We start from the raw sequence: 71,323 nt of genomic DNA, 5'->3' as shown, positions 1-71,323 counted from the left end.
GAGGTGCCTTGCTACATGCCATGATATTGAGGCCTTATCTTCATATCATGCAAATCTAGCCTAGCATTTGTTGTGTCCTTTGTCTTGCCCTCCACTTTCAGTAATGTCCAAAGTATGTTTTCACATATGTTCTTCTCAATGTGCATGACATCAAGATTGTGTGGTAGCAACATGTCCTTCCAATATGGTAGCCTCCACCAAGCAGATTTTCGATTATAAATCATTGGCTCTTCTCCATACTTTCGTTTCCTTTTTCCACCATGCTTACCTTGGCAGACATCTTTCACCTTCTTGACTTCCTCAAGGACCTCCTGTAAGGTGAACTTTTTCGGCACATCTCGGTCCTTAGTTTTTCCATCAAAATCCAAGCTCTTCCTCCAAGGGTGATCCCTAGGAAGGTAACGATAGTGTCCAAGGTAGCCTAGCTTCTTTCTTAGGCTCCTTGACAATGGATTTTTGTCGCAATAAATACATGCATAATAACCTTTTGTAGTTTGGCCTGACAAGGTGTTCAATGCTAGAAAATTGTGTATGCACCAAAGCATGGCAGCGCACAGAATGAAGCCTTTCTTATTATCACAATGTAGTACATGAAAAGCGTTGACACCCTTCCATAGTTCTTTTAGTTCTTCTATAAGAGGCTCCAAGAATACATCAAAATCCTTTTCTGGAGAGGTTGGGCCTAGGATCAGTAGAGACATAAAGCAATTCGATGGGTTCACACATTCCCATGGTGGCAGGTTCAGAGGCGTTACAAGAACAGGCTATATACTATATGTCGAGCTAAAGTTGCTAAATGGATTGAAACCATCTGTGGCAATGGCAAGCCTCAAATTCCTTGGATCATCTACAAAAGTTGGGTGCTTTCTATTAAAGTGCTATCATGCCTCCCCGTCTGCTAGATGGCTCATTTCATCGGTATTCTTCTCTCGCTTAGTCTCGTGCCATTCGGCGTCCACTGTTGTTCCTCGAGCAGCAAAGATCCTCTGCAACCTCGGTATTAGAGGAAAATGCATCAAAACCTTATGAGGAACCCGCCTGCTACCATCTACATCCTCCCATCTATACTCTTTGCATTTTGGGCACGCTTGCAATTCCTCATGATCACCCAAAACAACACACAATTGTTCTTGCACACATGGATACTTTCATAACCTTGTCCCAATTCTTGAATATATTTGCGGGCCTCCTCACATGATTTTGGTATGTTGCTACTAGGGAATGTATCTGACAGCAACGCCAATAGTGCATCAAAATAGTTGTTGCTAACTCGATAGTGGGACTTGATATAGAGCAACCTGACAAGAAAGGAGAATCTTGAGAAGTTAGATCTAGAAGAAACTGAATGCTTCAACTCATCCAACACTCTTTCAAACTTTGGGACTCTTTCAGCCCGCTCTTCCGATGTCAATAGGTTTTGAACTAAATTATCAAAATCTAGTAATATGTTATCGTCACGGTCCTCTTGCTCCTCCTCCGCAATCCAACTATCATGATGAGATCCATGCATATCTGATGGCTCTATAATGCCAGTACATCCTCCCTCTTCCCCATGATGAATCCATGTGGTGTATGTGGGTGATATTCTATTTATAAGTAAGTCGTCCTTCACCTCCTGCCAAGTTTTAACCACCTGGTGAAGACAATGTGTACATGGGCAAGGGATGTTTTGCTCTCGGTATTTTTTGTTTAACCATATCCATGAACTCTTTAACTCCTGTGGTGAACATCGGCGAGAATGGTCTCCCATTAGGAATCCAGGATTTGTCCATCTGTTGCAGCAAAAGTATGCAAAGTCCATTAAAGTTTCGACCATTGGGTGGACAATGACAAAACTAGCATTAGAACAAAACATATAGTGTTTGAGAGCACTAATTTGTGCATTTGTTCATATCATACTATGGGACAGTCTGGTTTTCTCTTTTTGTGTGACAAAAGCATTGATTTCAATTGAAATTCATACAGAATAGCCTTTCTTTATGTGTTCTTTACTTTATCGTGTACAGAAAATGGAGTCCTATAATCACAGAAGAAGGTACTCATACCTTTGTTCTATGAACTGGCATGGCTTAGTTGCAAGCCGCCTCTGCCGCGGCACACACATGATCATGCGGACGCCAATGCCGCCACACTCCACTGGGAGAGCCCTGCCATGCCACCAAAAGGACGCCCAAGCCACCACAGCAGATCGGGGATCCTCCGCCTCCACCATCGCCGCTGCCAGTCTAGCGGGCATAGATTTGTTTCCACTTGCAGGGATATATCCAATTTAGGTCAACCTGTAACACAACCAATAGGATACTATAGCGAATCCAAAGAGATGTCAGCACAGCCAAAAGTCTAGCGTAATGGAAAAGACACTCCAATCCTTGGTCTAGATCACGTGTTCGACTCCTAGGTATCAGACCATTTTTTGAGAAATTAAACCCCAACGGCACACATGGTACAAGTGACATGCAAACCGTCAGGTCCCACTGGTGAATGGAGATGAAAAAGGTCCCATAGGTACACATGATACGTAAGCCGTAGGGTCTCTAAGAGTTTCATACTTTTTTCTCCTAAAAACTTGTAGTTTGGAACCCCCTAAAAAGATTTGGGGAGAAAAAAAGAAGATCATCTCCAAGAGTTTCTAATAAATGGCATCTAAAAACATCTACGTACGTCGCACAAGCCACTGAGCAGTGAGTGAGTGTGTCAGAGACTGATCGGAGCAAGCAAGGAAGCAAACTTTCTCCACGGGCGCTGAGACTGATCAACGGGACTTGATGGCAGTGGCATGTGGGGTGAGGACAACGCGGGATGCAGCGGCGGCAACGGCAAGTGCGGCGCCAGGCTTGGGGCTAGGGCGGATGGCCCGGAAGAGCAAGGGGAGGGGCCTCGACGACGAGGAAGCGCCGTTGCTCGAGAAGGTTCTCGCAACGAGGGAGGATAGGGTCTCTGACGGCAAGGCCGATGTGGATCTCCTCGGGGGCGGGGACGGCAACGGCGAGGGCTCAGCGGGAGGCACCGGGGCTTGGACGCGGGACGACGCCCCACTGCTGGTGCTGCTGGGGATGCGGCTAGACTCCTCAGAGTCGGAGTCAGAGTCTGAGGAGGAGAGGAGGCGGAGCAGGTCGTCGACGGCGCGGCGGTGGTCAGGGTCGGCTGCGTCGGCGTCGGAGGACGCGAAGGAGGTCAGAGACATCGAGAGGAAAGCGTCGAGGTCGAGCTCCCGCGGCGTCGGTGCATGCTGCAACGCCATCGCCGGCGACGAGGACAACGCCTTCGCGTCCAAGGTTCCACGCTCCGATACACGAGCGTGGATGCCACGTTGTGGACCTCGGCGGAGACCGCGACACGCCACAGCCCGTCGTCACCGAGGGAAGGATATGGGGAGTCGGAGGTGCACGTAAAGTTACGCGGATTGGCTCGGTTTTTCCAAAGTGCCTAAATTTTAGGAGTTAAGATTAGGAGTTGTTGGAGAGGGGGGTTTCCTCATCTTTCTAAAAAATAAGGATTAGGAGGGGTTTTAGAGCATTTTTAAGAGTTCCCTAAATTCTCTCCTAATCCTTGGTTTTTAGAAATATTAGAAAAACCCTCTCCAACAACTCCTAATACTTCTTCCTAAAATTTACGCACTTGGGAAATCTTCCCCCGTTCCGCGTAACTTTACGCGGACACGACCTCGCGTGGATACGACTTCCCGCGCGACGTCCTTCTTCCAGCGATTTCTTTTGCCGCGAGTCTCTCCTTCCCGTCGCGAAGCCTCGTGAAGTACACGAACGTCTTGCACTCTTGCGCACGTCGCGGAGGCTCGTGAGGTACACCACCGCCTTCCGCTCGCCTCCCAGCGGCCACAGGACGACAACTTGGCGTAGTTGCCCTTGATTCGCGTCCATTTGATCTTCTCTTGGAACGCGATGATGCAGGCACGGACAAGGCCGGAAAGCTCCGGAATGTCGCTAGTGGCATGTCACATGCATCCGCGTCCTCCCGCGACTACTGCCTGGGTGTCTCGTTTTCGGCGGCGTGGTTGTTGTAGCTCTTCATCTACTCCACCGACAACGTCGCGTGCCTGCACGAGCCCGAGTGGCGGGTGCTGCCAGCGAGGCCGAGGGTGCCAAGAATAGATACGGTCCTCAGCCGCAGCCGCTGGCGGTCAAAGGAGGCTAGCGGGAAGCTCCGGCGCGATACGAAATTATATTCAAGTATCATTTGCTCCTGTGTATACGTGTATATTCAAGTAATGCTCTTGGCCGGCTACACGCCTGCTTGCATGCTCCTGTTTGCTGCGCAAGGTAAAGCTGCTGCTTGCTTGGTGACGTCTCTGCTTGCCTAGGCGGCAGCAAGCTGGCTGGGGTGGCCCGGTGGCTGCGGCGGCGGCAGGGAAGTTGAGGCATGAGAAAGGGTTTGGCGCACTCCTTGCAGTCCCGCGACAAAAAAAAAGTCAGGAAAAAATTGATGTGAGACTCAAATTTAATTTTTTGGAAGTCATTAATTTATTGAAAACTGTTGGAGATGCCCTTCTATTTTCCTTCCAATACCCTTTTAGAAGTTTAGAAACTACCTGTTTTTAGAAGAAAAAAAATAAAAAACTCTTGAAGATGCTCTTAGGGAACTCTTGAAGATGCTCTAATGGACTAAAATTTCATAAAGACACTAAAAAAATGCCCCACATCTGATACATCTTGGAAAAATAAAAGCTAGTACAAAAGAGAAACAACAAGACACAAAACGACGTAAAAAAGAGTTCATTAAAAATCAAACCGGTCATCTTCTTTCTTATTACTAACAACGAGATTTATTACTCACTCGTGATATAAGATCATAAAGTCACTTTTTATGACTCTTCAACCTTTAACTTCTCCTGTTACTATAGCGCAGAGTACGTGTTTAGTTACTTGCTTCTGAGCGGCCCTAGCTCGTGGGGTGCATGCGTGACGCGATTGGATAGCTAGCCGAGTGCTATAGAACTTGGCTGGTGACATGCAAGCTGCCCCACCAAGACTGGTTCGGAGGAAAGAAATATCTTTTTTGTTTCTTTGGAGCCTACCTCCCACGAGCGCGAGAGCGCACACCTCGTGGCATGGCAGAGAGAACGAACGGGCAGCCAAACAACTGATCGTCTAGTCAACCAAACAAGAGGATGGCAAGCTAGGCTCCCTTGATCACTAAACCAATGACGTCCTAAGAGAATCCTCCCAAACGAGCTGTACTGGCCTACCATGCCCTATTGTTATTTTGCCATCTCTTGACCCTTTGAAGAGGCTTCACCTTTGCACACCGTACCTCTCTTCTAAGAGAATTTCCATCGGTCTTCAAATAATCTCTCTTACATGTAGGTATCGAGGTAGTTCAACATTATTTTTTGAATACTATAAGAGTTGCTGCAACAGTGCCTTGATATATCTCCTCCAATACTCATACGAGAGATGAGTTACACAAAGTGTGTGGGGAAAAAATGTCTGAATAGTATTGGTTGGGACGAGCCCTATACTACTGGGGGATACAACACTTTTTTTATTTTAGTGGAGATGAAAGAAATATTGGTGGCCACAGAAAAAAAGGCATTGGGAGACTGCTGAAAAAGGCATAGTAACTATTAATATGATAGTTTTATGGGGACAATGGATATTGGAATTGAAAAATTGTCGGATGTTGAACTACTATTTCTTTAAATGTATCTCCTAAATTCAATTTGTATCGGCTCTATTGTAATGATTGCAACATTGTGGACATCATTTTGCCATAACTAATTTTATTTTCAACTATTGTTAAGTCATGTAATTGATATATTCTTGAATTCAAAACTGATGGGTATTTTTTCAAAACATATTACATATATGCATATTTTATAAAAAAAAACGCTCACTCGCTTCTATGCCTGAGGAGCTCCAGCCGACTCTAACTCCTCTGTGCACCATAGTTACCCTATAGGATGGAACCGTTTTATCTCTTTTTTCTGAATAAATTTGGAGCCAATAAAGGTTTGTTCTTCATTAGAGTACTGTAGCAAGGGTCGTTGTGCCAAACAAGCTCGAATTGTACTACCAACATTTCAAAATATAAGGCATGCATGTATTTAAAAAAAAATAGCTTCGTTCCTTAGGATCCCAGTTCCAATGGGGCGGGATCCACATGTCTCATTAGCACATACTGCTCCACAAAGAATACCCACGGTTAAAAGAGTAAACCCAAGACTAATGACACGATAACTCCAAGAATCCAAATACTCAGTTAATTGATATTTGTAATAATTTGAAAATATGGAAAAAAAGGTGTTTTTAGAGCGCTTCTTTTTGCATATAAATATTCAATCTCACTAAAGAAAATATTTTTCTTAAGATCAACAACTAGAGTAATTCTAGAAAAAGTTTGCGCTACAAATGTAGTTGCACTGTATTTGTATTTAGAAATACTCTCTAATGTTTAAACTTTTGCTGTCACAAATGTATATTATTAGAGGAATTCGTAATCGGATTGTAATTTAAAGACTATACCAAGTCAAATTATGTCTTATATTTTGGGGCTGATGGATTAATTGGCAACGGTATGATGTGTCAAGCCTCAAATTTTGGATAGGTAAGTTCCATCAATGTAAGAAACTTGATCAATTGAGTGACAAATTGATCACTTTCGTTCCCAAGTGTAATCCATTATGTTAAGTTGTCGAATGAACCTAATAGCAAAGTTATGGTTCAAGATAGTGCAATCTAATGTTGATCGGCAGCACTAGCGCCCGGACATCTGGACGCACGCGGCTGCTCCGCCCCGTAAGCTCGGATTCGCGCACCGCCCGCGCCAGCTCTGTTTCCCGCGCTCGCATCCTAACCGCCCGCTTCAGATTCATTGCCCACACTGCTCGGATGACTCACCACCGCCTCTTCCACACCGGCGCGGCACCGTCTCTTCCAGGCTGCCTAGAAGACTCACCCCCCGCCTCTTCCACAACAGCACCGCGCGGCCTGTGCCTCCTCCCCACAACGTCGGCGGCGGCTTGCGCCTCCTCAACGCGTCGGTGGCCGTGGCTTGGCCCTGCCCGCCCTCATGGACACTAACGCTGGCGGTCGGCACTTGCAACATGAAACACTCGAATACAAACATACATTTAAAACAGATGAAACATTTGGGACATACGCTTGCAACATGTGTGTGAAACGTATGCAATATACATTTGAAACAGATAAAACATTTGGGACATACGCTTGCAACATGTGTGTGAAACATATGCAACATCCAGATAAAACAAGTGCAACATGAAGAAACACTTACTGCAACATAATACTGAAACAACTGAAACATTTGGAACATACTATTGCAACATATGTGTAAAAACATATGCAACATCTAGATAAAAAAATAATTGCAACATACGTCTAGAAACAGATGAAACATTTTGAACAAATACTTGCAACATGCTTCTGAAACACGTGCAATATATGCAATATGTGCAACTATCCTGATCTACTTTTACAACACCCATAAGAAATAACTGCAACATACCTTTCAAACGACTGAAACATATATTTGCAACATAGTGGAGGGGAAGCCTAGCCTGGTCAATTTCAATCATCGGGGTCGGAGCCAGTGACGAGCGGCAGCGCACGAGCCTCACCGCCACCAGTGCCACCAGTACCGGGCTTGGCTCGGCGGCGACGGTGGGGGATGGGGGGATGAGAAGAGCCATATGGCCACTAGGGTGAGAGAGGGCACCGCTCCTGCTCCATGGATCTCACCCGAGATGGGGGAGAGGGCTGGGTTGCCGGATCTATGGTCGTTGGGGGCTCCCGGTGGGGAGGACGTCGGACGTTGGTGCGCTGTGGTAAGGGATGAGGAACATGGACGGGGTAAGGGTGGGAGCGGAGCTAAGCAGGCAGGAGTTGATAGGTGAGCGACACATATGACAGTGAGTAGAGCGAGGCATCCGAAGTCTTAAAATAGTAGCGTCAGGGAATGTCGATATATGCATGGGACAAATTAGGGGTCCATTTGCTTTATTTTTTTTTGTTGAGCAACATCCGTTTGCTTTAACTTTAAGCCTGTCAGTGTTTTGGACCAGGGGGTCCTCAACCAACAAGTGAATTTGAACTGCATGCCTCTAATCCCGGATGGTGATGCAAAGAGACACAAGGTTTATACTGGTTCAGGCAATCGATGCCCTACGTCCAGTCTGAGAGATCGATCTTGTATTCCTTGCACCAAAGTGCTCGTAGTACGGGGTTACAAGCTAGGGGAGAGAGGGAGCTAGTCCCAGGTCTCGGCAAGGTGTCGTGTGGGCCATCTGAGATGTTGCTCTCAGGCGGCTGGGATGTGTGCGTGTGTTACAATGTGTTCCTCCTCCTTTTTTTCTCCCCTAAGTGGCCCAAGTCCTCACCTTTTATAGTTGAAGGGAGGACAAGGACAGTACATGTGTTAACTATACGGCGTCGTGCCAATAGGGGCGGCATGTCTGAGCCCTGTGGCCTGTTCCTGTGGCGGCGTGGTCGTTAGAGTGGTCCGTCCTTGGAACACTGGGGTGGCGTGCTAGTCCCATCCAATCCTGTGCATCGTGAGAGCCCTAGGACTGCCTCAGAGTGGGTGCGGTGGTGGACGTGCAAACCACTGTGGATGGACTGTGTACGAGGCCAAGGCTTGGTCGGTGCTGAGGCTGCTCCGCAATGGGGGGGTCTCGGCGGGCACGAACCTCAAGATAGCCGAGACCTTGGTGCACAGTGCTGAGGCCTTGAGTTGGCGGCTGTTCTGGTGTGTCGGCTTGGAGGTGGTGATGACCCAGGACAAGTTGTCCGTGCGATGTTGTTTTCGAGGCGAGGATCATAGGACACAGTGTAGTGTGGGCACTGATCGTGGGCATAGCATCAGAACACAGTGGCTGATAATCCCCGCCGTGCCCTGTCCCAGCCGGTATGGCGCTGATGCGACCTCAGGTCCCGTCGGCCATTCTGTGGCATCGAGCCCTCGTCCGACGGAGATTGCGGGAGTGGTTGAAGTATTTAATGAGACATGACGTGCTATCTAGAAGGTCGGCCGAGGTAGGGGGGCGATGAGCCATGGACAAACCAGCCTTGAGTGATATGGAGAATGAGGCCTCACGCGAGATAGAGATCGGACTCCTTGCCGAGGCCTCACGCAAGGAGCCTCGCGCGAGGCGGAGATCGTGTTCCCTGCCGAGGCCTCCTGTGGAGAGCCTCGCGCGAGGCGGAGATCGTGTCAGGACGCCGAGACCTCCTACGTGAGGCTCGAGATGAAGCGGAAGGCCTGGTGGGCTTAGACGTGGCGGGTGAGGGGCCCACGGCTTACCTTCTTGCTTTGTTTCTTGATGGGACTTAAGTGACCTCTTTGATGTTCGCTCGGGGTACCCCGTTCTATAGTACCCGACAGTAGCCCCCGAGCCTCCGGGGGAGTGCGTGCACTCTCCCGGAGGGTTTGCCGAGGCTTGGTTTGTTCCTGCACCGTAGGAATTGGGTTTCGTTTCTTGAGGTTCCGGTGGGTGCACGCGAGCGCACCCGCCAGGTGTAGCCCTTGAGGCCCTGGAGGAGTGGAGTTACTCCTCTAGGGGCTTTTTTCATTTTCACGTTTGAGCAAGTGGTTTTTATCGCATTTGCCGAGCCCATAATCGCAAGTTCGGGTTGCGGGGGTCTCGGCGAGGCTGCAGAAAGAGCCCTCTAGCCTCTGCAGAGAGCAAGAGGTTCGTCAGGGGTCCCCCTAACTTTGGGTATGACCCTCACGCTTCCTTTCGCTCGGAAGGAGGGGTGGAATGTGCCAGGCTACCCTCGATGGGCACGAGCGTGGGCACTTCCGGTGAGCTATTATCGGGTGAGTCCGAGTGGAGGCCTGTACCCCGTTCGCTAGGGGACGGCTAGCAGTCTAGAGACGCACTCCAAGAGTACCAAAGGGTTTCTCTAGTGGGTGCCAAGGCCGTTCGCTGGGCCTCGGTGGCTTGGTGCCTCCCTACGGTGGGATCCCATTCGGAGACTTCCCTGCCGGTCTCGGACATGACTTAGGACGTCCCGAGCGATTGCTCGCTCGGGCCTCGGCCATTTGTAGGCTCGCCCCGAAGTCGTCCCTGACTCTGTTGCCCTGAGGCGGCTGTCAAAACCTCTTGGAGGCCCAGCCATCGAACCCCTGGACCGTAACAGGCTCGGTGCCCTTTGTCGTGTTTTGTAATGAAACCTCTAGCTTGGGCTTGGACCGTTTGTCTTGGTCTTGGGTACAAGAGGAGCCCCCGAGCCTCCGCCTGGAGTAAGAGGGCGGTCGGGGGGTCCCCTGACTTTTTCATTTGACCCTCACATATCCTTTTCGTTCGGATAGAGGGTTTGTTTGCTGAGCCCATTTTGGTCTAGGCAAGGTTGCAGGAAGAGCCCCTAGCCTTTGCATGGAGTGAGAGGGCCATCGGGAGTTCCCCTAACTTTTTATACACCCCTCGCGCGTGAGGGTTTATTTGCCGAGGCCCCTTTTGGGCGCGAGCTCGAGTTGTGGGGTCTCGGCATATTTGCAGGAAGAGCCCCCTAGCCTCTGCACAGGGTGAGAGGGCCGTCAGGAGCACCCCTATCTTTTTGTATGACCCTCATGCTTCCTTTTCGCTCAGAAGGAGGGTTTGTTTTGCCGAGCCCCTTTGAGTGCGAGCTGGGGTCGCTGGGTCTCGGCAAGGTTGTAGGAAGAGCCCCTTAGCCTCTGCGTAGAGTGAGAAGGCCATCGGGGGTTCCCCTGACTTTTTGTACGACCCTCACGCTTCCTTTTCGCTCGGAAGGAGGGGTGGAATATGCCTCGTTACCCTTGATGGGCACGAGCGGTGGCACTTCCGGTGAGCTATTATCGGGTAGTCTAAGTGGAGGCCCATACCCCGTTCGCTAGGGGATGGCTAGCGGTCCAGCGACACACTCCAAGAGTACCAGAGGATTTCTCTAGTGGGTGCCGAGGCCGTTCGCTGGGCCTCGATGGCTCGGTGCCTCCCTATGGTGGGATCCCATTCGGAGACTTTCCTCCGGTCTTGGACACGACTTTGGGCATCCCAAGCGTTTCGCTTGCTTGGGCCTTGGCCCCGTATAGGCTCGCCCGTGGTTGTCCCTAACTCTATTATCCTAGGGTGGCTGTCGAAACCCTTTGGGGCCTAGCCTTCGAACCCCTGGATCGTAATAGGCTCAGAGCCTGGTTCCTTCATACGAAAGGAATAGGCCGCGGGGAATATCTTCCCCATTGGCTCGGCAACGGGTGGCGCGCCTTTTGAGGCGGTTTCATGGGGAGACGAAACGACGCCTGCTGCCATAGTGGCCGAGTGTGACGTGGTGGATGGGACGCAACTATCCTCACATTTAATGTGGGAGACGTGGGCGCGTGGGCCGATGAAATTGGCTCATGGTTAACTGCACCGGATCAGGGGGAAAATCTCCCCGATTTCATCGCCCATTCATTTTGCCTCCTCCCTGCATAAATACCTGAAGAGTCTCGCCCCTCCTCGTCTTACCTTGCCTGCATTAGCATCGCCTCCGTCGAGCCGTCGCTAGAGCAGCGGGTGCTAGGAAGAAGAGGAGAGAAGAGCAAGCCTAGGGAGAAAGCGAGAAAAAAGAGACAGCGTGGGCGAGAGAGAGAAAAAACTCACCACCGCACCCGATTCCTCCATCGCACCCATGGCCAGCAACATCGTTGTTGTCGAGGCGGACCCCTGGGACCCGTCGGACGTCACCGAGGAGATGCTTCAGTCGCTTGTTGATGGTGGACTCCTTCGCCCAGTGACAGACCCCACCAGGCCAGAGTGGATTACTCTGTACGGTGAGCTAGAGCCGAGGCCTCACGATGGCTACATCGTGAGCTTCATCTCCTTTCACAAGCACGGCCTCGGTGTCCCGGCGGACCGGTTCATGCGGGTGCTCCCGACTACTACAGCGTGGAGCTCTACAACTTCAATCCCAATTCCATCGCTTAGGCGGCTATCTTCGTTGCTGTCTATGAGGGGTATTTGGCGATTGCTCCCCATTGGAAGTTGTGGCTCCACCTATTCCGGGAGGGGCATACTACCAAGCCAACGGTCACGTCGGGTAAGAGGAAGGCGACGAGGGCCGGCGGCTGCACTCTCCAAGTGCGTCAGGACCGCCTACACCTCTATATCCTAGCCCAACTCGTGTCCTCCAATTGCCGGTGGTACACGAGTTGGTTCTACCTCCGCAACGACGACGGAGGACTTCCCCCTTACACTGGGTGGATTGTGGAGAGTTGCTCGGAGAGATGGAAGTACGGCATCCCAAAGGATGACCAGCCCAAGCTGCAGTCGCTTCTGGATGGGTTGGCGAGGCTGCGGGGCCATGGTCTTACCGTGGCTATGGTCGTGGCTGCCTTCCACCACCGAAGGGTGCTGCTGTTGATGGCTCGGCGCCGGCGGCTGTTCGAGATGAAGCCGGGTGAGCCCATTGAGGGCACCCAGATGTCCTCCTCTGCCCTTTCCGATGAGGAAATTCTTCATCGGGTGGGGGAGATGGTAGAGGCAAAGCTGAGGGGCGGTAACTTGACCCCTATCGTGATGCGGCCATCGTGAGGGTTTCTCTCGCTGGTAAGTCGCATGCCGCTGTAGCCTCCGAGCCTCCTCAATCTCCCCTTACCCCTTATTTCCTTATGCGCGTCCATCGTTCCTACAGGGGATGAGGGATGTGCGCACCTCTCCTCCACCCGTTCTCGAGGACGTGAGGCAGCGGGCGATCAACTGCACGTACACCGACGCGTAGAAAAAACGGAAAGACGCCAAGGCAGCGAAGCGCATGAAGCAACTCCTCACACGCGAGGAGCTGGATAAGCGCCGTCGTCAACAAAGGAAGGATGGTCTCCCACTGGAGGAATCCCCGTCGATGTCGCTATCAACGGAGGCCTCGGACAGGGATGATGGGGGCGAGGTGGGGCGAGGTCCCCTAGACCACCTTCCTGACGTAGTGGAGGTGGTGCCCGGGGTGTTGGAAAGCAGCCCGGCACTCCCAAGAGGAGAAGGAGAAGCAGACCCGGGGTCGGCGGTTGCCAGCTCCGGGGCCAAGGCCGACATGCCCGAGGTGCGGGTGTTGGGCAAACGTGCCGTCAACCCACTAGGCTCGGCGGCTATGGTGGAACAAGCGGTGGTGGAGGCAACGCCACCGCCCCTACAGAGGACCGAAGGGGCGCTGGGGTCCATCCGGTGCCGATGGATACGGAGGCGACGCCTCTATCGCCGCCTCCGCCGTTGCGGACAAGGTTTACCGTGGCGAAGCGGTTGCCGCCCCATTCAAGGTAAGTGTATTTTTGGTAGGGTCATAGTGCCTTCCATTCGCTTTTTTGGTCTTGTGCTGACCCTGTAGGTTATTTTTCTTTAGTCGGAAGCAGCCTACGGACGAGCTCCCCTTGGCGCCCCTTAAGGCGCTCAAGGCGAGCCCCGGCTCCTCCGTCCACTGGGTGGCGGAGGCCTAAGCCGCTATCCAATGCGGCGCGACGTCGGTGAGGGTCGACCCAAAGGAGCCGGCCACCCAAGGAGGGGCTGTCGATGCCAAGGCGACCCCTACACGGACGGGGGAGGGAGCGCCTCCACCCCGTGGGGGCGAGGCTCATGAGTCGGATGGGGCCGGCGTGCCCTTGGTTGCCGAGGCCCCTGGGGTCTCCAAGGCTGAGGCAACGGAGGACAGGGTGCGTAAGACCGCCGAGACTGCAGTGGCCACGGTCGTTGTTTCTGCGTCCTCCGAGGCCACGATGGCTTTGGTTGGAGCCCCCGAGGCCACCAAGGCCGTCATAATGGCGGCGAGGCCATCTGTCTAGGAGGTGGAGATGAAGGCGGCGGAGGCCTCAGAGGCGCCCTTGGTTCAGGGGTCGCCGTTGTTGCGAGAAAGCACCCGGGAGGTGGAGGTCTATCCGATCTCCTCCGACGATACTTCCCGGGCGCGGGAAGTGGTCGACACCGAGGATGCCGGTGTCGTGGAACAGCCGGCACCGGTCTTGGACGAGGGGAACTTGGCCCTCGTGTGGGCACGACCTGAGCCTTGTGGGTGGGATCACCCGCGGGTACTGTGGCGGAGCCGAGACGACCCTGAGGGGGAGCCTCTGTTCGCCCTCAAGGACACAGCCGAGGGCAGGCGCTGGGGCACCTTCGAGCAATACCGCCAGCTGGCGGAGCGGTCACTATGGATGGCCCTGTCCGTGGTGGGCGACGAACTGCCTGGAGTCGCCCAGGTTCATGTTTTACTTTCCCACGCGACGTTGTCCTTTTCTGGTTTTGTTGCAATCAATGACCCCTATTCTGCTTCCTTAAGAGCTCAAGACCCGGTCCCTTGGGAAGTCGGTCTTTCTTTGGTGGGCGAGGGGCGTCTAGGACCAGCTTCAGCGGTAGAAGGGTCTTCTTGTCGGCGCCAATGAGCTCCTGTCGGCGCGGAGCGCAGAGATAGAGGACCTCTGCCTTCATTGTGCCAACACGAAGGTCGAGGCGGCCACGGTCCAGATGCAACTCGCCCCTCTGGCGGCATGGGTTAAGGAGTTGGAGGAGGAGCTCACCCACATGGTTAGCGACCGGGATGCCTTTAGGGGCCGAGCCGTTGAAGCTACGACCTCGGCCGTGGGTCACGCGGGGTAGCTAGGGGTAGAACAGAGGGCGCACCAGCTGACGAAAGGTGCCTTGGACGAGGCCCTTGCTACAGCTGAGGCCTCGTGGACCGAGGCTGTAATTTGGAGGGGGATGGTCGAGGGTGAGTTCTAGTCCCCTCATTTTGTTTTCTTTTCCTTGTGTTCGCTCCCTAACTCCCTTGTGTGACGTAGAGCTGGGGAGCGAAGCTTCTAGGGCGGCCGAGGCTTCTCGGGTCAAGGCCCAGCGCTTGAAGGAGGAGGCCGAGGCTTCCTAGGTCGAGGCTCTGTGCTGGAAGGAGAAGACCGAGGCCTATCAGGTCGAGACCCGACGCTGGGAACAGAAGGCCAAGGGTGAGTTCCGTGGGCTTCCACCCCTAACTTAGGTTGTTTTTTCCCTTGCTCGACCTCATTCCATTTTCTGCGGTGCAGAGTCAGAGGCGGAGATCACTCGGGCCACCGAGGCTTCTAGCACAGTGCAGACGGTGCTCGAGACTGAGATCAGGGAGCACGAGGCGCTGAAACATGCTGCCCTTTCTGCCTGTGAGGCCTTAGAGGTTGAAGGGGTTCAGTTAGGTAGCTCCCTGGGGAGCCGTTTGATCGTGCTGAGCAACCAGATGCGTGAGCGACTCTAAGGGGCGCTAGACACGGGTGTCAAGCGTGCGCTGGCCGTCATCTCTTCTTACTACGTCAGCATCGACCTCCCGGCCATCAGTGATGGGTATGTCCTGCCTGATGATGACGAGGACGCTGACGCGGCGGTCATGAAGCTGATGGAGGCGGCAAAAGGCCCTAGCACGACGCTGGCGATGCTCTTTGAAGAGGAGGTGGTTCCTCCCCTACCACCCACCGGTGTTGAAGGCTCTGAGCCTTGATCTGGGCCCTAGGGGCTTATGTAAAAATAGAGTAGGAGTTATTTTTGTATCATAACACTTGTGGCCGTCGAGGCCTTTATTTCTGAAGTATTTGTGTTTCTTAGTTGTTTTTCTTATGTTTCCGAGCCTCTGCCCTCTGTTGCTCCTGATCAGATTTCATTTGCCAAACACCCCCTTGGGGCCTAAGCCGTCCCTTGGGCGAGAGGTAGTGAGGGAGTGCCGTAGCCCAGAGGCGTAGGCCGTCTCATGACTCTACTGGCCTCTTGCTTAGGAAACAGACCTTGGTCCGAGGAGTTTTTACAACTGATTCGTCAGAGCCTGCAAGAGTCTTAGCGTAGGAATTTTTGTGAAAAACAACTGAAGAATGGTGTGTGGGACCTAGGGGGAGTCCCCCATCTAGCCCCCGAGGGAGGCTTGGTTCTGCCGAGGCAGAGCCGAGTCTCCCTTGCCGTGTTATTGAATTGCCGAGACCCACGATGGGCTCGGGGGGTTTCTCAAAAAATTAGACCAACTAAAGAATGCTTTATTGAATTGCCGAGACCCACGATGCGCTCGGTCGTCGGGGCAGGCGGGGTCGACCGGGACGAGTTTGATGGCTTCCGTGGGCTCAAATGCCCCCGCGCAACGCTTGGAGTCAAGAGCCTCGCCACTGAGTTGGTCGAGGTGGGCGATGAGGGTCTCGGCCTCCGCAAGAGCCTCGGCGTACTCGATGCACTCAACGTCGCAGTCATATGCATGTTTGTACGTGGATTCAATCGTGATGACACCGCTAGGGCCTAGCATCTTGAGCTTGAGGTAGGTATAGTTGGGTACTGCCATAAACTTGGCGTAGCACGGCCACCCCAGGATGGCGTGGTAGGCTCCCCCAAATCCGACTACCTCGAAGGTAAGGACTTCCTTGCGGTAGTTGGAGGGAGTGCCGAAACAGACGGGAAGGTCGATACGTCCGATGGGTCATGTGCGCTTCCCTGGCACGATGCCGTGAAAGGGGGCGATGTCGCCTTGGAGCCTCGACCGGTCGATCTCCAAGAGCTCTAGGGTATTGACGTAGAGGATGTTGAGGCCGCTGCCTCCGTCCATCAACACCTTGGAGAGTCAGGTGTTGCCAATGGTCGGGTCGACAACCAGTGGGTACTGCCCAGGATTTGGAACATGGTCAGGGTGGTCATCTCGATCGAAGGTGATCACCTCTTGAGACCAGTCGAGGTATCGGGGGGTGGCCACCTTGATCGAGAAGACCTCTCAGCATTCCCTCTTGTGCTGCCACACCGTAAGGCATGCCAAGGGCCCATCGAAGATCATGAAGGCGTTGCGTACCTCGGGGAACCCATCGTCCTTGTCTTCGTCTCGGTCGCCGGTGCCCTTTTGCTTAGAGTCATCGTCGGGGAGCCCGAGCCTAGCGTAGTAACGTCGCAGCATGGAGCAATCCTCGAGGGCGTGCTTGACCGAGCCTTGGTGATAAGGGCATGGTTTCTTGAGCATGTCGTCAAAAGGTCTAGGGCCTCTAGGGCCTCAGGGATTCTTGCGTTCTATAGCCCCAACCAGATCAGCCTCTAGGACCTCCTACTTCCATAGGTGCCCCTTTTTCTTTCTCTTGGGGAGGTGGGAGGCCGAGGCCTCGGGGGCCTCGTCCCTCCGTTTTCCCTTGGTGTCGCTGTTGGGGAAGATGGCTCCGATAGCCTCCTCGCCCGAGGCGAAGTTGGTGGCGATGTCGAGGAGCGCAGCAGCGGTGCGCGACACGTTCTGACCTAACTCCCAAACCAGGTCTCGGCAAGTGGTGCCGGAGAGGAAAGCCTGGACGATCTCTGAGTCGCCGACGCTGGGCAACTCGGTGCACTGTTTGGAGAAGCGCCGGATGAAGTCTCAGAGAGACTCGTCCGGCTTCTGGCAATAGCTTTTAAGGTCCCAGGAATTCCTAGGGCACACGTATGTGCCTTGGAAGTTCCCGACGAAGATCCTAACCAAGTCGCGCCAGTCATGGATTTGTGAGGGAGGAAGGTGCTCGAGCCAGGCTCACGCTGAGTCTGACAAGAGCAAGGGGAGGTTGCGGATAATGAGTAGGTCATCATCTGCGCCACCTAGTTGGCAGGCCAAGCAGTAATCGGCAAGCCAGAGTTCGGGGTTGGTCTCGCCGCTATATTTCGCGAGATTGGCTGGTTGCCGAAACCAGGCTGGGAAAAGGGCAGCGCGGATGGCCCTGCTGAAGACCCAAGGGCCTGGTGGTTCAGGAGAAGGACTGCGGTCCTCCTCACTGTCGTAGCGACCACCTCGGTGTGGGTGCTAGCCCCGAGCGGGCCCCTCGTTGTCATGGCATCGTCGCCTGCTGACCACCTCATGGTCTCCCTGCACCTCGCGTCGATTGCTGAGGCGGTCCAGAAGCATGGGGACCCTATGGGCTATCAGCACTCGAGCGGGCTCGGGACGAGCCGAGGCTTCCCTGTCCTGCCGAGGCGGTGCCGCGGGCAGGTTCGAGACGCCCCCGTGCCGTTGGGAGGCGGAACTCTTGGCCTGCTAAACCACGGTGATCTCTAGGAGATCCCAAAGCTTGCCGTGGACCCGCCACCCCTCCGTGGTAGAAGGCTCGAGCATTGCGCGGACCAGCATTGCCGTAGCCGCGACGTTTTGGCTAGCCCGATTGAAGGCTGGGGGTTGCTCATTCCCTTCATCGTCATGGATGCGGTGATGCACATCATGGGCCCTCCGTCGGGCTCCCCCGCCTTCGTCGTGATCTCGATGTTCCTGTTCGAGAGTGTCTCGAAGCTGCTGCAGCAGGAGTTGGTCTTGTTCGACCTTGGCCTGGAGCTCACGGAGTTGTTCCAGGTCTAGGCGTTGAGGTCGTGCAAGGGCGGGGGTCTCATTTCGTGCGGCCGGTAGGACAATGCATGGAGGTGTGGCAGTGCCCGTACCTAGGCGAAGCGGGGAATGGCTACCTACCCCCTCGTCCTCCTCGCCCGCTCTTGGCATCCCGAGCCCGACGTGAAAACACTCGCGAGTGGGGTCGTAGGTGCCTTCGTCATCAGGGTCGGAGTAGCCTAAGCAGTAGTCGCTCGCGGCCAAGAACTGGCGCATAGCCCCAGGGTCATGGAGTTTGGAGAAATCCACTCCGGGCCATGCCTCGTTCTCCTCCGAGGAGTCGGCGTGGGTGCTTAGGTCAAGAATGAAGCGCTGGCGGTGTTCTGAGGGATCCTCGTGAGCGGCAGTGTAAGCGTAGGCGTAAGAGGCAGTGGCATTTCTCAACCCAAAGGGGTATGGGGATGGTGCCGTCGCCAGACTCTGCTCCACCGGGATCGGCTCCTCAGGGAGTGGTGGAGTGGGGCTTGATGACTGGGCATCCCCGTGTGCCACCGGCGATTTTCCTTTGTCCAAGCTCAGGCTAGACAGGTCCCCAGCTAGGGACCCTGTGCCAACAGCTGGCCATAGGATATCGGCGGGGAGTGGCGTGCCGCCCCGGGTTCGCGTAGCGTCGGGGTGGTATTGCTCGTGTTGTGTCTGGCGAGCGCGGCGAGAGTGGCCGCTCGGGCGCCGCCTGCGCCTAGGCTACCAGTGCGTGACTTCATCGTCGGTTGGTGGGGCTCGAGGAGTGAGGAGTACCATGTCGTACTCATGCCCTAGGGACATGAACTCTAGGCTCCCAAACCAAACCACCGTGCCAAGACGCAATGGTCGTACGGGGTCTGCCATCTGAAACTTACAGGGATGACGAAACTGACACGCAGAGGCCCCTACCTGGCACGCCAACTGTCGGTGTTTCGGACCGGGGGGTCCTCAACCAACCAGTGAATTTGAACTGCGTGCCCCTAATCCCGGATGGTGATGCAAAGAGACAAGGTTTATACTGGTTCAGGCAATCGATGCCCTACGTCCAGTCTGAGAGATCGATCTTGTATTCCTTGCACCGAAGTGCTCGTAGTAGGGGGTTACAAGCTAGGGGAGAGAGGGAGCTAGTCCTAGGTCCCGGCAAGGTGTCGAGTGGGCCATCTGAGACGTTGCTCTCAGGCGGCTGGGATGTGTGCGTGTGTTATAATGTGTTCCTCCTCCTTTTTTTCTCCCCTAAGTGGCCCAAGTCCTCACCTTTTATAGTTGAAGGGAGGACAAGGATAGTACATGTGTTAACTATGCGGCATCGTGCCAACAGGGGTGGCATGTCCGAGCCCTGTGGTCTGTTCCTGTGGCGGCGTGGTCGTCGGAGTGGTCCGTCCTTGGAACACTAGGGCGGCGTGCTAGTCCTATCCGATCCTGTGCGTCGTGAGAGCCCTGGGACTGCCTCGGAGTGGGTGCGGCGGTGGACGTGCAAACCGCTGTGGACGGACTGTGTACGAGACCGAGGCTTGGTCGGTGCCGAGGCTGCTCCGCAATGGGGGGTCTCGGTGGGCACGAACCCCAAGATAGCCGAGATCTTGATGCACAGTGCCGAGGCCCTGAGTTGGCGGCTGTTCTGGTGTGTCGGCTTGGAGGCGGTGATGACCCGGGACAAGTTGTCCGTGCGATGTTGTTTTCGAGGCGGGGATCGCGGGACATAGTGTAGTGTGGGCGCTGATCGTGGGCACAGCGTCAGAACACAGTGGCCGGTAATCTCCGCCGTGCCCTGTCCCAGCCGGTATGGCGCTGATGTGACCTCAGGTCCCGTCAGCCATTCTGTGGCGTCGAGCCCTCGTCCGGCGGAGATTGCGGGAGTGGTTGAAGTATTTAATGAGACACGACGTGCTGTCTGGAAGGTCGGCCGAGGCGGGGGGCGACGGGCCGCGGACGAACCGGCCTCGAGTGATACGGAGAATGAGGCCTCGCGCGAGACGGAGATCGGACTCCTTGCCGAGGCCTCGCGCGAGGAGCCTCGCGCGAGGCGGAGATCGTGTTCCCTGCCGAGGCCTCCTGTGGAGAGCCTCGCACGAGGCGGAGATCGCGTCAGGACGCCGAGACCTCCTGCGCGAGGCTCGAGGCGAAGCGGAAGGCCTGGTGGGCTTGGACGTGGTGGGTGAGGGGCCCACGGCTTACCTTCTTGCTTTGTTTCTTGATGGGACTTAAGTGACCTCTTTGATGTTCGCTCGGGGTACCCCGTTCTACGGTACCCGACAAAGCCGCTAAGGCGCAATGTTTTTTTTAAAAGAAGATCAGAATGTTTTTTTTAAAAGAAGATCAGAATTTAGCAAGTTCGTATATGAGTCTATAATATGGGCCTATATATGCAAACGCCGAATGGGCTGTTGCTTCTTCTTTTCTGCCAGATCAGCTCTCGTTAATCCTTGTGCCAGGTAGGCCCTCACGCCCGATCCCAAAGTCCAGAAAAAGGAAAGAAAAAAAATGCCGCGCCGGCCGTGCCACGGAACTCCCAAGCCCAAACCCCCGCGTCGCCTAGAAACCCACGTCGACGGCGACGACTTCTACGAGCCATTCCTCGCTATCCTTCCCTCCTCCCGCCAGGCGCCGGATCCACCGCCCCATGGACCCCTTACAGGAGCCGCTCACCGGAGGCGGTGGCCTCCAGCGCTGCGCCGCGGACGTCGACCCGCCGCCGCGGCCGTGGCCCGGGATGGAGGAAGCTGGCCATCGTCACCATCGTCGCCATCGTCGTGCTCGGGTGCCACCAGTTCCTCCCGCCCACGCACTTCCTGGACCCCAACGACCCCCAGCGCAACTGGATCCCCATTGACGGCTCGCGGAATCCAACGGTACGCTACTGCGCGCCACGCTTTGTCTCGCTCTCAGTGCGAGTGCTTGGACTAGGAATCGCCGAAGCTATGTGCAGTGTCGATTAATTTCTCGATATTTGATCACCAGAATGCTAGGCTTTCCATTCGACGATATGCTTGCTGTAAAAATAAAAGTTGTTTTTGTCTATGTAAATTTGAAAAACTTACAAAATTTGACATAATTACTATAGAATTCCACCTTTTGGAAACATGACATTGTTTGCTGCAAAACTAGAACTATCTGTTCTCGCAAAACTATAGTTTTTCAGGCAAAATTGTAGTTCTACAGCGCACAATGTAGGAAAGTATTAGTTTTGTGTCATGTTTCCAAAAGCTGTAGTTCTGTGGTGCTTATGTGAAAATAGTTGTAAGTGAAATTTACTTGCATGTTCTCAAACTTTGGACACTGGAGATGAGTAGATGACATCTGGAAATAAAATAGCGATTCCGTTATTAGTATTGGATCATTCAAGGTCTACAATCATGATGTTGTGGTGTTAGGCTGCAACTCTTTATTAGGCTGACTGTTTTCTACATGGCATGACTTCGCGCTGACTGTAATTTCACTTGGTGTTTAGCTTGCGTGTTAGTATGTGCTGATATGGGCTTTTGAAAAAGAGCTTGAATTGACATTAGGAAAAACAAACTTCTTAATAAACTGCTGATTCTGCTGCAGGGTTCTTTAAATGATGTTGGAAGTGTAGATGTCTTCTCTTGGATAAGCTGTCTGGATCTTCGCACTCTCGCTGCGCTGTCAAATTCCACTGTCCAGCTCAAGGTTCTGTATCTTGTGTATTTCAGTAATTATTAGAAATATGATCTTAGTACAATCAGATTTGATTATATAAAATCTTATCAGTCAATGTACAATCAGCTTATAGGTTATCATGTGCAGGCCACTAGGGCCCATGAGATGGAGCAGCCGTGGGCAATGCACAGCAGCATAGTTATTTGCAAATTACTAGCAGTGCCATGGTCTGTTCACGTACTTCTGCTGTTCATGGTTGCCCTAGGATTAAATATGATATTATTCATAAATTAGATTAGATTGAGTTGGTTCCTTGATTCTAGAGATTGGTCTCTTAAGAGTCAAAGCAGCCGTGGGCAATGCGCAGCAGCATAGTTATTTGCAAATTACTAGCAGTGCCATGGTCTGTTCACGTACTTCTGCTGTTCATAGTTGCCCTAGGATTAGATATGATATTATTCATAAATTAGATTAGATTGAGTTGGTTCCTTGATTCTAGAGATTGGTCTCTTAAGAGTCAAATCACCCTATCGACATAAGGATAGGATTATATCTGTTTTGGTTAAAAAAGAACTAGATCAAGAGTTCCTAATTCCTATCTCCTTCCTATGCCCTTGTGGTGTGGCCATCGGGCTTCGGCATGGTCGTGCTGCTTGAGTTCATGGGCATCTGAAGTATGCTCATGACAGAGATCATAATATATTTTTTTTCTGCATGGCTATTTCAACTTCCCGTGTTATGTTGGATAGTTTTTCATCTATGTTGCGCCAGTAATGAAATGGAAGTAAAATTCGATGAATAAATTATGTCACAAGCATAACTTTTTTCCCTCTTTGTTTGGCAGTGATCCACAGAATGTATCTTTCCATTTCTTAATACCTAAAGGAGGCAACGTTAAGGCCCCATTTGGCCGGGCTCCGGCGGCTCCGGCTCCCGCCTGTCGGCTGCTGGGCGGCCGACATCTGGTTACTGTTCACCGGAGCCGTTTTTCTCTCACCTCCTTTCCTCTCTCACTGACACAACCGGAGCCGGAGGAGCTCGTTTTTCTGGTTCCTTGGCTCCGGCTCCTGTAGGCACCTGTCGGCTGCTAGGCGGCCGACACCCGGCTACAGTGTAGGAGCCGGAGCCCACGGGAGCCCGGCCAAACGGGGCCTAAGTTGTCCTACCACAAGCTAAAAGTCTTGCTACCTGATTCAGATCTCACTGTTACTAGGTGAGCACACAAATTAGCATGACCCTTGTATCTTGTCACTGTGGCCATTGTCATATTTGTGCCCCTTGCAGTCAGAAGCAAACCAAGGACAAGCTAAATGTTGCCACTCCAGAAGGAAACTTTCTTTGGTCATTCCACACGGAATTGTCACCCTTTCTTATCGCAAGATCTCAGTTGTCCAAAAAGAGATATGTTTATATCGCTGCAGACTCCATCATAAAGGTACCAGACATCCACTCGATCTATTTACTCAAACCTATCACTGAACTCTTTTGGTCTCCACCTTTCTCTTTCAAACAAAGCACCCCTGCATTTGAACACTAACTCCAGGTAATTTAAAGGAAATTACTGAGATGCATAATCAAGAGTTTGTGCCAAAAAATGGTTCACTGGCATGAGTGGTACTGTCAGATGATCAAACATTTTCAATCATAGCTTTAAAACAATAAGTGAAGCTGTTGAAAATCTTCATTGCGACAGAAGTCCTTTAGACATAACTTGGCATAAGTTTTAGAGAATCAAGGTATTGATATCCAATTCATGCACTCGACAGCAAAACTCCAACAATATGTTGGGACTTGGACGTGTAGAAAAAGTGTGCAAAACTAAGCATTTTATCACCTGTTGTGAAACGTTGGTTTTCCCTGCCCACAGGGTAAAGTCGAAGATCTTGCTCGCATGGATTTAGGCAGCTATGCCATTGGCACTGTTGAAGATTGCAGCAAGCGTCTCAATGATTATATCAGTATGGATGTTCTTAGTGCCATACAAAGAGCAGGAGCTGCACAAAGTTGGGTGTCTAAAGAACCTTATAACAAGGATGCATGCCTACTTGATTTTGATGTGCTCTTGATAGAGCCTCGCAAGCTGGAGAAAAACCTGGTTGTTCCCATCATGTGGTGGGCTAATGCCATTAATTTAGCCAATCAAAGGTAAGTTAAACTCATGATTTGTATATCACGTGTAATACGCTAATATCCAAAACAGATGCACATCTTTGAAATCATTTCAAAGTTTAGCCACTATATACTCACAACCATCTTGGTCATGTTAAGATTCTATTTATAGGGACCTGATTAGGTTGGCCTTACTCTGGCCTTCAATGATAAGTACATGAAGCTACCTTCAAACTGGAAGCGCACAGATGGTAACACTGATATCCTCAACTTTGATGGACCCAAGAATGTTTGTTCTGAAGATGGACGTCAGCGTGAGCAATCAGGCTACGGTGCAACCTGGCAGCAATACCGTCGTCAGAAATCTGAAGCCATACTGAACGCCTAAATTCACCGTACACAAAATTTCGTACACAAAAATTCCGTTGTCATCGAGTGGAAGCCTTTTTTTCGATTCTATTTTGAATCTCTTTCCACTCTTTGTTATTTAACTTTCTGAAGTGCATACTGATTCCTAAATAACGAAAAGGGAATGAGCCAACCTTGTAGCCAAACAATTGTGAGTATTGTGCCTCATACTTTGGCTTGACCGAAGCAAAAGATTTCACTTCAAAGTTTGTACTCCGCCCGTCCAAAAAAGAATGCAATTCTTGTATAGTGTCATGTTTTAATATCTTAAGTTTGACTAATTATAGATAAAAATATCAATATTTATGATATCTTTTTTTAATAAGACAGGAGCTCTATCATTCAATTAAGCGAGAATGAAGTTATATGTACAAGGTGGCCTTACGGCCGAAAATAGTCACGAAGCACAGCAGCACCACAGGCACACAATAGAGGGTGCCCACACTATTTATGATATCAAATAAATACTATTATATTATTTACTCAGTTCCAAATTTTAAGACGCTTTGGCTTTTGTAGATTCATAATTTTTGCTACGCATCTAAATATATGTTATGTCTAGATACATAATAAAAACTATGAATATAGAAATACCAAAACGTCTTATAATTTGGGACAGAGGATGTAGAAATGTGATTTTTATAATAAATTGATTTGGAGCCATAAATGTCAAATACTATTTATTAGAAACTTGAACAAACGTGAACCACTTCAGCTGATATGTATCTTTTTTTGAGATCGATAATGATATGCCGCATGCGTCCGTCCATGACTCTTGTCCGGACGCGGCTCAAGCGGGCCTCATCTCTCTTAGAAACAGAAAAACGAATCATCCGCCCGATGCCAGGCGCAGCAGTGTGGCCGCTCATTCGTTCGCTCCCCTTCCCCCACCACACGCTCGTCGGCTGCCGCGCCGCGAGCCCGTCCTAGTCACCTATGCCGCTCGCTCCATCGTCGTCCGTCTTCCATCGCTGTCGCATGCGCCGCTGACCCTGCCATGGCTGCTTGGGGCACACATGTCGTGGTGCCTCAGGTCTTCCCTAGGCGAGCCATGGGCACCCACGAGCATGGGCGGTGCTGGTGGTGCTCGTGCACCGTGGCTCGCCGTTGGCTCCCACCCCGACGGTCGGAATCGACCGGCCTGACCTTCCACTGTCCTATGTTGCATATGTATGTTTTAAGTGTTTTAGGCGTTTCAGATGTATGATGCAATTGTTTCATCTTGATGTTGTAAAAATAGATTGGGGGCTGTTGCACATGCTGCATATGTTGCAAGTGTTTTTCAGATACACGTTGCAAGTGTTTGTTCAAAATATTTCATCTATTTTCAGACGTATGTTGCAAATCGTTTTTTATCTGGATGTTGCAATAATATGTTCTAAATGTTTCAGTTGTTTTAGTCTTATGTTGCAGCAGGTGATTTTCTTATTGCAAGTGTTTTAATTTGGATGTTTCATGTGTTTCACACCATGTTGCAAGAGCATGTTCTAAATGTTTCGTCTATTTTCCGTCTTATGTTGTATTCATGTTGTAAGTGTTTTATGTTGTTCGGCCGAGGGCGAGCCCGGGGTCGGCGGACGGGGCACGCGGTTCACTGGGGGCCTGGCGGATGGGGGCGTTGGGGCCCAGCGGACGGGGGCGCTGGGGGCCCGACGGATGGGGGTGCTATAGGTTGGGGCGCGCTAGGGGCATGTTCATCCTCCATGTGTCGCCTGTGCGAAGAGTTAGAGAGAGAGAGAGGAGGGGATAACGGGAAGAACCGACGGGCGCAAAGACGGGGCGGAGCGCACTCGTGGGCGGGGCGAAGGCCAGGGCCGTATCTATGGGAAGGGCAGGAGGTGCGACCAACGGGAGGGCCAAGCCGCTAGGGGGGCCATGGGTATTTATGGAGTATGTACGTAGATATATAGCTTATACATTTAGCATGGTAGTCCATGAGAACTTTGAAGGTCAGCATATTTTCCTATTTCTAGTCGATACAGTTCTCAAATATTTTTCAGCGAGAAATACTCGAGGATGGTTTTTTTTACGAAGCACTGATGTTATGTTGTTTTATTGAAAAGAATCATAATAGTTATTTTATTGTTCTTTTAGTTTTTTAGTTATACTATTGTTATCTTTTATGAACTAAACATACTTGCAAATTAATTTTTTATACTATATATACTTTAATTGTTATATTAAAAGCTTAGTTTCATGGACCTTATGATAGTGCTTGTCCAAGGGCCTCTAAAACTACAAAGAGGTGGCCCTGACGAGGGCGGATAGGGGCGGCTGTGTCCAGACGTCGGGACTCTGGCTACGCCCTTTTGGGTTAGAGGGAGCATGAGTCTATGGGCGTGATTGGTTGCTCCAAGGTCGACAGTCCGGGATGGTGGCCCTGTCCAGGCTCTTCCGAGCCGGCATCAAAGCATTCATCCACCTTTGTTTGGTTTGCTTTAGCTTAGCTATCCTGGATGACAATGATTCTTTTTGGTTGCCCCCATTGATCGTTTTGCTGTATGAAGTGGTGGTAGCGTTTGTGTTTGGTTGGGCGCACGGCCTAGGGTGCGAGCACCCGTGTACCGTTTTGGTGTGGTTACCACCAGGTATTGTAGAATGAAGACAAATAGAAGGAAACATAGATAATTTTGCCTCAGTTCAACAAGCTTGGTATTGACAATGACCTTGGAGCTTCTAATGACATAAACATGACAATAGTACTCCCAGCAAATCATGAACAAGGGCGTGACTGGTTGCCCAAAAGTCACAGTTCCTCACAAGGTCATTGTCTCCACATGTTTTCATGGCATTTTGAAACCATCACAGGCAATATGAAACAATTAGATGCACCTACAACAATGCTTAGCAATGAAGAACTCAAGCATCATCAAAATAAATGACCGAACCAAAGCAATAGCCAATAACCAAGGTATTTTAGGGCTTCATTTGTTGCCTGAAGCACTGCAAAGAGGCATTTTAGGGCATAGACCCCAGGCTCCTTTCCCCGATAGGTAACATACAAAGCCATGGCATTTTGAGCATCACAGACAGTTGTAGCAACGAGCAAGAACAAACCACAGGAGCACCAGCAACAGAAAAGACTGCACCACAGCCACCTGAGCACCTTTGGTGGAGGATCAACAAAAACTTTATCATCTTCACAACCCATGAACTCTAAGTATGATGCTTCTGCCTCTTCTTTGTTAGGGAAGCTCTTGTAGCTATTGTTTTTAAAACTAGTTATCTGGGCATTGCATCTAGCCCAGGTTGCATATACCCTAGGAACTCTGCCATGGTACACAACATACCAAGCCATTTGCCCCTTAAAACACATAAAAGCAAGTATAAGATGTTGATAAGATGAGGGGTAGTTCAATCGATTTGCCTCAGATTTAATTGCCTTTTCATTTGACCTTGAACTTGGAGCTTAAAAAACATAGACAACAACAAACCTCAAACAGAAAGTAGAAAACCAAGATCATAATAGGCATGAAACCATGAGAGGCATCCAGCCTAGCCATCAGGTCATCAGAATTATCCAGCTGTTGCTTGGGCATGGATGTCTCACATGGTTTGATTACAGCCATGAGAAGCATAAGCAGAAGATAGAAGAAACAATGCTCCAGTCCTCATATGTCCAAGGTCAATAATGTGCATAATCCATTACTCAAACTGACACTGTTATCTTCATAGGCAAGAAAAGGATCTCACAATTGTATTAGCCTCAGTCAAAAACTGCAGTCATCCCAGGTGGCAAATAAGAACACAAATTGCTAAGGCAAGTTCATGACTCCCATGGAACTGTGGGACATGTCCATCCCAGCCATTCGGTAGGCATGCCTACAACAGTTGCTTGGGAATGGATGTATCCCACGGTTTGATGAAAGACATGAGAAAACATAAGCAGACAATAAAGCAACAACAGGAATAATCAGCCTGTTTGGTTGGCTAGTTCATATCGTTGCTGGTTCATGAAGAAGTACTGTTGGCTGGTTTGTGTGAGAGAAAAATACTATTTCGACTGGAAATTTACAATCGTTTACGACAAGCCACAGCCAAACGAACAGGCTGAATACCCACAACCACCTCAAATTGCTATAGTTTGCATCATCGTCAAATAGGAACTCCTACAAGAACAATAACAGCATCTGAAATGTATTAGGTGAACTGGCAATCACCCTTTGTTAATGTCTACAACACACAGATGAACAAAGCCTCACATCCATCACCATGGCTCCTATGCTATTCCAGACTAGATGCAGCCTTGGTTAGGCGGCAAATGGTTCTTTGTAGCATCAGTTGAGGTAAGTGCTACACATCAAAATACTTCCTACAGTATAAGACAGTTAGCATGGCTATATGCAAAAGTGGAGTGGCCAGCTAGTATGCATCTAAGCAAAGTAGGTTGTGCTCAGGTAGTGTCGGTGTTTCGGACCAGGGGGTCCTCAACCAACTAGTAAATTTGTACTGCATGTACCCAATCCTGGATGGTGATGCAAAGAGACACAAGGTTTATACTGGTTCGGGCAATCGGTGCCCTACATCCAGTCTAAGAGATCAATCTTGTATTCCTTGCACCGAAGTGCTTGTAGTAGGGGGTTACAAGCTGGGTGAGAGAGGGAGCTAGTCCCAGGTCTCGGCGTGGAGGGGTGTGGGCTGCTTGAGACGTTGCTCTTAGGCCACGGGAGAGTGTGCGTGAATTGAGTGAGTGTGTTCGTGCGTGAGCCTAGGTCTAATTGTCGGTGTCCCCCCTGGAATGGCCCTGTTCTGTCCCTTTTATAGTTGAAGGGGGGACGAGGGTGGTACATTTGCTAGCTACACGGCGTCGTGCGGTCGGAGGTGGCATGTTCGAGCCCTGCAGCCTATTCCTGTGGCAGCATGGCCGATGGAGTGGTCCGTCCTTGAAGTACTGGGGCGACACGTCGGTCACATCCGACCCTATGCGTCATGGAAGCTCCAGTGCTATCTCGAAGTGGGCGCAGCAGTTGGCGTGTTGGTCATCATGTGTTGAATGCATGGGGAGCCGAGGCTCAGTTGGTGCCGAGACCCTGAAGTGGGCTGCCGGGGCTTGGAGGGAGTAGTTGGTGACATACACTGATTTCGAGGCTATGGTGTCCCGGACTTGACCCCCCATACCGCATTGTCTCTAGGGAGGGGGTTAGGTGGCACAGTGTAGTGCAGGCGCTGATCGTGGGCACAGCACCAGAGCACAGTAGCTGGTAATCCCCACCGTGCCTGGTCTAGGACGGTATGGCGTAGACGTGACTTCCCATCTGGTCGATCGCTCCGCAGTGTCGAGCCGTCGTCCGGCTGATATTGCGAGAGTGGTTGGCGCATTAATGGGACACGACGCGCTATCAGGGAGACTGGCCGAGGTGGAAGCGACGGGTCATTGCCGAGCTGGCTTCGAGCGAGACGGGGAATCGACATCTCATCCGAGGCTCCTCGCGCGGGGCCTCGGGCGAGATGGAGAATCAGTTCCCTATCGAGGCTCCCACGCGAGGCCTCACGCAAGGCAGAGATTTGTCTGGCCGCCGAGGCCTCCCGTACGAGTCTAGGAGCGAGGCGGAGAGCCGGTGGGTTCGGACGAGGCCGGGGTTTAACAAACGGCTTATCCTTTGGCTTTGTTTTTGATGGTGTTTAAGTGATTTCTTTCATTATACGCTCGGGGTACCCCGTTCTATGGTACCCGACAGTAGCCCCTGAGCCTCAGGGAGAGTGTGAGCGCTCTTCTTGAGGTTTTGACGAGGCTTGACTTGCAGTAGCTTCTGGCGGAATAGCATTTCGTGTTTCGAGGTTTCGGTGGGTGCGCATGAGCGCACTCGCCAGGTGTAGCCCCCGAGACCCTAGGGGAGTGAGTTCATTCCTCCAGGGTCTTTTTCTCACGTTGTCCGAGGGATGTAATCGTATTTGCCGAGCCCACAAGTGCGAGTTTGGGTCGCGGGGTCTCAGCAAGGTCGCAGGAAGAACCCCTGTGCTGCTTTATGGAGCGAGAGGGCAATCAGGAGTCCTCCTAACTTTTTGTGTGACCCTCGTACTTCCTTTTCATTCAGAAGGAGGGGTGGAACATGCCAAGCTACCCTTGATGGGCGCGAGCGGTGGTATTTCCAGTGAGCTGTTATCGGGTGAGTCCGAGTGGAGGCCCATGCCCCATTCGTTAGGGGTCGGCTAGTGGTCTAGAGACGCACTCCAAGAGTACCAGAGGGTTTCTCTAGTGGGTGCCGAGGCCATTCGCTGGGCCCCGGTGGCTCGGTGCCTCCCTACGGTGGGATCCCATTCGGAGACCTCCCTGCCGGTCTCAGACATGACTTAGGACGCCTCAAGTGCTTTGCTTGCCAAGGCCTTGGCCCGTATGGGCTTGCCCATAGTCATCCCTGGCTCTGTTGCCCTAGGGCGGCTGTTGAAACCCTTAGGGGCCTAGCCTTCGAACCCCTAGACCGTAACAGGCTCGCTGCCCTTTGTCGTTTTTTCTCGAATTTTCAAGTGCGGGCTTGGGTCGCTCGTCTTTGTCGTGGGTGCAGGAGGAGCCCCCGAGCCTTCGCATGGAGCGAGAGGGTGGTCAGGGGTCCCCCTAACTTTTTTGTTCGACCCTCGCACATCCTTTTCATTTGGACGGAGGGGTTTTTTGCTGAGCCCACTTGTGTGCGAGCCTGGGTCACTTGGTCTTGGCAAAATTGCAGGGGAGGCCCCCGAGCCTCTGCACAGAGCAAGAGGGCGATCAGGAGTTCCCCTAGCTTTTTGTACGCCCCTCGCGCATGAGGGTTTGTTTGCCGAGCCCCCCTCGGGTGCGAGCCTGGGTCGCGGGGTCTCGACATATCTGTAGGAAGAGCTCCCTAGTCTCTGCACGGAGCGAGAGGGCCATCAGGAGTTCCCTTGACTTTTTGAATCGACCCTCGCGTGTCCTTTTCGTTTGGAAGGAGGGATTGTTTTGCCGAGCCCCCTTGAACATGAGCCTAGGTCGTCGGGTCTCGGCAAGGTTGCAGGAGGAGCCCCCTAGCCTCTGCACAGAGCAAGAAGGCCGTCAGCGGTTCCCCTAACTTTTTGTGCGACCCTTGCGCTTCCTTTTCGTTCAGAAGGAGGGGTGGAATATGCCAAGCTACCCTCGATGGGCGCGAGCGTTGGCATTTCCGGTGAGCTGTTATCGGGCGAGTCCGAGTGGAGGCCCGTGCCCTGTTCGCTAGGGGTTGGCTAGTGGTCCGGAGATGCACTCCAAGAGTACCAGAGGGTTTCTCTAGTGGGTGCCAAGGCTGTTCGCTGGGCCCCAGTGGCTCGGTGCCCCCCTACGGTGGGGTCCCATTCGGAGACCTCCCTGCTAGTCTCGGACGTGACTTAGGGCATCCCAAGCGTTTTGCTTGCTTGGGCCTCGGCCCCATGTGGGCTCACCCACGGTCGTCCCTGACTCTGTTGCCCTAGGGTGGCTGTCGAAACCCTTAGGGGCCTAGCCTTCGAACCCCTGGACCGTAACGGGCTCGGCACCTAGTTCCTTCATCTAAAAGGAATAGGGTGGGGGGAATGTCTCCCCCATCGGCTCGACAACGGCTGGCACGCCTTTTGAGGTGATTTTCTAGGGAGACGGAATGACGTCTGCTGCTGCTGCGGTCGGGTGCGACGTGGTGTCAGCGGATGGGACGTAACTGTTCCTGCGATTAATGAGAAAAAGGTGGGCACGTGGGCGGTAAAATCAGATTGGGATTAACCGTGCCAGATCTGAGGGAAACTTCTCTGATTTCATCGCCCGTCTGTTTCACCTTCATCCTGCATAAATACGCAACGAGCCTCGCCCCTCCCCTCCTTACCTTGCCTGTAATAGCTTTGCCATCTTTTAGCCATCGCTAGAGCAGAGAGCCCTAGGAGGAAGAAGGGAGAGAGGCGAGGCGGAGAGAGAGAGACTCACCGCCATAGTCAAACCCTCCATTGCACTCATGGCCGGTGACATTGTTGTCATCGAGGTAGACCCTTGGGGTCCATCCGACATCACCATGGAGATGCTTCAATCACTCATCAACGGTGGGCTCCTTTGTCCGGTTACCGACCCCAACAGGCTAGAGTGGATCGCTCTGTCGGGTGAGCCGGAGCTGAGGCCTCGCGACGGTTACGTCATGAGCTTCATGTCTTTTCAGGAGTGCGGCCTCGGCCTTCCGATGGACCGGTTCATGCGGGCGCTTCCGCACTACTATGGCATGGAGCTTCACAACTTCAACCCCAATTCCATCACGCAGGCTGCCATCTTCATCGTTGTCTGCGAGGGGTATCTGGGGATTGCTCCCCATTGGGAGTTGTGGCTCCACCTCTTCTAGGTGGGGCATACCACCAAGCCAACAGGTACGTCGGGCATGAGGAAGGCGATGAGAGCTGGCGGCTGCACTCTCCAAGTGCATCAGGTCCGTCAGCACCTCTACATCCAGCCTAGCTTTCATCCTCCAATTGCCGATGGTACACGAGCTGGTTCTATCTTCGCAACAACAATGGTGGACTTCCCCCCTACATCGGGCAGATCGTGGGGAGCTGCCCAGAGAGGTGGAAGTATGGCGTCCCGAGGGAGGATCAGCCCAAGCTATAGCCACTCCTGGAAGGGCTGGAGAGGCTGTAGGGCCGTGGCCTTACTGCGGCTGTGGTCGTGGCCGCCTTCCACCGCCAGAGGGTGCTGCCGCTGATGGCTCGGCGGCAGCACCTGTTCGAGATAAGGCCGGATGAGCCAAATGAGGGCATCCGGATGTCTTCCTCTGCCCTTTTCGACGAGGAAATTCTTCGCTGGGTGGGGAAGACGGTGGAGGCGAAGTTGAGGGGCAGTAACCTGACCCCCTTTGCGATGCGCCCATCGCGGGGGTTCCTCTCGCTGGTAAGTCACATGCCGCTGCAACCCCCGGGGCATCCCCATTTCTGATTGTTTCTTGTTCCCTTATCCATGTTCACCGTCCCTGCAGGGAATGAGGGACGTGCGAGCCTCCCCGCCGCCCGTTCCTAAGGATGCAAGGCGGCGGGTGGCTAACCGGGCGCACACCAAAGCACAGAAAAGGCGAAAGGATGCCAAGGTGGCAAAGCGCACGAAGAAGATCCTTGCGTGTGAGGAACTGGATAAGCGCCGTCGGCAGCAAAGGAAGGATGGTCTCCCGTTGGAGGAGTCCCCATCGCCGTCGCTATCGACGGATGCCTCGGATGGAGATGATGAGGGTGAGATCGGGCAGGGTCCCTTGGACCATCTCCCTAACATCGAGGAGACAGTGCTTGGGGCATCGGCAAGCAGCTCGGCGCTCCGAGGAGGAGGAGGGGGAGCCACCTCGGGGTCGGCGATTGCCCGCCTCAGGGCTGAGGCCGACACGCCTGAGGAGCGGGCGTTGGGCAAGCGTGCCGTTAGCCCGGTGGGCTCAGCGGCAGCGGTGGAGCAGGTGGCGGCGGGGGCGATGCAACTGCCCCTGCAGAGGACCGAGGGGGCATCGGGGTCCGTCGAGGACCAACCAGTGTCGATGAACAGAGAGGCCATGCCTCTACCGCCACCACCACCTTTGCAGACGAGGGTCGCCGTGCCAAAGCGGTTGCAGCCCCGCTTGAGGTAGGCGTATTTTTGGTGGAGCTGCAGCGCTTTCCGTTCGTTCTTTTGTCTCGTGCTGACCCTGTAATCATTTTGTCCTTAGCCGGAAGCGACCTACGGAGGTGCCTACCTTGGCGCCCCTCAAAGCGCTCAAGGTGAACCCCGGCACCACCGCCCACTAGGTGGCGGAGGCGCAAGCCGCCCTACAACATGGCGCGGCATCGGTGAGGGCCGACCCGAAGGAGCCATCCACCCAAGGAAGGGCTGTCGAGGCGGCCCCGACATAGGCGGGGGAGGGAGTGCCTCCGCCCTGTGATGGTGAGGCCCATGGGTCGGATGGGGCCGAGGTTCCCTTGGCTGCTAAGGCCACTAGGATCGAGGTCCCTAGGGTTTCACAGGCTGGGGCGATGGAGGACGCGGCGCCTAGGACTGCCAGGGCCGCAGCGGTCGTGGCCAGAGCTCCCGCGACCATCGAGGCCACGATAGCGGAGGCCAGAGCTCCTGGGACCATCGAGGCCATGATGGCGGAGGCCAGAGCCCCCGAGACTACCGAGGCCACGATGGCGGAGGCTGGAGCCCCCGGGACTACCGAGGCCACGATGGCAGAGGCCGGAGCCCTCGGGACTACTGAGGCCGACGTGATTGCGGCGAGGCTGATGGCCTAAGAAGTGGAGATGAAGGCGGCGGAAGCTTTGGTGGCACCCTTGGGCCAAGGCCCATCGTAGTCGCGAGAGGGCGCCAGGAAGGTGGAGGTCCATCCAATTTCCTCCGACGATACCTCTCGGGCGTAGGAGGTGGTTGACACCGAGGTGGCCAACATCGTGGAGCAGCCGGTTCCGACCCCGGGCAAGGGAAGCTTGGCCCTTGTGTGGGTATGGCCCGAGTCCTATGGGTGGGATCACCCACGTGTCCTGTGGCAGAGCCGGGATGACCCTGAGGGGGAGCCTCTGTTCGCCCTTGAGGACACGGCCGAGGGCGGGCGTTGGGACACCTTTGAGCAATACCGCCAGCTGGCGGAACGGTCACTACGGACAGCGATGTCCATGGTGGCCGATGATCTGCCCGGAGTTGTCCAGGTTCGCGCTTTCTTTTCTCATGCGGTGTTGCCCTTTTTCTGAGTTTTCTTGTAGTGAATGACCCCTGTTCTGCTTACCTAGGAGCTTGAGACCCAGTCCCTCGGGAAGTCGGTCTTTCTCTGGCGGGAAAGGGACGTCTGGGACCAGCTCCAGCGGCAGAAGGGCCTGCTTGCCGGTGCCAACAAACTTCTAGCGGCGCGGAGCACGGAGGTAGAGGACCTTCGCCTTCATTGTGCCAATGCAAAGGTCGAGGCAGCCACGGCCTAGGAGCAGGTCGCCCCTCTGGTGGTGCGGGTCAAGGAGTTGGAGGAGGAGCTCACCCGCGTGGCCGGTGATCGGGATGCCTTCAGGTCCTGAGCCGAGGAAGCCATGGCCTCGGGCAAGGCTCTTGCTAGGCAGCTAGGAGCAGAGCAGAGTGCGCACCAGCTAATGAAAGGTGCCTTGGATGAGGCCCTTACAGTGGTCGAGGCTTCCTAGACCGAGGCTGTGGTCTGGAGGGGAAAGGCCGAGGGTGAGTCTTATTCCCCTTGTTTTATCTGCTTTTCTTATATTTGCCCCCTAATTCTCTGGTGTGATACAGAGCTGGGAAGAGAGGCTTCCAAGGCGGCCGAGGCTGCTCGGGTTGAGGCCCAGCGCCTGAAGGAGAAGGTCGACGTTTCACGGGCCAAAGCCCTACGCTAGAAGGAGAAAGCCGAGGCCTCTCGGGTCGAGGCCTGACGCTGGGAGCAGAAGGCCAAGGGAGAGTCCCATAGGCTTCCATCCCTATTTGGCTTGTTTTCCTTTGCACTCAACCCCATTCTGTTTCCTATGGCGTAGAGTTGGAGGCGGAGGTCACCGAGGCGGCCGAGGCTTCCGTCGTGGTGTAGGCGGTGCTCGAGACCAAGATCGGGGAGCACGGCGCGCTGAAGGGTGCCGCCCATACCACCTGCGAGGCCCTAGAGGTCGAGGGGGTTTAGTCAGGCAGCTCCCTTGGGAGCCGTCTGATTGCACTGAGCGGTCAAGTGTGTGAGCAGCTCCGAGGAGCGCTGCATACGGGCGTCAAGTGCGCACTGGACGTCATCACCTCGCACTATGTCGGTGTTGACCTCCAAGCCATCAGCGATGGCTATGTCTTGCCCGATGATGATGAGGAGGCCGATGAGGTGATGACGAAGCTGTTAGAGGTGGCAGAAGGCCCTGGCACGGTGCTGGCAACGTTGTTTGAAGAGGAGGTGGTCCCTCCCCCGCCGTCTACCGATGCTGGAGGTCCTGAGCCTTGACCTGGGCCCAAGCGGCCATGTAAATAGAATAGGGATTAACTTTGTATCATGACACTTGTGGCCGTTGAGGCCCCTTTTTAAAGTACTCGTGTTTCTTAGTCATTTTTCTTGTGTTTCCGAGCCTCTGCCCTCTGTTGTCTCCGATCAGATTTCTTTTGCAAAAAACCTCCTTGGAACCTAAGCCATCCCGTAGGCAAAAGGTGGTGAGGGAGTGTCATAGCCTGGGGGCGTAGGCCGTCTCGTAACTCTACCGGCCTTCTACCCCTAGAACAGACTTTTCTGTCCTTGGGTTTTTGTACAACCGATTTGTCAGAGCGTGCTAAAGAGTTTGGCATAGGAATTTTTTTAGAAAACGACTTAGAAAAAGGTGCACGGGACTTGGGGGGAGTCCCCCATCTAGGCCCCGAGGGAGGCTCGGTTCTACAAAGGCAGAGCCGAGTCTCCCTTTTGGTGTTTATCGTATTGCCGAGACCCGTGATGGGCTCGAGGGGGGTTTCTCAAAAAAATAAACCAACTAAAGAGCGCTTCTCAATTGTATTCTGAGAATCAATATATACAATGCTTGGAAATTTAAGGGTAAAAGCGACGTAGCTATTCTATGTTCCAAGCGTTGTTGAAGATTTCGCCCCTCTTGTTGGCTAACTTGTAGGTCCCGGGCTTCAGCACTTGGGCGATGATGTACGGTCCTTCCCATGGTGGGGTCAGCTTGTGGCGACCCTTGTTGCTCTGTGTCAGTCTCAACACCAGGTTGCCTACTTGCAAGTCTCGACTTCGAATGCGCCGGGCCTGATAGCGCCGTAGGGCTTGCTGGTATTTGGCCGAGTGCAGCAGCACGACGTCTTGGGCTTCCTCTAGTTGGTCGAGGGCATCCTCGCGGGTGGTGCGGTTGCTTTGTTCATTGTAGGCCTATAGCCTCGGGGAGCCATATTCCAAGTCGGTGGGGAGGATGGCCTCAGCTCCATAGACCAGGAAGAAAGGTGTGAACCCTATGGCTCAGCTTGGAGTGTTCCTCAGGCTCTAGATGACCGATGGGAGTTCGACGAGCCATTTCTTGCCAAACTTCTTCAACTGGTTGTATATTCTTGGCTTGAGGCCTTGTAGGATCATGCCGTTGGCACGTTCTACTTGGCCATTGGTCCTTGGGTGTCCTACAGCCGACCAGGCCACACGAATGTGGTGGTCGTAGCAGAACGTCAAGAATTTTTTGCCGGTGAACTGTGTCCTGTTGTCGGTGATGATGGTGTTAGGGACCCCGAACCTATGGATAATGTCAGGGAAGAATAGCACTGCTTGTTCAGATTTGATTTGACTGATCGGACGAGCCTCGATCCATTTGGAGAACTTATCGATTGCTACCAGTAGATGGGTGAAGCCCCCGAGGGCCTTCTACAGAGGCCCAACCATGTCGAGCCCCCACACGGCAAATGGCCATGTAATGGGGATGGTTTGGAGGGCCAGGGCCGGGAGGTGCGTCTACCGAGCATAGTACTAGCATCCCTCACAGGAGCGTACTAACTTGGTGGCGTCAGCAACCACCATCGGCCAGTAGAATCCTTGGCGGAAGGCATTTCCGACGAGCGTCCGAGGCACCGCATGGTGCCCGCAGGCGCCTGCGTGCAAGTCCCAAAGTTGGGACTAGCCTGCCTCAGTGGTGATGCATCGTTGGTGGACGCCAGATAGACTTCGCCTGTACAACTCGCCATTGCAGAGGACGTAAGTTTTGGCTTGTCGCGCAAGCCATCGGGCTTTGGTCCTATCACTAGGAATCTCTCCCTGAGTGAGCCAATCAAGGAGCGGGACTCGCCAGTCCGTGTCCTGGTCGGTCTGGGGAGGCCTGGTGTCGACTTCCATGACCTCGGGCTCGGCCGAAGGAGTCTCGGAAGTAGAGGGGGTGTTGAGCCCCTCGGTGGGTTTGGCCGATGGCCCCTCTTCCGCTGTCGAGGCGTAGTCAATGGAAGGCTTGTGGAGGTCCCTGGCAAAGACGTTCGGGGGGACCGGAGCCCGTGCCGAGGCTATCTTTGCCGGTTCGTCGGCGGCCTCGTTGTACTTCTGCGTGATGTGGTTGAGTTCGAGACCGTCAAACTTGTCTTCTAGGCGATGTACCAACTTGCAGTACGCCTCCATTTTGGGGTCGAGGTAGTTCGACTCATTCATGACTTGATCGACGATGAGCTGTGAGTCACCCCGGACGTCGAGATGTCGTACCCCAAGTTTGATGGCGATTTGCAAGCCATTGACGAGGGCCTCATACTCGGACGCGTTGTTGGAGGCGGCAAAGTGGAGCCGCACTATGTAGCGCACGTGTACTCCGAGGGGCGAGATGAAGAGCAGACCCGCGCCTACCCCGGTCTTCATCAGAGACCCATCAAAGTACTTGGTCTAGCATTCTGTTTGAATTTAAGCTGGTGGTAGTTGGGTGTCGGTCCATTCTGCTACAAAATCGGCCAAGACCTGAGACTTTATTGCTTTCCGAGGCACAAAGGTCAGGGCTTCCCCTATGAGTTCAATGGCCCACTTGGCTATCCTCCCTGAAGCCTCCCGGTTATGGACTATTTCTCCCAAGGGGAAAGACGACACCACGGTTACTGGGTGAGACTCGAAGTAGTGACGTAGCTTGCGCCGAGCCAAGACTACGGTGTAGATCAACTTCTGGATGTGGGGGTATCGTGTTTTGGTCTTGGAGAGCACTTCGCTGATGAAGTAGACATGTCGTTGGATGGATAGAGCATGCCCCTCTTCCTACCTCTCTACTACTATGGTAGCGCTGACCACTTGGGTTGTTGCGGCGACGTAGAGTAAGAGGGCCTCATCTCTGGCTAGCAGTACCAGGACAGGAGGATTGGTGAGCAGTGCTTTGAGCTTGGCAAGGGCTTCTTCAGCCTCGGGGGTCTAAGAAAAGCGTTCGGATTTTCTCAAGAGGCGGTACAGAGGCAAGCCTTTTTCGCTGAGGCGTGAGATGAAGCGGCTCAGGGCCGCAAGGCATCCCATGACCCTCTGCACTCCCTTGAGGTCTCAGATTGGTCCCATGCTGGTTATGGCCGATACCTTCTCCGGGTTGGCCTCGATGCCACGTTCTGAGACTATGAATCCTAAGAGCATGCCTCGGGGAACCCCGAACACACACTTCTCGGGGTTGAGCTTGATGCCCTTCTCTCTAAGGCATTTGAAGGCTATCTCTAGGTCATCGATGAGATCCCCGGCCTTTCTGGACTTGACCACAATGTCGTTCACATAGGCCTCGACGGTTCGCCTAATGTGCTCGCCAAAGACCTGGGTCATGCACCACTGGTATGTGGCTCCCGCGTTTCTGAGGCCAAAAGGCATAGTCACGTAGCAGTACATGCTGAATGGTGTGATAAAAGAAGTCGTGAGCTGGTCGGACTCTTTTATCTTGATTTGATGGTAACCGGAGTATGCATCAAGGAAAGACAGAGTCTCGCATCCCGTAGTGGAGTCAACGATTTGATCGATTCGGGGTAATAGGAAAGGGACTTTTGGACAGGATTTATTCAAACCGGTGTAATCTACACACATCCTCCACTTCCCATTTTTCTTCTTGACCAACACAGGGTTAGCTAACCACTTTGTATGGGATACCTCCTTGATGAATCTGGCCGCCAAGAGCTTCTGCAACTCCTCACCAATGGTCCTGCATTTTTCTTCGTCGAATCAGCGTAGGCGCTACTTCACCGGCCTAGAGCCAGCCCGGATGTCCAAGGCATGCTCAGCGACCTCCCTCGGTATGCCCAGCATGTCCGAGGGACTCCACGCGAACATATTGGCATTAGCGTGGAGAAAGTCGACGAGCACGGCCTCCTATTTGATGTCAAGAGTGGCGCTGATCCTTAGCGCCCGGTCGTTAGGGCATGAAGGGTCGACTGGGATGAGTTTGACGGCCTACGTGGGCTCGAAAGTCCTAGCTCGATGCTTGGGCTCGGGCAGGTGGCTGCCGAGTCGGTCAAGGTCGACGATGAGGGTCTCGGCCTCCACAAGAGCCTCGACATACTCAATGCACTCGACATCGCAGTCGTATGCATGTTCGTACGTCGACTCAATCGTGATGACACCATTGAAACCCGGCATCTTGAGCTTGAGGTAGGTGTAGTTGGGGACCGCCATGAACTTGGCGTAGCACGGCCGCCCCAGGACGGCATGGTAGGTTCCTTTGAACCCAACCACCTTGAAGGTAAGGACCTCCTTGCGGTAGTTGGAGGGGGTGCCGAAGCAAAAACGAGAAGGTCGATGCGCCCGAGGGGTCACGTGCACTTCCCCGACACGATGTCGTGGAAAGGCGCAGCGTCACCTTGGAGCCATGATTGGTCGATCTCTAGGAGGTCTAGGGTGTTGGCGTAGAGGATGTTGAGGCCGCTGCCTTCGTCCATCAGCACCTTGGTGAGTCAGGTGTTGCCGATGATCGGGTCGACAACAAGTGGGTACTGCCCGAGATTCGGGACATGGTCAGGGTGGTCATCCTGATCAAAGGTGATTGCTTTCCAAGACCAGTCGAGGTATCGGGGAGTGGCCACCTTTACCGAGAAGACCTCTCGGCGTTCCCGCTTTCACTGGCGCGCCGTAAGGCACACCGAGGGTCCGCCAAAGATCATGAAGGTGTTGTGCACCTCGGGGAACCCTTCGTCCTTGTCATCGTCCTGGTCGCCGGTGCCCTTCTTCTTGGCATCATCATCGGGGAGCCCTAGCTTGGCGTAATAATGCCGGAGCATGGTGCAATCCTCGAGGGCGTGCCTCACTAGGCCCTGGTGATAAGGGCAGGGCTTTGCTAGCATGTTGTCAAAGAGCCTGGGGCCCCTAGGGCCTCGGGGATTCTTGCGCTCCGCGACAGCGACTAGATCAGCCTCGAGCATCTCCTGTTTCCCCTAGCAACCCTTTTTCTTTTTCCTAGGGAGGCAGGGAGCCGAGGCCTCGGTGGCCTCATCCCTCCGCTTCCCCTTGGCATCGTTGTCGGGGAAGATGGCTCCAACAGCCTCTTCGCCTGAGGCGAAGTTGGTGGCAATGTCGAGGAGCATGGCAGCTGAGCGCGGCACATTCTAGCCTAACTCTCGGACCAAGTCTCGGCAGGTGGTGCTGAAGAGGAAAGTCTAGACGATTTCTAAGTCGCCAACACTGGGCAACTCGGTGCACTGCTTGGAGAAGTGCTGGATGAAGTCTCGGAGAGACTTGTCCGGTTTCTGGCGACAGCTCTTAAGGTCCCAGGAGTTTCTAGGGCGCACGTATGTGCCCTGGAAGTTCCTGACGAAGACCTTAACCAAGTCACGCCAGTCGTGGATCTATGAGGGAGGAAGGTGTTCGAGCCAGGCTCGTGCTGAGTCTGACAAGAGCAAAGGGAGGTTGTGGATGATGAGCAGGTCATCATCCGCTCCGCCTAGCAGACAAGCCAGGTGATAATCGGCAAGCCAGAGCTCAGGGTTGGTCTCGCCGCTATACTTTGTGAGGTTGGCCGGTTGGCAAAACCAAGCTAGAAACTGAGCGCTGCGGATGGCCCTGCTAAAGACTCGGGGGCCGGGCGGTTTGGGAGAGGGACTGCGGTCCCCCTCACTGTCGTAGCAGCCGCCCCGATGCGGATGGTAGCCCCGGGCGGGCCCCTCACTGTCGTGGCACCGTCGTCGGCCAACCACCTCATGGTCGCCCTACACCTCACATCGGTTGTCGAGGCAGTCGTGGACCGAGGGGACCCTGTTGATTGTCGGCGCCCGAGCGGGCTCAGGACGAACCGAGGCCCCCTTATCCTGCCGATGTGGTGCCGAGGTGGCTTCGCGCCTCCGAGAGGTGGAACTCTTGGCCTGCTGCACCGCGGCGGTCTCGAGGAGATCCTGGAGCTCACTGCAAACCCATCGCCCTTCTATGGTAGAGGGCTCGGGCATCGCGCGCACTAGCATCGCTATAGCCACGACATTCTGGCTAGCGCGATTGAAGATTGGGGGACAATCATCCCCTTCATCATTGTTGATGCGGTGGTGCACGTCGTGAGCCCACCGCCGGGCTCCTCCGCCGTCACCACAGCCCTGCTGCTCCTGCTCGAGAGTGTTTCAGAGCTATTGTAGAAGGAGTCGATCTTGCTCGACCTTGGCCTAAAGCTCACGGAGCTGCTCCAGGTCTGGGCGTCGAAGTTGTCCAAGGGCAAGGTTCTTGTTTCGTGCTGCCAGTGGGACAATGCATGAGGGCATGGCATCGCTCGTTCCCTAATGAAGCGGAGTACAGTTGCCTACCCCCTCATTCTCATCGCCCGTGCTTGGCATCCCAAGTCCGACGTGGAAGCACTCACGAGTGGGATCGTAAGTACCTTCATCGTCAGAGTCAGAGTAGCCAAAGCAATAGTCACTTGCGGCTAGGAAACGGCGCATGGCTTCAGGGTCGCGAAGCCCAGAGAAATCTGCTTCGGCCCACGCCTTGTCCTCCTCCGAGGAGTTGGCATGGGAGTGAGTCGAAGTCACGGTACCGAAGTTGAGGGTGAAGCGTTGGTGGTGTCCTGAGGGTTCCGTGTGAATGGAAGCGTAGGCATAAGCATAGGAGGCGGCGGCATTTCTCAACCCAAAGGGGTATGGAGATGGTGCCATCGCCGGATTCCGCTTTGTCGGAGCCGGCTCCTCAGGAGGTGGCGGAGCAGAGCTCGGTGATGGGGCGTTGCCTCATGCCACCGGCGTCTCTCCCTTGTCCAAGCTCAGGCCAGATAGGTCCCCAACCAGGGACTTTGTGCCAACAGCTAGGCACGGGATACCAGTGGAGCACAGCGTGTCATCCTAGGTTCACGTGGAGTCGGCATGGCTCCACTCGCGTCGCGCCTGGCGAGCGCAATGAGAGCGGTCGCCTGGGCATCGCCTGTGCCTAGGCTATGGGTGCGCGACATCGTCATCGGCAGGTGGGGCTTGGGGTGTGAGGAGTACCATGTCGTACTCATGCCCTAGAGACATGAACTCTAGGCTCCCAAACCAGACCACCGTGCCGAGACGCAGTGGTCGTACGGGGTCTGCCATCCAGAACTTGTTGGGATGACAAAGCTGACACGCAGAGGCCCCTACCTGGCGCGTCAACTGTCGGTGTTTCGGACCGAGGGGTCCTCAACCAACTAGTAAATTTATACTACGTGTACCTAATTCCGGATGGTGATGCAAAGAGACACAAAGTTTATACTGGTTCGGGCAATCGGTGCCCTACGTCCAGTCTAAGAGATCGATCTTGTATTCCTTGCACCGAAGTGCTTGTAGTAGGGGGTTACAAGCTGGGTGAGAGAGAGAGAGAGCTAGTCCTAGGTCTTGGCATGGAGGGGTGCGGGCTGCTTGAGACGTTGCTCTCAAGGCACGGGAGAGTGTGCGTGAATTGAGTGAGTGTGTTCGCGCGTGAGCCTAGGTCTAATTGCCGATGTCCCCCCCTAGAATAGCCCTGGTCCCTCCCTTTTATAGTTGAAGGGGGGACGAGGGTGGTACATTTGCTAGCTACATGGCGTCGTGTGGTCGGAGGCAGCATGTCCGAGCCCTATAGCCTGTTCCTGTGGCAGCGTGGCCGACTGAGTGGTCCGTCCTTGAAGTACTAAGGCGATGCGCCGGTCACATCTGACCCTATGCATCATGGAAGCTCCAGTGCTATCTTGAAGCGGGCGCGACAGTCGGTGTGTTGGTCATCGTGTGTTAAATGCGTGGGGAGCCGAGGCTCAGTTGGTGCCGAGGCCGAGTCATCGTGGGAGGCTCGGCAGGCATGAATCTTGGAGTTGCCGAGACCCTAAAGTGGGCTGTCGGGGCTTGGAGGGAGTAGTTGGTGACATACACTGATTCTGAGGCTATGGTGTCCCGGACTTGACCCCCATACCGTGTTGTCTCTAGGGCGGGGGTTAGGTGGCACAGTGTAGTGTAGGCGCTGATCGTGGGCATAGCACCAGAGCATAGTGGCTGGTAATCCTCGCCGTGCCTGGTCCAGGACGGTATGGCGTAGACGTGACTTCCCATCTGGTCGATCGCTCCGTAGTGTCGAGCCATCATCCGGCTAATATTGCGGGAGTGGTTGGCGCATTAATGGGACACGACGCGCTGTCGGGGAGACTGGCCGAGGCAGAAGCGATGGGTCATTGTCGAGCCGACTTTGAGTGAGACGGGGAATCGACATCTCGTCTGAGGCTCCTCGTGCAGGGCCTCAGGCGAGACAGAGAATCGGTTCCCTGTCGAGGCTCCCACGCGAGGCCTCGCGCGAGGCAGAGATTTGTCCGGCCGTCGAGGCCTCCCATACGAGGCCAGGAGCGAGGCGGAGAGCCGATGGGTTCAAACGAGGCCGGGGTTTAACAAACGGCTTATCCTTTGGCTTTGTTTTTTATGGTGTTTAAGTGATTTCTTTCGTTATACGCTCGGGGTACCCCGTTCTATGGTACCCGACAGGTAGGTCCTAAGCCACAGGATCCTATGAGCCTCTGTCATCTGAACAAAGCAAAGTCCCTCAGCCTTGTTCTTCAGTAGGTAAACTAGGGCAAACATGAGTGCCTCCTGTGAGTACCTAGGGTAGTCCATAACACAGCCATAAAGATCCTGATGCATGGTATGAAATACAAGTTGAACAGATCAAATAGGCAGAAAAGGAATAGGCACTACATCATTGCAAAGTGCCATAGGTCTCAGTAAAAATACATGTTTCTCCAATGCTACTAAACAGTACACACACCATGCCACTACACCCTAGAATTCCCCCTGTTTTGCCACATCTGTGTAGCCCATGTCTCCCTCTGTTGTGCCTAGGTACCATTGTCAGGGACATGATCTGGTTGTGAGGCATTATCATTGATGTTAGGTGTCCATGTGGATTCAGTAGGCACATGCTCATCCTGCCCATGCCTGAGGATCCAATTGTGAAGAATACAACAAGCTAGAACAAGCTTAACTTGGGTCTTATATGGGTGGAAAGGTTTGTTGTCCAATATCCTAAATCTATTCTTTAGAGCCCCAAAAGCCCTCTCAACTGTTACTCTAAGAGACGAATGCCTTAGATTAAAAAGCTCTCTTTGATTTTGAGGTTGGTTTGAACCAAACTCCCTCAAATCGTACCTTGTGGCACGAAATGGTGGCAAGAAACCAGGCCTCACTGCATAGCCAACATCGACAAGATAGAATTTGCCTAAAAATTAGCAGATAGGAACATGTTTTAGTAGTTTCATTTAGGATTAAGCAAAGTATCAAAGTTTTTTGTTGGTTTGGATGATACCTGGTGGCACTCTAAGGCCGTCATCTCTTTCAAGAGCATCAGACAATATAAGAGCATCATGTGCAGATCCCTCCCAACCAGCAAGCACATAGGTGAATCTGAGGTCAAAGTCCATGGCTGTCAACACATTTTGTGTGATGGTGTGCTTCCTGCCTCTAAAGGTAGCTTACATCTTCACAAGCACTCTTGCTAATACATGAGTACCATCAATTGCTCTTATGCAGTCCTAATTGAAAAAACATAAGTGCAAGTGAACATTAACACTAAACTGATAATGCATGAGACCTATGTATGACAAGTTATGGATACCAACCTTGAAATAGGGGTACCACCTTCTGCTCCCAAGAATCCTAGGATGGACATTGGTAGCAGGAGGGACAATCAATTCATTCCTCAGCTCTCCTATCGCATATAACACCTTCTGGGAGAACCTACTAATTGTCTCTGCAGACCTCCTGAAGGTAAGGTCAACCACCCTAAACCTCTCATTTGTGACCAACAACATGCAAGAACATGGCTACTTGTTCTTCAATAGATGCATGTATGCTATCAGTGACAAGCTCTCTACTACGGAAAAGGTCACAAAGTTGGAAAAAAGGGGCCCTCCTCATTCTAAGAAGGTTGACACAGTGCACATCATCAGATTCATAGATGTATCTAAGGTTGTTCATCCTCTGTATGTCCCTCTTAGCCAAGGGACCATAGGTGACTGAGTGTGAATCTTCAACTCTCCTCCTAAACCACATGAAAAACCAAGCCGCCACTGCAACAACCACAGCAGCGGCAACCCTTCGCCTAGCTTCAAACGCCATGTCTACCACAACAGGATGGAGGGCAACATTAGAAAGCGAGCATGCAACATGGGTATGTACTTCTTAGCAAGCAAAAAATCAGACAAAATGAACAATGAAAGACGCGGCTGCCACACCAAAAGATGCTCCTCCAGCGTATACTGTTAACCAATCAACATCATTGACCTCTAGGCACTTTGCTCAGTGTGTACAACAAAATAGGCATCAGCATGTACAAGATCTACACAAAACATGGGGTATAAACAAAAAACGAAGCATCATGTACAGATCTGAGCTAGGAACAGGTAAATCAGGTATAGCATCGTACAGATCTGAGGATGTCAAACCAAAAACCCTGATTTCTTGGCATTTCAAGCAAAATTCACCAATAAATCAACAAAAAAATGACAGTGAAGACGAGGAGGGGAAGAGCGCAGGTGGCATATATACCGTCCAAGCGCTGTAGGACCGAGAGAAATCCGCCGACGAGAGTCGCCTCGGTAGGGCTACCAAGGTCGAGGGGGAGCAAGACGGGAGTTCGCACCGGAGCAATGGCAGAAGGAGAGGCGAAGAGTGAGGGTGGTAACCCTAGCCGAGACCCGTGCGCGCACTTTATGGCCCGAACGGCCTCATCTCCCGCGCTCGGCGTGAAGGTTCCCGCCAAGCACCGAGCGAGCCAGGACCGAGAGGGAAGGAGAAATCGAGAAGATGGAGGCGTGCGGGATGGCGGAGGGGAAAGGTATGGAGAGGAGCAGGCAAATGGTGTAAGTCGGGATACCAATCACGCCCTCACTGCACCAACTCGTGCCGGATAGGCCTTAGGACCGCCCCGTCAGGACAACCAATCACCCCCTACATGACTATGGCCTAGGCAAACGCCGAATGGGTTGGGGCTGTTGCAGCGTTGCTTGTTCTCTTTTGCCAGATCAGCGCTCGTTAATCCTTATGCCCGGTGGGCCCTCACGGCCCAATCCCAAAGTCCAGAGAGAAAAAAAAATGCCGCGCTGGCCGTGCCACGGAACTCCAAGCCCAAAACCTCGCATCGCTTAGAAACCCACGTCGACGGCGACGACTTCTTCGAGCCATTCCTCGCTACCCCCTCCCTCCCGCCTCCTGCCTCCCGCCAGGCGCCGGATCCACCACCCCATGGACCCCGCACGGGAGCCGCTCGCCGGAGGCGGTGGCCTCCAGCGCCGTGCCGCGGCCGCCTCGAGGAGCGGAGGGGGGCCACAGGAGCCGCCTCCGCGCGGGCAGCGTCCCATCCACCCGGACGTCGACCCGCCACCGCGGCCGTGGCCCTGGATGCAGAAGCTGGCCATCGTCGCCATCGTCGCGCTCGGGTGCCTCCAGTTTCTCCCGGCCACGCACCTCCGGGACCCCAACGACCCCCAGCGCAACTGGATTCGCATTGATGGCTCGCGAAATCCAACGGTACGGTACTGCGCGCCACGCTTTGTCTCACTCTCTGTGCGAGTGCTTTGCCTTTCTTGAACTAGGAATCGCCGAAGCTATGTGCAGTGTAGATTAATTAGATATTTGTTCACCAGAATGCTAGGATTTCCATTCCACGATATCCTTTGCTGTAAAAATGAAAGTTTTTTTTTTTTTGTCTATGTAAATTTGGAAAACAGCAAAAAATTAGCACAATTACTGTAGAACTACAACCTTTTGGACACATATAACATTGTTTGCTGCAAAACTAGAACAATCTGTTGCAAAACTAGAGCTTTTCAGGCAAAATTGAAAAGTTTAGTTCTACAGCCCACAATGTCAGGAAAGTACTCCGTATTAGTTTTGTGTCATGTTTCCAAAAGCTGTAGCTCTCTGTGGTGCTTATGTGAAAATAGTTGTAAGTGAAATTTAATTGCATGTTCTCAAAGTTTGGACACTGAAGATGACATCTGGAAATAAAATAGCAACTTCGTTGTTAGTGCAGGATCATTGAGGGTCTACAATCATGAATGTTGTAGTGTTAGGCTGCAATTGCAATTCTGTATTGGGTTCTCTTTTCTACATGGCATGGCTTTGCGGTGACTGAATTTCACTTGGTGTTTAGCATGCATGTTAGTCTGGGTTGATATGGGCTTTTGAAAAAGAGCTTGAATTGACATTAGAAAAACAAATTTCTTAACGAACTACTGATTCTCCTGCAGGATTCTTTAAATTATGTTGGAAGTGTAGATGTCTTCTCTTGGATAAGCTGTCTGGATCTTCGCACTCTCGCTGTGCTGACAAATTCCACTCTGTCCAGCTCAAGGTTCTGTATCTTGTGTATTTCAGTAAGAAATGTGATCTTAGGACAATAAGATTTGATTATATAAAATCTTATCAGTTAATGTACAATCAGCTTATAGGTTATCATGTGCAGGCCACTAGGGCCAATGAGATGGAGCAGCCCTGGGCCATGCACAGCAGCATAGTTATCTGCAAACTACTAGCAATGCCATGGTCTGTTCATGCGCTTCTGGTGTTCATGGTTGCCCTAGGATTAGATATGATATTCATAAATAAGATTAGATTGAGTTGGTTCCTTGATTCTAGAGATTGGTCTCTCAAGAGTCAAATCACCCCATCGACATAAGGATAGGATTATATCTCTTTTGGTTAAAAAAGAACTAGATTAAGAGTTCCTAATTCCTATCTCCTTCCTATGCCATTGTGGTGTGGCCGTCGGGCTTCGGCATGGTTGTGCTGCTTGAATTCATGGACATCTGAAGTATGCTCATGACAGAGATAATAATATTTTTTTTTCTGCATGCCTATTTCAACTTTCCATGTCATGTTGGATAGTTTTTCATCTATGTTGTGCCAGTAATGATATAGAACTAAAATTCGATGAATAATTATGTCACCAACATAACTTTTTCCCTCTTTGTTTGGCAGTGATCCACAAAACTATATCTTTCCATTTCTTAATACCTGAAGGAGGCAACGATAAATCATCCTACCACAAGCTAAAAGTCTTGCTACCTGATTCGATCTCACTGTTACTAGGTGAGCACACAAATTAGCATGACCTTTGTATCTTGTCATTGTGGCCATTCTCATATTTGTGCCCCTTGCAGTCAGAAGCAAATCAAGGACAAGCTAATGTTGCCACTCAGAAGGAAACTTTCTTTGGTTATTTCCACATGGAATTGTCACCCTTTCTTATTGCAAAATTCTCAGTTGTCCAAAAAGAGATATGTTTATATCGCTTGCAGACTCCATCATAAAGGTTACCAAGCATCCACTCTATCTATTTACTCTACCTATCAACTGAATCTTTTGGTCTCCACATTTCTCTTTCAACAAAGTACCCATGGATATGAACAGTAACTCCAGATTTTAAAAGAAACTACTGAGATGCATAATCAAGCCAACACTCTCACGGTGCAACTGGTCAGCACAACACGCCAAAGAAGCGGTTGGTTGAGCCAGCCCGGGTTCGAGTCACGGCACCAACTTCTTAAGATGAAAATCAGGGGACGTCCCTCCCCTTGGTCAAATCTTTTTTTAGATGCATAATCAAGAGTTTCCTGGCAAATAATGGTTCTCACTGGCATGAGTGGTACTGTCAGATGATCAAACATTTTCAATCATAGCTTTAAAACAATAAGCGAAGCTGTTGAAAACCTTCAATTCACGCACTCAAGCAAAACTCCAAGGACATGTGAGAACTTGGAAGTGAAAAAGTGTGCAAAAACTAAGCATTTTATCAACACTTTTGGATTATCTGCTGTGAAATTGTTGATTTTTTCCCTGTGCACAGGGTAAAGTAGAAGATCTTGGTCGCATGGATTTAGGCAGTTATGCCATCGGTGCTGGCGTAGATTGCAGCAAACGTCTCAATGATTATATCAGTATGGATGTTCTTAGTGCCATACAAAGAGCAGGAGCTGCACAAAGTTGGGTGCGTAAAGAACCTTATAACAAGGATGCATGCCTACTTGATTTTGATGTGCTCTTGATAGAGCCTCGCAAGCTGGAGAAAAACCTGGTTGCTTCCATCATGTGGTGGGTTAATGCCATTAATTTAGCCAATCAAAAGGTAAGTTAAACTCATGATTTCTATTTCAGGTGTAATACGAATATCCAACACAAATGCACATCTTTGAAATCATGGTCAACGTTTAGCCCACTATATACTCACAACTGTCTTGATCATGTTAAAATTCTATTTGTAGGGACCCAGATTAGGTTGGCCGTAACTCTGGCCTTCAATGATAAGTACATGAAGCTCCCTTCAAACTGGAAGCGCACAGATGGTGACACTGACATCCTCAACTTTGATGGACCCAAGCATGTTCGTTCTGAAGATGGATGTCAGCGTGAGCAATTAGGCTACGGTGCAACCTGGCAGCAATACCTAAACCAGAATTTGAAGCCATACTGAACACCTAAATAAAGGCAGTTCACCGTACACAAATTTTCTGTTGTCATCAAGTGGAAGTTGACTTGAGACATTGATATTAACCTGTAAACATAGAATGCATATTGTACTCCAATTACTCTATTTCAGCATAGCGGAAGCTTGCTTTCACTTCCGCGTAACATTCAGGATACTAGAGAATTTTGTTTTTGCAGCTGACACCGGAAACTGTTCCTTATTCCAGTTCAGTTTAGTTTTTCTTTTCCTACAGGTTGCCGTGCCGAACCATGCCATCTTGCCAACGCCCAGTGGATCCTTGCTATGCCTGGGTCCACAGTCCCCCCCATTCCTGGTTGGCTTTGACAAGTGCGTTTGAATTGCGTCCAACTCAAAAAATCCATTCCAATGTACCATGCTTAAAGATTTCATTGACATTAACCTGCCGGGCAAGGCTGTGTTTCTACATCATTGGTCATTACATAATTTATTTACATCTACATGACTACATCGCTACTTCCCGCATGCATCACATTGTACGTCACAGGAAATCCCAGACTGGAATGGTGTACTGGCCTTGATCCGTGGTCTGGTGGCCCAGTTGAGGATTGCTGCTAAGAAACTGCAGTGATTGAATGTCCGGAGGTGGAGCCTGCAGTAAGAAAGATTTGACTTGTCAGAAAATCGAGTAGTGCAATCCACTTGTTACAAGTTACAACTGGTATTTAATAAGTTCATGCGACATTTTACTGATCTCAGCGATTTAAGTGACATCGAAATGCAAGTTTCCCTATATACAAACTTGTTCTGAAGGGGAATCTGTGGCGGCATTATCAATGCCGAGAAATATGTTAACTAGCAGAATTATAGGACTCTCACAGACATGGAGTAGGATCCAACAGGAATTACCTGTGTAATTGGAGGACCACTATGAAAAGGTGGTGGTTGTAAATGAGGCTGCTGAAGATGTGTTGGCTCTTGAATCTAACGACATGTTAAGTTGCAGCCCGTGAGGGAAAAAAGTATATAATTCTATTTTGCTTCAACAAGTTATGATTTTCCAAGTTACCTGCCCAAATGGTGACATGCCTGGGAATCCTTGTAGAGAACCAAGACCAAACTGCTGTGCAACATAAGGGGCCTATATTTGCACAAGTATAATATACATCACGTCTGTTCCTCGATACATATGGAAAAAAAAAAGCAGAAAGGATACCAAATTTACCTGCATCATATGGCCTGGTGCAAGAAACTGATTTGTTGGAGTTCTTAAATGATTTTGGATATCATTTGACACTGCAGGAGGATCAACCCTGAGTGGAATTTCAATCTCCTCAGGTTCCAGCAGACCTGCAACAGGTTAATCAGATAAAGCACTGATCATATAAAATCGAATACAGGAGCAGTGCAGGTGATGAACAAACCTTGTCTACCCTTTTTCTTTTTGTTCGGATCAAGAGGACTTTGTTGCTGACGGCGCACCTCTGTATTTTTTATTTTCTTACCAGTTGCTCTGCGATGTTCAATGCTGCTGACCTCACTATTAAGCAGATTTGGCTGATTGCCTTTCAGGACAGTACTTAAGGAAGATTTATCATGCAACTTTGCTTGCAAAAGTACCTCCACTTGTTCAACAAGCTGTTCATATTGGCCCTCCAGGAACGCATAAGCTTCAACGCTTTCTGAAGCTTTTGCTGCAATTTTATACAAATTCCGGTATAATGTGTTGTACCGTTTTGACAATGAAAACTTGGGATCTTCATCTATGGCAGCAAAACCATAGTTCTCTGGAGATTCACTCTGAGCGTCTTTTCTCCATCTTTTCAGGATATAGTGTGGTGGAAGTTCTTTAATATTTCTGAGATCAAGAATTTTCAATACATGGCAACAAAGAAGACCCATGAATTCAAACTTCTTACAACTACAAACAACCATACATTCTGTTGAATCAAATCTAACAAATTGACCCCGAGGCCTGTCTTTGACAGTTACCTGGTACTCAGATATTGGTCCAATCTCGCCACAGCTATAGACCATGCACTTTGAGATCTGTTCATATTCCATCCTGAACATTTCAAAAAGTGTTGGAGTATATGAATTGGCAGCTTGCCAAAGCAGATGCAGTGGTGCTACTCTTTGTGCTATTTGAGCCCCAAGGTAGTCGGCTTGTTGTTCAGCTAGGCGTTTCTCCTCCAAAAACTTATCATAATTGTTGAAGAAGTTTTGAAGATCTATTTGTTGTTTAAGAAGATCTGTCAGGATGGTATCCATGTTATCACTTCTTAGTGTGGTTGCAATATCAGCACAGAACATATCACGCCCATATGGCAAAGCCCACCTTTCTCTATCCTCATACAATTTACAGAGCCATTCATTATCCTTTATATTGTATTTCTCTGAAAGGATTTCCCAGCTCGAATAGAAGTCATCCTCCTCACATTCATACAGCCACCTACTAAACTCTGATGCAAAAGTCTCCGAGCTTTGGAAGGTATCCCTGAATAACTCAGTAGCATTCAGATACAGATGCAGTAGTGAGAAGCGGTGGGTGGTCCCAGGCCAAGAAGAAGAAACTGCATCACTAAGTGCAGCAGACTGATCAGTCAAAACTGTTTTTGGTTGCTTTCCACTCATAGCAGATTTGAAGGTCTCAAACAACCATCTAAAGGATTGGACCGAGTCATCATAAATCAGCGCTGAACCAAATATTATCAGCTGCTTATGATGATTAACACCAGTAAATAACAGCAGAGGTCTCCCATAGTCACTTGTGCAATATCTTGTGTCAACACACACTACATCACCAAAGTAGTTATAATCCATTATTGATTTAGCATCAGCCCAGAACACGTTTGCAAACTGATCATCTTCATCTACTTGAATGGTGTAAAAGAAAGAAAGATTCTCGCCTTTCATCCTATGTAAATATTCACAGATGGCCTGGGTATCACCTAATTGCATATTTTTTGTACGTTTTGTCCTTGTGTAATTTTTATACTCATTTGGTATCAAAACAACTTTTGGTGGATCAGGAGCCTGTTGTACCTTTGCTAATAACTTTTGTGACTTCAAAATCTGAATGTCAACCAAGGGAGTTTCAAGATCATGATTATGATCAGCCACAAACTCAGTCACTACATATTTTGCACTTGCTGTAATCTTAATAGTCATGTGTGCCTGGCAACCAGTTCTTGTTTCTGGTCTTGGTTTCTTTGATTCAACAGAAGCACTTTTTGGACGAAATCCCTCCTTGGAACAAACATATGCTCGAGATTTTGTAACATTCTTTGCTGTTTTGTCCAACCAGCCTTTTCGGACACTGAACCCTGCAGTTCCAGCATAGTTGACATAGAATTCATAAGCCTTATCCTCATTCAGAAAAACCATCCCAACCTTTGGTTCTCCCCCAGGTCCAGGGACTACTTCAATTTCTGGATCTGGTTCTGCTTCCATTGTTTCGTCTTCTTTGTTCTCCGCCTGGACAAGGGGAAATCCTGAGTGTTTAATTGAATATAACAAATGCAATTGCAGCTGTTCATAGGTTGTATTACTTAAAAAATTATTATTCTAGACTTTTCTGTTACTAAACAAAATTTAGACACTGCAAACTTAAGAGGCATCTCCTATGCAGCACCTGTAGATTCTCTCTAAAAAGAAAATTACACAACTAATGGGATGCTTGGTTCAAGGAATTAACCCGTCCTTCATGGGATAGTCCACCATGGGAACATCCCATGAATTTTTGTAGGATCACCTTCAACTACACTAAGCATGTGCTTTTGAGGGATGAGGTGGTGATAGATCAATGCATGTGATTCCTTAAAGCAACCAAGTGGGTAGGTTGGAGTTAGGATACATCGCCACTTCTTCCTCAAACAAAATAAGTCTATAGATCTCTACTGGATCTTACCTTCTCCATTTTGAGATTTTGCTTCTCAAGACGTTTGGAACGCCTTTCTGAAGGCAGCTGTGAAGGCTGCAGAGCACAAGAGTACAAGAACATAAGAATAACAAGATAATTGTCATATGAAACTGTTCATTTGCAGTGAAAGTGGAAACCATAACAAATAAAAGGGAAGCAAGCTAGTGCCTACCAATTAAGAGAATTTCGACCAATTCATCAGATAAAACAATAACCAAGACCTGGCAGGTTAAGTTAATAGATTAGAAATATGTGAGCCTACAGCCACAGTAGCATAACCAGTCAGAAGTAACCCTCCAGAATTCAGATTTAGTAAATTAAGAAAAGGCCCGACAAGAAGAGTTACAAGATACATACTTTTTACACACAAGAGTAAAAGCACAACCAAAAAAAAAAAACCCGAGACTGGTAAAAGCATGCAAAGGGCCATGAAGATAACACCACTTTCTGTAGAAATGAACTGGTATGCAAATGAGGTAATCAGGTAACAGTACATATTTTCTTGCCACAAAACAATATACAACACGTTCGGTTATCATTATTTCCTTGCGTGAATATCATTAGGCATAGAGTTTGTGATATTCACTTTGTTTAATGGATCAATAAAGCATGTAACCAATGTTGTAGCAACAATGCTAAGCATTCAAAATAGGCAACATGGTCAGAAAGTTACCAGCTGTTCTTCACTTGACAGAAATCTACCTCCATCACCACGCTTACGCCTTTCAGCCAAAGCTTGTCTTGAAGCAATCTAGAAGGACAGGAGTACGTGACACCATATGGGAGTAAGTGCTTGTAGGGAAAAGAGTGTGCCAACTATTTTAGTATGACTCTTGAACACTTTGAAGTTTCTGATACATCTTTACGTGTAAATGCTGATTATTGTCTAAAAAATTCAAGAGATACAAGAAAACTTCAGAGTCGTTTCATCCCAGTCCCTAGACATGCGGCATTCCTGACTTCCACACACTAGCCTTAAGCAGTGAAAGGAAGAAAAACCCATGCATTTCCATGGTGGCATGCCATTGGCAAGTTTACAAATAGATAACTGTGAAGAGACGCCTGACCCCCCCCCCCCCCCCCCCCACCCCTTCACCACCACCAAAAAAACACCAACCCACAGAAAGGAAAGAAGAAAAGAAAGTCTACATCTGATATCATCTTGGGGAGTCCATGCTATCAGACAGCTACATATCGTCTTAAATATTGGAAAGTTATATAACATAACATGGCATATTGCTTTGCATATAAGCATATAACCTCTGCTCTTAACACTGGAATAAGATGTTTTGTTATTTAACTTCTTTCTCTTCGATTCAAAAGATAAAAAACAAAAGAGCATCACAAATATCAATGAGCCAAGTATTACAATTTCATCAGTTTCCACAATGCCTGCATACATTTTACTCTACAGTATATAAAGGGCATACCAAGTGCAGAGAGCTCCCACTCTGTGCGGGGTCTGGGGATCTCTACAGTATATGTTATCACAATTTATAGTATGCTCATCACAACTGATAGCAAATCTAAGCTGTTTACCTTGGTAGGCCTGCTCGAGGCAGGTCTGCTCTGCCGTTTAGAGCGGTACTTATTGAGTATCTTCTTTCTCTCCTCGTTACTGTACTGCGATGCCCTTACACCAAGCTCCCTCAAGACGCGTGCCTGCAGCGCATCGTCCTCCATAACGGCCTTCCTTGGCCTCCCTCTCCCTCTCTTTTCCTTCACTTCCACCTCGACCTCCTCTTCCGCTCCTTCCTGGTCCTCCCCCCCTTCACCCTCTTCCCCGTCACCATCAGAAGCAGCAGAAGCCTCTTCAGCTACCTCCTTCTCTGCCTCAAACCCAACAACAGACTCTTCACCATGCTCCACCGCGGCCTTCTTACTCCTACCCCTCCTGGAACGCTTCCCATTCTGCAGCTCTAGCCCATTCCCAGCACCACCCAACCCAACACCTTTCTCCACTTCAATCACAGGATTGCGGCTCCTTGTCTTATAAGGCTCCCTCTTCCTCTTCCCCGGAGCAGCAGCAGCAGAAGTTCCCTCCGCCACCACCTCCTCTGCCTCCTTCCCTGCATCCGAATCCTTCCCTTTACTCCTATTCGCATAATTGCCTTTCCAGCAGAGGAACCGCTGCAGGATCTTCTCGCCGTCGCCAACTGAGCGGCGGTTGGAGCCCATGCGCGCCTTGAACCCCACCCGCTCGCCGTAGCCATAGTAGAAGCCCTTGGCGTCGTCGACGGAGTCGAATTCCATCCCCACCGCCGGCACGGTCGCCGCGACATCCCCGGGGGCGACCTGCAGGTCGTGGCTGTGCTCCACAACCAGCCTGGTCACCTTCCACTTCCCGCCCGCCCCGTCCTTGGCCACCACCTCCATCATCGCCCTGCACCGCTCGCCCGGCGGCTGCGCCGACGAGGCCAGAGCGTCCTCCTCGTCAGCGCCGCCGGCCTGGGGCGGGGGAGGCGGCGGGCCCGCGGCCGCCCCCGCCGAAGCGGCTTCCTGCCCATCAGCGGCGGCGGGCTGGCGAAGCGGCGGTGCAGGCGGCGGCGGCGGGTCAGAGCTCGCCGCCTGTGCCCGCGCGGCTGCCCGATCGACCATGCGGGGTAGGGTTTGGGCAGGATTTGAAATGGCGCGCGTTTGCGCGGCAAGCGAGGCGTGCGGAGGGGAAGGGAGGGGGGAGGTGGGCGCGGGGTTTACGTTGCGATCGGAGGTGGGAGGGGAGATCGGGTGTGGGGAGGAGGCGTCTTGCCTTGGCTGCGGCGGCCGGCGAGAGTGGGATGCGGGGGAGGGGACGGGAGGGGGGGAGTGGCCTGTGAAGATCCGATGGGCGCCGCGCCAGAGCTCCGCGCACCGGAGGTCTCTCACTGCGAGGTGGGCCTAGGAGCGGTATGGCCCGCATGTCATGGTAAGCATTGTCGTTGGCGATTGTGACGTTAGACGGGCACCGATGGGGGTCGTGGCGGGCACCGGATGAGATGAGGGCGACAGTGCGGTGCCAGTGAGTGCGCGACGCGTGTGCCGTAGGCCCGTAGCACGACGGTGCGCGCGGGGGTCAGTGGAGCGCGGTGCGAGAAAGCGGGCCTGGAGTGTCAGTGAGAGGAAGGTGGGGAGCCTGTGTTTGCACGTGCGGTTGGTGACGTGTCAAGCTGGCGATGGATAAGGTTATACAGCGCAGTCAAAACGGTCAAACGCACCGCTTCGCTTGGTCCACGTAGGAGGCTTATGGCGAGCTCCTGCTCGTTACATGTACTGGTAATCTAATCAGCCTGTTCGCTTGTTGGTTTCAGCCAGCCCAAACCAGCCAGCCAACAGTGTTTTTCTCTCACAATAAACCAGCATCAACCAGCCCAAACCAGCCCAGAAACCAACCAGCGAACAGGCCGAATATCGGAACGTCCAGCGCCTCGACGTCTGGATAGGGCCAGCTGTCTGGAAGCTCGCGCCTGCTACGCCTATCTTCAGGTAGGGCCTGTGCAGGGGCGGATCCAGGATAAGCTTCTCGGGGGAGGGGGGGGGGGCTAAATAACGAAGATTAAGGCTAAAGTTAAGAAAATAATGATGATTTAGAGGCTAATGAATAGTATTTTACATGTGATTTAAGGCTCCCGAGGGAGGCTGCAGCACGGGCAGCCCCCTGGATCCGCCACTGGGCCTGCGCATCATGTCTCTCGTCCGCACCGTCGCTCGTGCACGCTTCATGTCCCGCGTTCGCACCATGTCGTCCCCTCCAGGGGCGGATCCAACGGTGGGGCGGGGGGGGGGGGGGGGGCTCGAGCCCCCCTACCCATACCGGAGCAGTGGAACCCCCTGTGGAGCACCCATGAATTTTTAGGCAAAGTTCTATAGTGTAGGGGGGCTGAGACTTAAGATCAAGCAGCAGTGTTGTTTAGCCCCCCTGAAATATTTTCTAGATCCGCCGCTAGTCCTCTCCACACCCAAGCGTATGTCACCGCACGCACGTAGACGGGGCCAGCTGCTGCACCAGTTAATTGTTACATACAGAGTCTACTATAACACGTGCAACACTAAGATTTACTTTTATAATATATAGATGAAATACTTGCAACATACGTCTAAAACATTAGAAAAATACGTTTGTAGCCATTGTAAAACATATGCAACATTGAGATAAAACACTTGCAACATACATATAAAATACTTGAAATACTTAAAACATACGCTTGCACACATGCATATATATGCAACATCCAGATCTAATTTCGCAACATTCAGATAAAACACTTGCAACATACGTCTGAAAGAGATAAAACATTTAGGACATACACTTCAAAACACCATTTGCAACACATGCAACATCCTGATCAACTTTTACGACATTGATATAAAACGCTTACAACCTATCTCTGAAACATTTGAAATACTTAAAATAGACGCTTGCAACATGTAGAGTTAGCGCAAACATCTCCTTGCCGCTTGGGAGAATGGATCATCGTCGTCGTGTGGAGTTCTATCCCGGGCATCACGGGCTGCATGCGGCGAGTTCCGCCCTGGCCAGGGCGAACTGGGCGGGCACGAGATGTGCGTGGGTAGGCTCCCGGTGAGCTGCACATGGCCGAGCTCCACACCCACCCGCAGCAAGCAGGGCAGGGGGAGGTCTTCCTGACCGCCGACCAGGCATCTGGCCCCCCTTGGTGGATGCGACAGTGGTCTCCCTAACCATGGATAGGCGGCGCAGCGCGGCCGGTGGAGCTCATGCGTACGCGGCTAGCGGCGGCACTCGACATTTGTGCGTATGCAGATAGCGCTCGATGCTCGTGCAGACGCGGGCGCTAGCAGAGCTTGTGCGTACACGACAGAAGGGCAGGCAGTGTGGTGTAGCCGATGCGAATGGGGAAAATAAGATGTCGCTCTTTTTTTTATGAAACGATGTATGCTGATAAAGGGAGCAGGCATGTGGGCTGATCCACAGCCTAGCTAGCCATGTCTAGACTGACTGACGTGGAACAGACACATATGGTGGTGCATTAGCGATATGATATGGGATGGGTAGTGCCCTGATTCCTCGATATGATCATTGCGACAGGATATTCTACATCAGATTATTACTCGTATTTATGTAATAATTGCAATAAGCAATATTGCTTGAAATGTTCTCATGAGACTCAGAGAGAAATGTGGTAATTTTGTTTACTGTCTCCAACAGATGATCCATAAGGCCATAAGGGTACCTAAACCTAAAATGGGTCCCCGACAGTATCAAAGTTCAAGAAGGCGCTAGGCGCTCTGTAGACGGTAACCCATAGCCTAGCACCTAGGCGGGCCTAGGCGTTTTAAGGCGTTTTTCTTGGCGGTAGCTAATACATGCATAAATATTTAAAAGAAAAAGAAAAAATAGCAGATCAGTGGCGGAGGAAGAAGAGAAGGCCCAATAACGGCCCAAGTCTCCCAAGTCTTATCCCCTCACCTCCCAGCCTCTATTCCTGTCTCTCTCCCTCCCAGCCTCTGCTCGCGCTCGCCCGTAGCTCGCCCACGCCGTCGCCATCGCTCGACGCCCTGACGTCGCCTCCTTCCCCACCGGTCGTTGCCGCCCCCGCTGACGTTACCTCTTTCCCCCACCACCGTCTGACGTCCGCGCCGCCCCCACTCGTCCCTGCTTTGGTGGATCTGCCCGCCGCCATCGCCTGATGCTGCCTCTTCCCCCACCGGCCACCGCTGCCTCACCTTAGCTCCTCCCCTATCGTCTCCCAACCTCCGCGCCGCCCCGACACGTCCCTGCCTTGGCGGATCTGGCCGCCTTTCGCCGACAACAGTTGGGTAGCCGCCTAGGTACCCGCCTACCCCCCCTAGGTGAGGCAGTACCCTGTCGCCCAGCGCGTAAGCGCGCCTAGGTGACCGCCTAGCGTTGCCTTTTTGAACATTGGACGGTACTGTATTAGTCTCCAACAGAGTACCTATACAGGAGACCCATTTTAGGTGCCAGGAGAGGCATAATCTAAATCTGAATATCCTCTATCATGGACACCTATTTGCAGAAAGAGTTTTCTTTTACGTCCTGTTGTTGGAGAAAACTAAAAATTGGTATTGAACCCTTTTCCTGTAGCACTACCCAAACATGGAATGGATCTTGTATTTTGGGTGCTGTTGAGAGTACACCGACATTTTAGATGTTTTAACTGCTGATTCAGTTATTCTCATTTCAGGTGTTTCAGCTACCTCTAGTCCGTCTGATCCAAATCGAGACAGCTGGCCAAATAATTCTAGAAGTGATTGTCAAAGAAACAATTTTAGAGAGAATATGAAGTTAACACGTTTATAGGGGAACGAGCCACATGCAAGCAATAATGTTCCCAACAACAATTGAAGTGAACTAATTTGACTGTAATATATGTGCATTTGTTAACCTTAAAAGTAACATATTCATCGAAACATGTTTTGGTTGTATCAAAGTGGGAAGAAATATTATGGAATGGATCAACGAAGCAATACCGAAAAGGCCGACCTAGCACTGATTTTTTTGACGATTGTTGTAGCAGCCTGTACACATGCATCATCTCCCTGTGGTATTCGTCGTCAGGAAACGGACACTTAGTAATCTAATCAAAGGCAGAGGAAAACTGTGAAGAAGAATGTAGAATATGAGGGAAACTGTAGGTCATTACTCTAAGATACCCGGTACCTAGATCTGCTCGTGCCAGAGGCATCGTGTGCGCCGGTGGCATGGTCGTCGGCGCTTGGGCTGCGCCGCTAGAGGTTGGCCCGGCCGTCATCGTGCACGCCGATGCTCGGGCTACGCCATTAGGGTTTGCCGGCGTCAGGGCTCTTGCGCTGGCACGACACAGCATCGGGCCGCCGGAGCTGAGAAGAGGGAGCGGTACGGAGCGAATGCTGGTGGGAAAGGCGGAGCGCATCGGCAATCGGGGCGGAGCCGCGGCATCTCGCGTCGGCCGTGTCGTGGTGACCAGCAGCGGTGTCGCAACCTTGTGTGGAGGGAGGGGGGGCGCGGACGGCGCTCGGTAGCACGGTTTCGTCGAGAGCGGCCCCGGAGGCGGTAGCGGCGATCGGCAGGGGTAGGAGCGGTGGAGACACGGCGTTACAGGAGGGACGGCGTCGGGACGAGGAGAGAGGAATGGGTGGGGAGAGGAGCAGGGTTTTTTTTTGTCTATGAGCGAGGGAGGGACGGCGTCATGCTGGGAACGAATTGTAAGGAATTCTGACCCCGGATTTTCTCATAAATAAATATACGAAATAAATCTAATTTTAATTTATAAGAAAAAATTCCCAAATTTTTAGATTTTTACTCCTCACTTCCATGATTTCATCCCAGAGTCATTAGATAAGAATCCAAAGATAAAGAGTGAAACAAAGAATATTCACTACTGGAATCCTCAAATTTGCCGAGTGTTTTTATGTTTGCTGAGTGTATTTCCTCGGGCACTCAGCGAACAAGTTCTTTACCGAGTGCTGCGCTAAAAACACTCGGCAAAAAAAACACTCGGCAAAGATGGATTTTGCCAAGTGTAAAAAAAACACTCGGCAAAGAGGTGGTTTGCCGAGTGTTAAAAGAACACTCGGCAAACAAATAAGATCTTTTTTCTAGAAAAAAAGAGAAAAAAAATAAAAAAAACTTTGTGGAGTGCTCAGATCTAGAACACTCGGTAAAAAAAAAGAGAGAAGAAAAAAAATGAGCTGCGGTGGAGGACGTGCGCTCAGGGTGCAGTTTCCCGGATAAAATATCTACCCGCACCCGTGACCTGAATACGTGGTGGAGGACGTGCGCTCAGGATTCAAAGTATTGGCAGTCAAAAGCAAAGGAGGCATGCCTTGTCAGTTTAAAACCTAAGGCATGGATGACCGCATGCATTAACTAACTACTCACCAGTTTTCTACGCCATCTCTCCTCCTCTCTATCCACTCACACATTTCTCCCCCAAATATGCAGCACAGCAGCAGAGAGGCAACGCGGCCGGCTCCTGGTGCTCTCCATCGCCGTGGGCGTCGTCGTCTCCACCAACGTGGCGGGCTCTCAGTGTGGCCGCTTCCCCTGTGCCACCCGCGCGGCCGGCTCTCCCCGAGAGGCCACTACGGTGGCACTGGTAGACCCTCCGTGCGGTCTCCTAGGTGGCGGCGAAACCAGCGCGGACCACGGCAGCCCAAGAACCGGTGAGGCGTGGCGGCTCACACAGCATCCCCGGGGAGGCTCCCTCCCCTACCTTCTTTCCCGGCGCGGCCTCCCAACCACCGAGATCCGGCGGCCGGTGCCGCCCCCTCCCTCCCTCCCCCAACTGCGAGATCCAGGGAGGGGGCCCGACAACGGCGCACCCCAGGCGACGGAGGGGACAGCGGCGCGGACCAGGGGCGAGCTGCAGCCCCCTGGCCGAGAGCGGCGGCGCGGTGGTGGGAGGCGTGGTGGCGGAGGCGGATGTGGCGTGGTGCGGGCGGCGGCGGCAGGCGTGGATGGTGGCGGCGGCGACGGTGCTGGTGGTGCGGGCATGGTGTCGGCGTCCCTTTTTTATTTTTTTTGAAAAAAAACTTTGCCGAGTGCCCGATAAAAAACACTCGGCAAACTAGCGTTTGCTGTTAACAAATTTGTTGAGTGTCGTTTACCAAGTGTAACACTCGACAAACCCTTTGTCGAACGTTTTTTTTGGACTTCGCCGATTGTCACGCCCCTGCCACTCGGTAAAGATCCAGTATCCGATACACTAATGTATAAACAAAAAGTTTAGCATTACATTATCTCTATTTTTTTTGTTAAGGAATAGATTACCCATGTTTCCTTGCCACACGACCCGAATTTTTTACTATTTGGCCCTTTTTTCGAAAGTTTCTCACAAATAGACCCCTGGCGGAAAGAATTCTGGAAATGGACCCTTGGCTCGGCGCCAGAGTGACTGGCGCCGAGCTCGGCGCCACGATCACTGGCGCCGAGCTCCTGGGCACGGGGAAATGGCCTGCCAGGGGGCTTCGGCGCCAGAGTGAATGGCGCCGAGCCACCTGCATTTAACCCAGCCCACCCTTCTTCCCCGAGCGTTCTTCCTCTTCTTTCTCCTCCCTCTCGGGGTTTTCTCTCCCCACTTCACCCTACCTCACGAATCGACATATTGGACCTTGAAAACCTTGATTTGATCCATAGATCTTCGAGAGCAAGGTATACTCGCTCACCTCCTTGTTTTTTTCGCATCGATTCGGTATATATTAGTCGGATTTTTTAACCTAAGAATCGTCATCACTTAGGGTTTCATTGTATCCCTCAATATATGTATTATACAACCGTATGTTGATTCCAAGGCATGGGAAAAGCTAGCAAACCAAGCCGCATGTAGTTATGTTATGGGTTCATTGTTGTGGATGAAATGAGAAACCCTAGGTTTAGGGTTTAATGTTAACTGCTTTCGGTTCTGAGAACGAAATTGGTTGTATTGTATTTATGGTTCTCATTGATATTTATTTGTGATGTTTTGATTTATGTTTGTTAAATTACATCCGTTTTGCTAGATGCAAGAAATGTTTTGAGAGGAGTTTTGGCGAAAACGGGGTCGACCTCGAGAATTATACCCCGACGCGTCTAGCAAAGATGCCCCCATCCCTCCTGACCTTCCTGTCGCTAACTGTGACTATGGTTTGCCAGCCCATGTTTTTCAATCGAAACATCCGGACACAGTCGCGCGTTGCTTCTACACATGTAGTCGGTTTAATGTAAGAAATTGTTTGTACTATCCTTTTTCTTTATTTGTTTAAGTATGGTACTAATATTTTGTTGGAATCTCATTGTGTAGGACCATGAGAGGTGCTTTTTTCTTTCAGTGGATCGATGGTGCAGACAAGTTTGATCCTAGGTACCTCTTTTTCGATGATTGGTTTAGAGGGAGACATCCACGTGAGCACTTCAAGCGGTGGGTTCCACCCCCCTAACCCTCCAGCAATGATGGCTAAGGAGAAGCACCTAGCCACAGTTAGACGACTCAAGGAACCTCCTCTGTGCGATTGCGGAGATCGAGTTGTGATAAACCCTGAGAATACGTTGGAGTTTGTGTGTCCAAACAAGCATAAAGTAAGTGCAAAGTGTATGTGTTAAAATCTTGATCTATATGTGTTCATGTACTAATGTCTCATTATTTAGGTGTATTCAATGGCGAAGTGTCGTTTCAAGGAGTGGTTGTATGGTCCTAAGAACCAATGGCCGGAAGAACCGCGGAGGGTTAAGGAAAAGAAGAAAGAACGGGTAATCTACAAAGCACCTCCTGTCATGTGCGAATGTGGTGTAAAATCCAACTACGACCTAGTCCCTTCGAAGCTTGGAATAGGCCATTATTGCGGCCATATGATTGAGTATGATGAGGTTCGTTATTTTTCTGGTAAACATGAAATCGTATTTTGTTTGTTTTGTTAAGACATATGATATAATATTTCTTTTGAACAGAGCACTAGGAAATGCAGTTGGGAATGTTATGATGGTCAAGCTAAGTTCTTGGATGAACTGAAGAAGAGACAACTAATTGCACGGAAGAGGGGATATGGACCTGACTACGTCAACCTATTCGTTAAACATCACAAAGAAAAGATGCGTGAGTTTGCTAGATAGCGCGGTATTTGTAACCCGATCGATGTTGAGCTAAACAAATGGGGATTAAAGAGGCGGATGACGTTAGAGGAGGAGAGGGCAAGGAATAAGGCAAGGGAGGAGACAATAGTACAGATGCAGGTCTTGAACGAGCATGTTGCTACATTATGTGCCAGTGAGTGCTTGAAAACCTTTTTTTGTTGCCTGGTTTTAAATATAATATAATCGCGTTGCTAACTGATTGCATTTTATACATGAAGGGATTGGTTGCAGCGGGGAACATGCTGCAGAGGTGGCTCGTGTAAGGTATGAGGAGAAGAAGTTAGATGGCCATAGATCACGAGCTGGTCGCACCGTTCAATCACCGATTGTGTTGTGTGATGACAGAGACGAGGATGAGGACGACACTGGAAGACTGAATGAGCTCATTGCTCTAGCAGAGGCGGGCATACAGGCGCAGGAGGCTGAGAACGACACTAGCAGACTGAGTGAGCTCATCGCTCTAGTAGAGGCGGGCATTCAGGCGCAGGAGGCTGACGACGACACAGATAGACTGAGCGAGCTCATCGCTCTAGCAGAGGCGGGCTTACAGGCAGAGGAGGATGACGACGTGTTCTTCACTCAGGCCACTAGCGGCCTATAGATGAAGCGGAGGTCGCTTACTACAAGCTGACAAGTAGGTCAGAGCAACGCAGTTGAGCCTAGCCACAACAATAGGGTTGTAGTAGAGGACTGGTACTCGGATGATGAGTTGCTTACTCAGTACGTTTTAGACTGAGGATTTGGAAGTGCATTTGCCCCTATGTCTATCATCGGACACGTAGTTGTAGTATTAATATGTTGTGTAATGTGGCATAGTATCGAACTTTTCATTATGTGGTTGTTTTCATTATCAATGGTCTTAATATTCCGCTTAATGATACGGACTTATTTAAATTTGAACACATGCTACAAAAACACTTAACGGACGTACGGACATTATAGAAATCAACACACGAAACACATTAAATAGCATGTGACTACATGTACCGAACCTGGGTACAAAGTTTTCTTTGACTAAACCTAACATGCCTTAGGTAATTAAACCATGCCTTAGGTAATTAAACCTAACATGCCTTAGGTAATTAAACCTGGGTACATGTGAAAAAGATAAAGTCATCCTAGTAGTGTGGCCACATAGCAAATTGTGTTGCACCTTCTCTATAGTAGCCTCCCGTTGTTGTTGGTGGTGGTGGCGGGGGTGACGGGGGAGGCCCCTTCTTCTTGTGGTCAGGGCAGGTGCAATATGGATCATTGCAGAGTGCCTCCTGTAAATCGGCACCATTGTTGTTGTCGTCCTGTTCGTCGTCCTTGTAACCGCTGCTAACTTCCCTTTCTAGATCGAAGATACGGTTCTGTAGGTAGTAGATGTACTCCGCATACTGATAAATAGGTCAAGGATCTACCCACCTACTGAACCCATAATTTTCTTTGGTCAAGGAAGACTACAATAAGTATGTCGTGTAAGTGATATACAAGACAAACATATTGAAGAAACAAATAGTAATAGCAATTACCCATGCTCGCGGGCATTTGAAGAAATGACGACCTCCATCTATTCCCTCGGTAAACATCTGCACTAGGCAGTCCTCACCATGCATGTATTTTGGCCACTCTTCTTTCCTTTCATCGTATCCTCTCAGTGGTGCCTCTTTGGTGAAATCACTTTTGCTCTCAACTAGGGAACCTCTCATAAAGAGCTTCCTCAAAGAAATCGGGACTAAGAGGACCCTCCCACCCTCTAGGTAGTTTCCTTCCCCTTTCCTCTCCCTCTGGACGACCCTCCAGACATCGGTACTGCAATGAAAGCAAATGCTGAGGAGTGTTCTTCTTCCTTGTTGTTTGTGTGAATGAGAGGGAGTGAGTGGTTATTTATAGGTTGAGAGGAGGAATGGAGGCCTGTCAATGTGCCATGTCAGCGATTCATGTGCCTCTTCACCTCAGCCCTTGGATCAAACAGTCATAAGATGGATGGTGGAGATAGAGTAGAGTTGTGCTTCCTTGCATGTTGTTCGTGTATCTGAAAAGTCTATATCGGTGATGTGATAATTCGATGATGTCCGTGTATCTGAAAAGTCTATGTTTATTGTCTGAAAAGCATAGATTCGTTCACTGTTGCTTGGTAATCCTAGATTCTTCTACACAGCGTATGTACAAATATTCCTGGATTATACACGTAATAAATTTATAGTTAATCTGTGTACTACATTTGTGCCTTTGTACAAGTGTAGTATGATTAAAGGTTCACGCAAAAAATTCGCAAGATACGGGCGGGCGCGGGCTCGGCGCGGGTGGGAGACGGCGCGGGTAGGGGCGGCTAGGGTAAGATGGAGAAGAAGAAAGTTGGGCGGCAGATATTTAGGTGGCTCGGCGCCAGAGTGGCTGGCGCCGAGACACTCTGGCGCCGAGCTCGGCGCCAGAGTGGCTGGCGCCGAGCTCGGCGCCAAGATCTATGGCACCGAGCTCGGTGCTAGCCACTCTGGCGCCGAGCCCCCTGGCAGGCTATTTCCCCGTGCCCAGGACCTCGGTGCCAGTGACTTTGGCGCCGAGCCAAGGGTCCATTTCTAGAATTCTTTCCGCCCAGAGGTCTATTTATGAGAAACTTTCGAAAAATGGCCAAATAGTAAAAAATTCGACCACACGACAGGTGCTGAGTTAATGGGCTGTGGGGCCCATGGGGGGCTGGAGCAGTGGGCAGGGTGAGCGTGTGGGTTGGCTAAGGCGTAGCGGCCATTCGACGACAGCAGGCAGGATTGGACAGTCAGGGAAGGTGCCCTGTGGATGAATAGGAAATGTGAGTGAAAAAACGGGAGGTGAACAGTGCACAGCCACTAGGATTAGAGATAAAAAACATAACAATAATAATAATAATATAAAAAAATATATTATTATTATATTATATTACTAGATAGATATAATATAATATATAATATAATATATACGAAACGAGCCTGATTCCATGTGTGCCTAGCTGCAAAGGTTTTTGACATTTGTATAATAGCTAATGTCTTCTTAATATGTTATTAATAAGGAAAAATTGGTTTCATAGCATTCAAAGATCACGAGATCTGAAAAATACCACTCAAATATCACGGCCACATGAAATACCACTGAAGAAACGATCTGTTACCCGAATCTACCATTCTATCACGATATGAACTAATGACATGAGTCCATCGTCTCTCATCCCTTCTTCCAACGTGAGCCCCATTGGAAATCCCATCCCCTTCATCTTCCTTAGCTCCAGCGTAGGTGGATCCCCTTCCTCTTTGTGGCAAGCTAGAGCAGCAAGGGTAAGTAAGGTCCAAGAATGGCTCTAGGAGGTTGCCGACATCCTCTGCTCATCTTGCTGCCATTGCTACTAGTGCTAGGAATGGTGCCCGAGTCCACACTACGTAAAAAATGATTTTTAGCAACGGGACAAATTTTTTTAATGGGCGGCTGGTGATACAAGCCACCCCTATAAATGTGTCTGATTTATAGAAGCGGCTCACTCACCAGCCGCCCTCGACGTTTCTATTTGTAGGGGCGGCTGGTGATTGAGCCGCCCCTACAAATGCCCCATATAAAATACATCCGATTTGTAGGAATGGCTCAATCACCAGCCACACCTATAAATGACCCACATATAGCACAACTGCAGCACCTTCTTCCTCCTCGGGTCATTCACTCCAACCCGTGGAAGAAAGGTGGGGGGCCTTGGGTACCTCCCAAAAATTGCTCTACTAAGAGGGGAATGTTTTGGTCTCAAATCCTTTGGTGGAGAGGTTGTAGAAGGTAAGAAAATGTTATTCCACACTTTTTCTTGAAGTTTTAATGGTTGGTTAGTGGTAATTAAAGTTTTGTTTTTCTCTCTCTTCTATGGTGCTTGAGCTACTTATGAAGCAAATTAGACCCAAGTTTTAAATGTACTAGGGTAAATTAGGGAGTAGAACAAGATCATACCCTTATTTGGTCCATGTTTTTTGATTTTAGTGAACAATTAGTTAGTTTTATGCATGTTTCATGTGCATGTAGATCTAGATCTAGGATTTGGTTTTTTTATTAATTTTGTTTTTATAAATTTATGTTTGATAAAATTGGACTAGGGTTTGTATGAAAGATATTGGGTAAAGTATAATGGTTGCTAATTGTTGTCTTTGAAATTGTTTATTGTAATCAATAAATATATATTTTAATTATTTATAGATAAATGGACCATCAATTAATTTTCCTCTACCATGGTGTGTTTGTATGCTTGATCTAATTATATTAGATTTATATTCAGATATATCTGAAGTATATACAATTATTCTCAAGTAATTATTAATTTGATTCATTTTATATATATCTGAATAAGTAGTCCTTTAATATTTGTTTTGTTGTTGTTGTTGTAAAAGATGGAGTACATGAACTATTGGATGTATGGTTCGTTAAGGTTCAAGGCAGGTTTCCGTGAAGAGGTGGATAAATTTATTGAAGCCACAAAGAACCATGCAACGACATTGAAAGAGAATAAATATACAATTATTTGCCCCTGTAAAGATTGCAAGAACCGTATGGCATGGACAGATGTGACTATCATCATATCACATTTGATTATGCGAGGATTTGTTGAGGACTACACAGTGTGGATTCATCAAGGTGAAACGGTTATTGTTAACGATGAGGATGAGGAGGAATACGACGACAAAACCATAGAATCCTTGTCCCAATATTCAGCAGAGCTTGATGCATGAATGAATTTCGAGTTTGGCAATGAACAAGGTGGTGATGCTGGTGGTTGGGATGGTAATGATGAAGGTGGTGCCAATAATTATGGTGGAGCACGTGTCAGGGATGAAGATGATTTGGAGGACATGATTCGAGCCCTTGGACTAGAGATTTTACTAAATAGCCCAAATGGTCTAAAAAATTTGGAAAGGGTGACAAAAGCATCGAATGAGACTGTGTATGGTGTTGAAAAGGGCTATCCGACACATTGGACATTGCTACGTTTTGTGCTTGAGCTGCTCATCCTGAAGGCTAAGTACAGCTGGTCAGACTATAGTTTCAATGATCTATTGCATCTCCTATCATGGGTGCTGTCACAACCAAACTCAGTTCCCACCAACACATACCAAGCGAAGAAGGTCATAATTCCATTGACAATGGGGGTTGAAAAAATCCATGCATGCCCCAACCATTGTATACTTTTTCGTGGCAAAATGTTCAAGTCACTAGATAAATGTCCCCGGTGTAGGGCCAGCTGGTACAAGAACAATGACCTTTACGGTAGGGACGAAGCCTCCACAGGGAAAAAGAGGAAAAAGAAGGGTACAAAAAGGTGGTACAAGAATCTCAGCCCCAAGGGGACACTCCATTAGGCAATGATGCAAAGTAGGGACAAATTCCTGCCTTGGTAATGTGGTACCTGCCAGTGACCGATCGCTTGAGACGTATCTTCCTAAACCCTAAAGAAGCCACACTCATGACATGGTGGGATGATGAGCGCAAGGTGGATGATGATAAGATTGTACACCCGGCTGATTGTAGTCAGTGGCAAAGGTTTGATGAGAAGCATAAAGAATTCAACGATGACCCAAGGAATGTACGGTTTGGCTTGAGCATCGATGGAATGAATCCCTTCAATGAGAGGATGAGCGACCACAACACATGGCCAGTGATCTTGACCATGTACAACATCCCAACATGGTTGTGTTAGAAGAGAAAGTACCTTCTCCTCACTATTCTTATTTCTAGCATTAAATAACCAGGCATTGATATAGACATGTTCCTCAAGCCTTTGATGCAAGAAATGGAGAGGCTATGTGTGGCAGAACCGCCTAATCTAATGCCTCCCAGGAGTGCTCGTCTTTCATTAGACACTAAGCACCCAAAGGAGGACACTAACTTACTCGGTTCCGTCGGGCACACCCTAGGGGAGAACTCGAAAATCCACATTTTTGCCATCAGGATCACAAATGAGAGAATAAAGCTTACATCATTCTGAACCATTTCTTACATCACTTTTAATACAACATCAGAGTATAATATTTATTAATATAACCAGGGAATGAAATCATATTATCAGAGTTATGAACAATTTAGTTGAACAGCGGAATATAAACATGTGATCAGAATTACAACGGAAATGAATATCTAATCATGACATGATGAAGTATTGATATATAAACTACGACAACAGATTATGAAACTTTTATTTATAAAAGTATTTGGTGAGATTTATAAATAACAACTACAATCGTAGCATAAAGGAATCCTCGCTGAGCCCACCAGGAGGTATCCACACACAAGGGTCAGCTCTAGCATCCACCTG

At 50.8% G+C, this 71,323-nt stretch overlaps 1 protein-coding gene and 1 long non-coding RNA gene across 2 annotated transcripts; one reads left to right on the top strand and one right to left on the bottom strand.

The window, feature by feature from the left end:
• The first annotated feature begins 22,624 nt into the window (after window positions 1-22,624).
• LOC136516848 (uncharacterized) lies at window positions 22,625-50,292 on the top strand. Its single transcript, XR_010774133.1, has 3 exons — window positions 22,625-23,058; window positions 23,130-23,280; window positions 49,946-50,292. It is a non-coding gene; the product is annotated as an uncharacterized lncRNA (long non-coding RNA).
• A 649-nt stretch (window positions 50,293-50,941) lies between these two features.
• Window positions 50,942-57,246, bottom strand: LOC136516839 (protein FAR-RED IMPAIRED RESPONSE 1-like). Its single transcript, XM_066510336.1, has 8 exons — window positions 56,004-57,246; window positions 55,138-55,215; window positions 54,453-54,518; window positions 51,967-54,019; window positions 51,768-51,892; window positions 51,612-51,683; window positions 51,452-51,526; window positions 50,942-51,194 (listed from the first exon to the last, which is right to left on the bottom strand). The coding sequence occupies exons 1-8, from the start codon at window positions 57,060-57,062 to the stop codon at window positions 51,084-51,086; spliced, it is 3,639 nt and encodes a 1,212-aa protein (XP_066366433.1). The 5' UTR covers window positions 57,063-57,246; the 3' UTR covers window positions 50,942-51,083.
• Between the last annotated feature and the right edge of the window lie 14,077 nt (window positions 57,247-71,323).

Source organism: Miscanthus floridulus, chromosome 2 (assembly GCF_019320115.1).
Source record: "Miscanthus floridulus cultivar M001 chromosome 2, ASM1932011v1, whole genome shotgun sequence".
NCBI lineage: Eukaryota > Viridiplantae > Streptophyta > Magnoliopsida > Poales > Poaceae > Miscanthus > Miscanthus floridulus.
The sequence above is the reverse complement of the archived record's forward strand: the minus strand, read 5'-3'. Positions and strand labels throughout refer to the sequence as shown.

Bases quoted from the DNA above. Each gene is read 5' to 3' on its own strand.
- LOC136516839 (XM_066510336.1), bottom strand. From the start codon at position 57,062: ATGGTCGATCGGGCAGCCGCGCGGGCACAGGCGGCGAGCTCTGACCCG. The intron at 51,893-51,966 runs GTTTGTTCATCA...AACCTGTTGCAG, and splicing joins AAAGAAAAAGGGTAGACAAG to GTCTGCTGGAACCTGAGGAG. The intron at 51,195-51,451 runs GTAATTCCTGTT...TTCTTACTGCAG, and splicing joins GTGGTCCTCCAATTACACAG to GCTCCACCTCCGGACATTCA.